Consider the following 72089-nt stretch of genomic DNA (forward strand, 5'->3'; position numbering starts at 1 on the left):
GAGATTGTGAAGATTATTATATTTCCATCTTATGTAATGTTGAATTATAAATTTGGTTTGTAATAATTGGTTTTCTGAGTTGTATTGAGAACTCAGTAATGATCTGCTGTGCATTTAAAACGATTTCGATTAATTGAGATTTGTTTTGGTGTTTCTCGACTTTGAAATTTTGAGTTTTCTACTCGAAATTTTAGGGTCGTTACATCTAAACCCTGCACAACCCTGATCAGCGCTGCCGCCAAGTTCCAAGATCCAGATGCAAGAATCGAGCATTCGAGAGAAAAAACTTGGGTCGCCATCGCTCGATCAACACCGATAGATCGCGTTGTTGCCTTCAAACCTGCACTGTCCCCATTCTTGCCATAGGAAGGACGGAGCCACCTTGAGGGAATCTCTAACTGCATGGCCAGAGGAAGAAAGTCCTCTCCACCATGACCACGCATGAACAAAGGAAGAAAATCTTCCCCGCCGCCATCACGAAACCGAAGTTTCGCCGAACCGAGTTGCTCTGCAAAGAGCGAAAACCCTTGCATTCTTCTTTTCCTTCCACTCTAATTTGATCTTCTACTTACAAAATCTATGGTTGACCAACGAACCGAAAAAACAATGGAATAATAATAAACAGTACTTTTAATTTCTCCTCCTTAATGCAAAAGTTCTTCATACTCATAGTTTTGATACTCGGCTATGTTGACATCAATTTTGATTATTAAATTATTACTTTTAATGACAGACAACGGTCTTTAATTAATTTGTCAAAACGTCAAAGTACCAATATTTTAAACATATAAGACATTGCCCTCCATATTGTATTTTGTCATTACACTATAGAAAGCATCGTCCCCACATGGCCACATGCATCCAATTCATACATATCATCAACCTCTGACCTCCCCTTTCCCTTATCTTCTAGACTTCTAAATAAAGTTATATCGAACCTTTTGAGAAGCATGGTGATTGATCAGAAGGCTAATCTTATGCTCCAACTACTTGTTCTTCTTAGTTTCACATATGTCCTCTTATCTTCTTCAGCTCCAACGACGAGTAAGACTGGTAGCCTATTCATATGCAATTTTATCCCTTCTTTTAAATACCTTGTATATAATATGTTCTTTTTATTTCTTTCATGGGGATTTATAGGAAGCATCAACATAAATAAAGATGATCTACTGGATCTTAACCAGGTAATATAATCTCTCATGATTTGTTCTCAGGTAATGTCATTTTCTATAAAATATATGAGGTCTCTGTATATATATCCATGTAGTTTCGCAGGATTATGCAATGGAGGTGCGGCGAGTTGCTTCGGTAATGGAAATCATTGACAGGAGGATTGGTTTGGAAACCATGGACTACTCAGAAGTAGGACCAAACCCAGGACATGATCCAATTACACCTCCAGGAAGAGTCTGATGCACAAAGCACATTACTACAAAGCATTGGAAGTTGTCAATCCTACATATCTGTTTTTTTTTTCCTTTTCCAATAGATCATATGGTATCCCTATGGTATTTGTTTGTTTTTTCTTTGGACAGTTGGTTTGTGTTTTAAAGCAGGTTTTCTTAATGGTCTGCTTCGATTGGTAATTGCAAGGAATTAAGGGGCTGATCTATGACAAAGTTCGGAACTTTAAAATAACGATCTACATTTGATAATCAAATTAAAGCTACTGTACATATGTGAAAGGAAAGAACAAACTGAAGAAACCCGTTATTAGCTTAAGAAGCAGCTAGCCGACGATCGCAAGTAGTTGAAATGGTGAACGTTCGTTTGCATATGTACCAACTTCTCATTCTAGTCGCGTCATCCTGTTGCCAAAGTGTATATCAACGTTGCTTCATACTTATAATTAATTGTATGTACATCATAGGTAAAATGTATTTATGTTGATACAAATTTATTTAGAAGTTGTTTCAGGATGAAAAAAATTGTGTATTATTGAATGATATGGGGGCCTATATATAGGCATTACAAAACCACAATCCCGTAGGATTCGGAGTCCTAATCTATTACGGAGATGCTAATCTATCTCCTAACATGAAACCTATTAGGCTAAGACACACATAAGGGTAGAATAGTAATTCTCCCGGAACACTCCCCCTTGTGTCGCATGCCTAGGTTGCATGGTGCATACATCGTTGCCTCGGTAAAAACCTTGTCAAGCAAAATAAAAACCTCTTGGGTAAAAACAAAAGCTTGATCGAAGGGAAAAAGAGCACAACGCACCGTCTACATTTGATAGCATCATGTGAGGTAGACTCCCCCTGAAGTCTACGAAACAACTCCCCCTGATTAGTGTCATAATCATGGAGTACAAAGAACAACGTATACAACGTTCATTACATGCTTCTCAAACGTAGTCTTGGGCTAATGATTAATCATTAATATAGCCACACATCCTTAGATCATCCATGCTATACTTAGCCAAACTTAGATCTTAGGAAACAAGATTGCATAACAACTCAAAACAAGAGTTTGCAATGAAAATCAGATTCTCGGGTAGAATGACCTTCACTCACTTAAACGGCCATAACTTCTTCGTCAAAATAGGTATTAGCTAACCGTAAAATGTTCTGAAAAGTAGACACCCGTGTCTTTCCAGTGACATAAGGTTCACAACCTCATCCGATCGGAGCAGTTCACAATGCTCTATCGAAGTTGACTGACTTGCAAATTTCCGGACAGGACTGTCCTACTTTGCTAAAACGGCCATAACTCACTCAATATGATAGCTATGAACGAATGGTTGATGTCCATGGAAAGTATACACATAGGCCTTTCCAACGGTACCAATTTCACCATATTTCATCGAGCGAGCTGTCTTGTAGGTCTCGTTGAAGTTGACCTACGAAACTGGACAGATTCTGATTTGTCACATTTAATGTGTCTTTCGCGAAGAGAATGGAGGAATGGACCAATGAAGGACTGATTTTGGTCCAAGACGGAACCGTACGCATCCTCTACGCTACCAGTGTCGACTGCTACACCAAGGCGTACGTTGATGTTGCTGGAGCTGCTGGCGGCGTTGGTGTGGATAGGATTTGTGTTGGTTCACTAAGTGTAGAACTAAACCCATGTCAAAGAAGCAATGCAAGTCCAATGACAATGCATAGGCGCATAGCTAATCACGTCATAATGAAAGCAATAGTGTCCCAACAACACTAACATGTATGAATGTATAGCTCATTGAATCTCTTCATCATCTATACTTAGACGGAATAGAGAATCAAGAATTAGCTTCATATGAACACATATGGGTATGAGTTCTTGCAACCGATTGTACTACGTTCTCTCGAACGTCGCAATCTGATTACATAAGCTCTCCGTGGTCTGGAGGCATTTAAAGTCCCTCGGGCACTCTCATATCTGCGTCAAGATCCCTTTACAGATATGCAATGACCACTATCATATGCTGCAAATCAGTTTTCATGGACACTACTACTGATCAAGTAGCGGAAAGCAATTATGTCCATAACTAGAGAATATAACTCATCGTAGTCAATACTAGGATAATGAGACAATATTTGCGCCATAAGTCCTGCGTATATCGCATGACTTCATCTTTCTCATTACACTTACGAACAACGACCAACATAACAAGTCTAGTTCAGCCTGTATTGATTCTTTCCACTTCGGTCAAGTTGCTCATCGTTGATGCTTTACAACGGAATAAGAGCATAAGCGAATACATCATCAATCATGGGAGATCAATACATTAAACACACGCGCGCGTTGTATACGATCAATTCGTGAGAGTTCTATTCTTCTCTAACATCAACAAAATGAGTCTGTAGCGTCCCACAGAAACTTAGTTGATACACATGTTTAGAGAATATCTCTTGATGATGGGCGAAATACTTGTGCCTACGCACTTCGCTTCTTTCTAGTTTTGATTCTAGAGAATAATGGTCTCCCCCTCATCTAGGCAGGAGCCAAGACCGAAGCTATGACCCTTACTAGTCCATCTTTGCGTTTGCCGCCCTTGTTTTATGGTGCAATGCCACGGGCGCCGACAACACCACAGCGTACGATGGTGCCATCGCCGGCTTCCTTCCCACTGTCAGGGATGGTGCCAACGGTGCTAAGACCAGGTCATATGAAATTCTCTCATATTCTGAGAGTCCCAACCTTACCGGCACATCACAGCATTTATGTGCGATCTCGTCACTTTCGCAATATCGGTAAAGTCATTGAGCATCGAATCTTTGACTTTCTGGAGGTCGATAATGCGTTGCACATTTGCTCACTTTGAGTAGTGCGGGATCTTAATGAGACATAGTGCCACACCACGTCAATTCCTGGCGTTAAAAACCAGAATGGGAGCATTCCATATCTCCCCCTAACGACGGGAAGTATGTCTCATCAAAGTGACCGTCTGCTAATATCGCAGGATAGAGATCAACGGTTGTAGATTGGAAATAGCGGACAAGTGTTGGTGATTCATAAATCATAACTAACCAGAATACTTAATCGTTTCAAGTAGACCCATTGAGATAACTACAATAGAGGCACATAAACAACTTTAACTAAATAGGCGTTAGTGAAAAGAACGTTGGGACCGTATCCAGTGACCATCTGGTACGCACTAAACGCTTGGCAAGTTCTGGGTCTGAAACAAATAAGTGTCGCTGCATGCAACATCATTACATATCCCCATGCAAAAATCGACAGGTTAGTACCCATAACCAAGTCCGAGCTCTGCTAGATCGTGCAGTGAATGAACATGAGGAATAATATGTTCAACGACGATCCCAGTAGATATGCAAAACGAAATCATCAAAGTCGTGGAGGTGAACTCTCCAACGGTATCCAATCAAATAGATTTGAGAGGATGGGAAGGGTGGTGAGCCCTTAGTATGATGATCATAGCTAAAAACTTTAGCGAATGCAGCATTTCTTGTGGAAAGCAAAGCGACGTGTGACCAACGCGTCGATGCTCTTAACCTATACCATAAAAATATCGAAAAATGTTCGTATTCGATTGGATAGGGTCCACTAATGTCACTTTAAATACTTTGTAAGAATGAAATGTTCTCGGTTGGAGCCTTAGTAAATAAGGACTTCCTTGAAATCTAGCAAAAGAACAAGCTTTGCAAAATGAGCGATTGGCATCAGAGATTACCATGTAGGCATTAGAAAACACGGGAGGAATCACAAGCTCCTATGAAGGAGGGGATGCCGCCACCGACGGCCTTAATGCCATGGAGCCGCCGAAATAGGCAGGCTCGGCCTCACCGTGCATGGCACGGATAGGCTCGGCCTCATCGTGTGGAGCATGGATGAGGTGGTCCTCCAATCGCTTCGTGAACATGAAAAATAGATGATAATGTGAATTTCAAAGAACTCGAATCATCATATCTTGTTCAAAATGACCAAAAAACGATCATGTCAAAACCGAGAAGACAGTAAAACCGAACCCATGATTCAAAGAATCTTGAGTTACATAAAGCTACTGCTGCAGGCAAGCAAAACGATGTATGCAGGCTAACAAAGCTACTGTCGAAGCTTGAAAAAGATACTGTCAATGAAATCTGGCAGATTTATTCCTCTCCATTCTTAACACAAATATCAAGATGAAAATCCATCATTGGCATGTATGGCCTTTAAAACTTAGCAAGGCACGAAGATATACAACACAATCTCCGCACAAGATCCGTAAAACAACTACCTGCGCCGTAGGACAGTGTGGGTGGTTACGCAATTAGCAAGATACTCGATTTCACGGCGGGACATTCTCAAAATGAAGATTAAGAGAGTCAACGACGCGGTGAACTTCTCTACACAATACGCCGTAGGATATTGTAAGAGAGGGGATTGAAACAAATGGCAATCCCATCGAATGTATCACATGGCAATAGAACTACATTCTTCAACTCAAGAGTTGGAAAAACATGGTATTGGAGCAGTTGAATACCAAACAATTTGGGTGGTAAAAACCATCCAATTGGTGTGGGTGGTCACCAATAATAATAAAATCATTTGAGCTATGAAACGACTTGGAGAAAACCGGAAAATTAATTTGAATCATAGATAAAATTATAGATAAAATTAAATTGTGAACTCCGCATATCCACAACAGTTAAACTTAAGAAAAAGAGACTCATAGGGCTTTCTAGAGTTCATGCGCTTAGCACCTCCTATTCCTTTTTGTATATCTCACCATGTCTGATAAAGTTGTTACTCGTTTTGCTGCCGCCCTCGCGGTACGTGATGTTGGCTGCACCCCATTCACCTTGATCCTCTGCTGTCGTGGCTGCAGCGAGCTAGCGAGCTCTCCGTACTGGGATGTTGTCGTCGAAAAAGCAATGCCAGCCTGAATATAAGGTTGTTATGGGCACCCATGCTTCGCTATGGGACTTGAAGAACCTCCTGCAATTCAGAGCTGTTGGTAATTAGTTCATCCAAAAGCTCACGAGGGAGGAAAATCGGAAACATCTCTTGTCAGATAGGCCTTGGTTTTACGAGAGATCTTTATTTGTCATGGCTAATTATGATTGGATTGGTGGTAATGCACTTGGGTTGATCTCTTCTGGTGACAGAACAGATTTTTGGTCTCCCCCTTAAGCTTTTTGCAGAGAAGGTATTGGAACGTAATGATTCTAATCTAGATGTTGTGGAACATATCGATCAGACTGAAATGAATCGAGGGACAATTAGGACCGGCCAAACTTCGAATCACTCATAGCTTTGCTGATCCAATTAAAGAGGCGTATCCTCCTATGATCCTTTGAATTAGTTCTGGATAGGGTTCTAGCTGACGTTCAAGCACTATTAGCGTGTCCTCGGTTTTCGAAACTTCAGATTCGGCATAAAAGAAACAGTGTGAAAATGTATCATCATCGTAAAAATCAACCTTGCTAATTCACCTAGCATGAGCTTTTTTGGGCAATATGTGTTTGAGCCCAATTTAATTTAAGATTAGTAATTTAGCCCAAAGACCGATACCTACGACCTAAATTATTTTTATTATTTTTATTTTGTAGGATATGTGGTTTCATATTTGCAAAAGAAATTGATGATTTACTTAGAAAGAAAATGAACTGCGGATCCTCGCCAAATTCAGAATTATACCCTCTACAAGAAAGAAATCAAGGAATTGTTTAACATAATCTAACCAATATATAAATGGGTAAAGAGCACAAACGAAATACACAACTCTCAACATACAAAACGACATATCTGCTTAACAAGACCCATCGAGGAAACCCTGTCAAAGTCCTCCTCGAGGCAACATCACACAACCCAACCACTTAAGGCCTCACACCCTGCAACAAATTTACCTATTAAAGCTCTGCTTACTCACATCTCAGTGATTAAGTATCGATAGTGACATGTGATGAGACGCGAAAGAAGGCTTGGACAGATTATGATGTAGAACAGATGACAAGGAGAATTGAAGATCAAATGAACTGTCGCAAGAAATTGAATATTGTCATTGTTCATGTTTGGGCTACGAGGTCAGAATAAGGTGAATGATACCTTTTCGAAAAAGGAACGGCACCACAAACCAAACATGTGACATTGTCAAAACGTTTGTGTTTTTTTGGGCATCCGGCATCGTTTAGGCCCTCAAAAACAGTTTTTAGTGTTTTCCGAATTTATTTTAGATTTTATTTATTTTGGATTTTGTTTTATTTTAACACATGGGCTTGATTAAGCTTTTGTTAGCGCCCTAGAGTTTCGTTTTAGTATTTAAGCCACCTCTTGTGACTGTTTGAGACAGTTTTTCATATTATAAAACTTTTGAGTTTACTCAATTTTCTTGGTCGATTCTATAACTTCTCATGGATTCGAGAAACCCTAGTCTTGTGGATTTAAGGCTGTCGTTGGTGGATTCCAATGGGTTAATTCTGCTGCATCAGATTAGGTGACCTACACGTTGAACCAAGCAATGTTACAGTTCTCACTCTTGCCACATTCGCGAGATTTAGAAGACATGGCAACACAATCACATTCAATCCACTCTTGTACGCAAATACTGGCATGCCTGCAAACGCTCTAATTGAACACGTTTACATAAACTCACCGAGATTGCAAGCAATTTGTTCTCTAATATTATAATTTGCATGTGTTTTGAATTTTTGATATTGATCGATGAGATTCTTGATATGGAAATTAACTATCAAGAATGAAGTGGAAGCCATGAGAAACCCTGATTCCCTATTATTGGAGTGTCATACGCTCCTTCTATCTCTACCTCCATATGGCCAATACTATGAATCAAACCATCTTAAATTAATGATATAAAACACTTTAAGATTATAATCTGCGGAATCGAAAAACAACCTCTCTCTCTCTCTCTCTCTCTCTCTCTCTCTCTCTCTCTCTCTCTCTCTCACACACACACACAAGTATATAGATCGAAGAAAGTATTGTTCTCTTATTATTGTGCTTAAAGGTTACAATCTCAGTTGTCTAAGCCTATGCTACAATAACACTAACTATTTTGTTCTGGATTTGGCTCTAGGCCTAAACCCACTATTTATAGAGTCTAAAAGTCTATAAATCTTAATCCAACTAGAAGACTACTCTTTGTCCTAGTTAAGGTTGCTCTCTGGGGTCTTCTTTAACTGGCATAGGTTCCTTGCCTACCATAAGGTTGAGCTTGGTATCTGGTTCTGTCATCCCAGGTACTTCTATTGGACCTTGCACGATCAAAGCTGCTTTCTTTTTCTCCTCCTTCTGCCTTAGCCCTTTTGGTTTAAGATGAGGATACTTCACCCAGTATTTATCCGCAACACGGCTAGTTGATTCACAATGATTGCAAACCAATCCATCCTTCCCCTCAAACTCACTCTTACCTTGCTCCTCTTTCTTGGCATGGACTGATTTTTCCCCTACTTGCTTTCCATCTTCCTTAGTTTTTCCCTTCTCGAGCTTCCCTTCAATGGCGATGGCTTTTATGCTGGCTTCAGTAACTAATTGTACTGTGAATAATTTTAACTCCTTCTGGAGGTACTCATGCAGCCCGACTAGAAACTTTATAAACGTCGAATACTCCATTAATGAGATATCCAGAACCAGATCTTGATTCCGGAATTCGGTCGTGTATTCTTGCACGGACTTGTTGTTCTTCTCGCCAAGTTATACCACTTGAGCCATCGTTCCTTTAGGAATCCAACTGGATAGAATTCATTCCTAAGCAATTTTTTGAATTGCTTCCACAACACTACCTCCTCACCATTATTCCTTCGGTGAGACTTCCACCAAGTTAATGCATGAGATGATAGCTTTAGAGTCGCGCAAGTGATTTTTTTTCTCTAATGTAAACCGATGAAACGTACAATATGTGTCAAGCCAGTCACCGAGCTTGTCCACATTGACGCTCCCATCATACATTAGAACTTCAATCTTGAAATCTATTTTTAAGCTATGAAAAGAACTCCTTTCTTTTTCTGCCGACTTGCTAGAATGCTGTGAAACCTTCTTTTCAGTATCCTCCTCGTCGAAATTATCTTCCTCCTCATTCGCTCTTGAACTAGTATCTCCTTGTTCCTTTGTCGGCTTTCTTGAAAGCAATTCCTTAACGACGCTAGCTAGATCTACTATAGGAGAATTTGATGCAGCAACCTGCTCTTCCGATGCCAAAAATCTGTCTTCAGGATCGAGTTTACCGTCCACCATTTTTACCCTTAGCGTTGTAGTATTTTCCAAAGACACAAGAGCTTCTCCTAGCTTTCTATATAGTGCACGAGTCAGGACCATTCACGTTCTAACCTATCTCTGATTACCAACTTGATACGAAAGACTTCAACGTTATTATCTGCGGAATCGAAAAACAACCTCAAACTCACACACACAAGTATTTAGGTCGAAAAAAGTATTCTTATCTTATTATTGTGCTTAAAGGTTACAATCTCAGTGGTCTAAGCCTTTGCTACAATAACACTAACTGTTTCGCTCTAGATTTGGCTCTAGGCCTGAACCCACTATTTATAGTCTAAAACTCTATAAATCCTAATCCAACTAGAAGACTACTCTTTATCCTAATTAGACTACCTATTCCTTTTCTAATTAGAAAAGGAATCATAATTCCTAAAAGCTAAAGGATACACCCGTATCATTAAAACCCCATCTCTCCGCTTTTCCAACAAATCCTCATCCCTCCCTTTAATTCATTCATACTATTCTCTTACTCGATTTCACCTACAACGCATTCATGATGCTAACATGAAGGAATAATCCTGATTTAATCGATGGTGGTGGTGGTGAGATTAGATTGAATAATACCAGCACACTTCTTGATGACAATTTTTCTTTAAGGCAGTATCCAGATCTTCTAAGACATGATGGAGACTGATTCTGTAATATCCCACATCGGCCAACAAAGAGGGGGTGATGTGCCTTATATGTACATGCCCACCTCCATCTAACACGAGGCCTTTTGGGGGCTCAATGGCTTCGGAGGAGATTGGAACTCTGAAATTAAGCCTGCTCGGGCTAGAACAATCCCAGGATGGGTGACCTACTGGGAAGTTGCTTGTGAGCTCCTAGAAACAAAACCGTGAGGGCTATGCCCAAAGCGGACAACATCGTGTTACGGCGGAGCGGTTCCGGGATGTGACAATTTGGTATCAGAGCCACTCTGTCGTGTGGTGCGAGTGTGCCGACGAGGACTTCGGACTCCCAATGGGGGTGAATTGTAATATCCCACATCGGCCAACGAAGAGGGGGTGATGTGCCTTATATGTACATGCCCACCTCCATCTAACACGAGGGTTTTTGGGGGCTCAATGGCTTCAAAGGAGATTGGAACTCCGAAGTTAAGCTTGCTCGGGCTAGGAGTGAACTACTAGGAAGTTGCTCGTGAGCTCCCATAAACAAAATCGTGAGGGCTATGCGCAAAGCGGACAATATTCATGTTACGTCGGACCGGTTCCGGGATGTGACATAAGTGTTAGAAACGTAGTTTAATAGATTCAAACGGAGCAGAAGATCTACAATCAATGCCAGTTTGTTTCGTTTGCTGGCGCCAGTTGGTGGTTGGTTGCTGCTAGGGTTAAAGGCGGCTAGGTTACAACTTTTGCCTAGGGTTTCACAAAATAGGTTAAAGTCTTCGGGTCTAAGTTTAAACCCAACATTTTAGATTAATATTTTTAGCTTATTGCTATGCTTCTATAAATTGTAGAATATACTTCTTTTCTTTATATTATGTTTCCATTTGAAATTTGTTCTTTAAAGAATATATCTATGTGTACTAAGTTTAGGTCTCAACTCAGGACCTCTTTTCTGCTTCATGACAACAACGGAGGATTATGTAGCTATTTAGGCATTCGTTTATAAAATCAAGTGATTTACCCACACACACACAAAAAGTGGAATCTAAAAGCACAATCTATGTCTACATATGGTGAACCTTCTACCATTTATATATAGGAATTAATTGCAATATAAAGCTTTTTCTATCTTAAGTTCTTAACCTACAATTTATTTATTTTTAAGTTTCTCATATTTTTTCCTATAATATGTTAATATGTATCTTTTGGTTGTCACATTAACAAATTATGAATTTGGTATTTCACATTGCCTGTCTGGATCAATTGTTGATTGTGATGACATAACTTGATATTTGTTAAAGGAAAAACATGTTATGTGCCTTCGTTAATGTAACAGACGAGAGGTGATTAAGTGATTAGCATTTAATAGTTATTATATAACGTTTAGTCATTATTATCATAATAATGTACGATGTAATTATTATTTTAATACTCTCTTTATATAAAGGGATTATGCAATAAGATGAGTAGACCAATTCCATATTTCTTACAACACGTTATCAGCACTTTGCTTTAACTTTGAGTTTTCAGGCAAATAGAGAGAAAGAGAGATCTAAAGCCTAGCAAAATTATGCCGCATCGCTTCAACTTTGCCCAAAAAAAAAACTAGCAGAACAAGAAAAATTGAAAAATATGCAGGAATCATTTTTGCTCTTGGACACCCAGAAATCGGATCTGGGCACCCCTTTTCCATCTCCGATTCACCTTGATTAGATCCTCTTTCGGTCGAAGCCACTGGACGTGCCCTAGTCCTGGTGCTCGTGCCCAAAACCCCGCCGCCGACCCGCATGTCTCAGCGTCGGTGACCCACTCATCGAAGTATCGATGTCCCCATGACAGGTTTGAGCGTCGCTGACTCGCCGAGGCTTTAAGCCATCGATGACAGCACTTCTCGTTCGGGATCGTCGACACCGTCCTAAACCTAGGCCTTCTGCCTTGTAGCCTAAATCTCCGATGTTCGACACATCTCGACGATGGCGCCCCAAAAACAGTAGTTTCTCGACCCAAAATCGGCGGCCCAGAACGACGGCTCTCTCTTCCGGCCGGCGCTCTGACGATGCATTATGTTGAACTTCTACGACGTCCAGTCCGACGATGACCTGCGACGACGCCTTGCTTCCCAGCAACAGGCAACCCCCGTCAGCCTCCCCGATGACGCAGCACCACGAGCTCGACCCGACCCGATCTAGCTCCGATCTACAAAAGAGGTTTTTACCTCTTATGGTAATTCAGTGAATTAGTAAAAGAGGCATGGTAACTTTACCCTCTAGTTAAAAGTGTTTTTACCCTCAATTATTTACTTTTCGGTAATATTATTTTATATTTTATATGGTGAGTTTAACTAATCATATGCTTTTGTTTTCATGAAATAAATTACACGACAACACAAATCGTACCAGTGAGAGCCTCTTCACTACATATACGTGGAATCATGAATGACTGGGGAATTAAGTAAAAGTCAACGTTATTTTTTTATAATGAATTTACTATCCGGTAAATTAGTGAATTAAATATATTATTAAATGTGACTTAATCATATCATTTTAATTGTTTTGTATGTAACGTATCACTTACCTTGCGACAATCAATGCGAGAATTGTGATGATCCAATCGAAAGTGAAAGAGCAACCACATTTACACGCTGTTATTTGGCAAACTTACATGTAAGAACTAAATTAGTTTTGCTGCTTTTATCAAATTTCATTCAGATTACATGAAATTACCCATGTTACGTGAGTAAAGTAGTCTCTGAATATTGTGACATGTACGTCATATGCTATGCAAATTTAAATTTATTTTTAAATTTGATTGCTTAGCATGTAATTGAATCGTAATGCTATTATTTACATTTTAAGCATTATACTTATACATGGTCTTTGGCATACATACGATAATTGCCTTAGTTTTGTAAAAACAAATTAATTATGTTAAATGCTATGCTCTACTTGTTAAACATGCTATGCTTATGCATTTTATTAAATAATTATTTTATTTAGTATGTTATATGAAATAAGCAAAACCATGATAATGAAATCTCATGAGCATTATATGAAAATGGACAAACATATTACTGTGATAAAGTAGTTTCACGAAGCATTGGTAAATATGACCATTGAAATCTCTTGTCTTGCAATCCAATTTGTATTTCTTGGAAATGTATTAACTTTTATGTCTTCACTGTGATAATTGTAATATCCCAGATCGGCCAACGGAGAGGGGGTGCTGCGTCTTATATGTACATGCTCACCTCTATCTAATGCGAGGTCTTTTGGGGGCTCAACGGCTTCGGAGGAGAGGAGAACTCCGAAGTTAAGCATGCTTGGTCCTGGGCTCCCAAAAACAAAACCGTGAGGGCTATGCCCAAAGCGGACAATATCGTGTTACGGCGGAGTGGTCCGGGTCGTGACATTTGGTATCAGAGCCACTCTGTCGTGTGGTGCAAGTGTGCCGACGAGGGCGTCGGACTCCCAAGGGGGGTCGATTGTAATATCCCACATCGGCCAACGGAGAGGGGGTGATGCGCCTTATATGTACATGCCCACCTCTATCTAATGCGAGGCCTTTTGGGGGCTCAACGGCTTCGGAGGAGAGGAGAACTCTGAAATTAAGCATGTTTGGTCCAGGGCAATCCCAGGATGGGTGACCCACTGGGAAGGTGCTTCTGAGCTCCCAAAAACAAAACCGTGAGGGCTATGCCCAAAGCGGACAATATCGTGTTACGGTGGAGCGGTCCGGGTCGTGACAATAATGCAACTTCACAATGTTTCAAAGTGACCATAATGTATCTTGGTATGATTGATTTTCGTGTACGTCTATTTAAAGTTTTAATTAGATTTCTACACTAAAAGTCTCGTATTTTATCTACAGTTGGTTAAACCAGCACAACATGACTTTCGTTTATTGGACTCTGAAGAATTTGAGTACCAACCTCCCATACAAGCCAGCCAAGGCTCAACCATAATCGAATTATGCAAACATGGTTCTTACACGTAGCTTGGAAGCATAATTAACATCTTGAATGACAACGAAAGGTATCTCAAGACAAAGAAACTTTCCCAAAACAAACCTTGCATAAAAATGGAGTAATAACCCTAAATAAAAAGGCAATTACTATGGACATGTAGCTCCATACAAACCGATCAATGACAATTGATAATAATGTACCATGTGAAAAATGTTTATGGGATATGACATGAGAAATGAAGTGCCATGGTACAAAAAGAATATAGAATAATGGCAGTACGACGATTTGAAAAAGTATATTCAATATTGAATAACATGACTTAAAAATAATTTAAATTCAAAACAACGATAAGAATCTAGTTATGAGGTTCCACACTTTAATTATAGTCTGCCCTTAATTTTTCAAGATATTCTTAAAATGGTTGTTATGCCTAAAATTTTGTTAGACTTTGGTATTTAAGTATATTTAGATTGGATAAGACCTTAATGCAATCATCAACCAAAGTTATGAATTTTTCTCAATGAATTGAGAATATTCGAATAATAATCGAGATATACGTGGTTCGATTTTCAATATTTTGACTTTGCGAAGTACCGCATAAAGTAAAGCAACTTCACAAAATATTAGTATGACATGAATAATTGAATGCATAGAAATGCATCATGCGATCCCCATAGTAGTAGTAATGAAGAACAATAGTATCATATTTGTGGATATAACTAATAATATTAATAAGGATCAGTCATTTATACTCCTTCGGGATTCCTATATACATACATTATGGAAAGGAGATATCGGTTTGCAATTTTATCAAATTACTCTAAAGAATTTGGGTTTATATTTCATTTTCATGTCTTACTATATACCTCATTGGCATTTTATATAACAAGAGCCAACAAGAGATAATCGAACCCTTCATACGTTTTAAATATTATGTCAACGACTTTTCATGTGAAAAGAATAAGTAAGATTATAATTGACTTCCTTTGTATTATCTCTAATGAATGTGGATGTAACTGAGTAATAAAGAAGTTTTTATGTCAACCTAGCTGTTACATGTAACCACTTATTGAATACAACAACGTTAAAAGAAAATGAACTTCGGGATTCTGACATATTTGAGTTTTGGCATGATTCATTGGGACCCCAAGTGGTGATATGTGTATCTGTATATTCAAGGAATTACATACGGATACTCATGTTACATTATGGCAACCTAATCATTCAAAGCCTATCTTTTAAAGAAATTAGGATTGAGACCATCCTATGCAAATGACACATATATCTTCTCATTATGTTCAAATCCGAAGATGATTATGCATGTGGATTGATTCAACCAACCTGGGAAACCTTAAATACCTTATGGTGTTGGTTAATGTGTCGACACGCTGGTCACGTGTCATCACACCATTTACTGCTAAAACTAATGTTCATATGCTAGTTACAAACCCACTTTGGTCTCAAGGAAAATGACTACATTAATAGTCTTGATAGCGGTATGCACACCAATATTTCCATTTAGGGTAATGTAATGGTAAAATTACCAAAATACACCCCAAATTTGGCTAAAATTGTCAATTTACACCCCAAACTTGTATTTACGTCAATTTACCTCCTAAACTTGGTAAAAATTGCCGATTTGCATCCCATCCGTTAAATTTAACTGTTTTCATCCAATTTTGCGTTAAATGTCATGCACATGAGGGGTAATGTTGTCATTTTCTATTTATATTTTTCTTAAAAATAAATACAAATTCTTTAAAATGAGGATTATTTTTTAATCAAATTATTTATTTACATATTTTTTCTACATACTTAACCCTATTTCGAATTATATATTCAACATACCCACCCATTCAAATATAGTGTGTTGTGTGTATATATATATATATATGTACACATTGTTGAAGGAGGAACGAAACGAGAATAATAACGACGTAATGGAACAAAACGTAACCATTTAATTATTGATAATGGGGTCTATATATAGGCATTACATAACTACAATCCCGTAGGATTCAGAGTCCTAATCTATTACAGAGATACGAATCTATCTCTAACATGAAATCTAATAAGGCTAAGACACACATAATGGTAGAATAGTAATTCTCCCAGAACACACATTTATTTTTAATTTTCAATGTATATATTTATATTTTGCTAATATCTTTTAACATACTATATCACGTAAAATAATAAATATATAAATCAATAACATGTTTCGAAAAAAAAAATTGTAACAAGTGTTCATCTTAAGTAATTTTATTAATTTATTTCATTATTAAATATGAATAAATATATAATGACAATATTGCCTCTCAAATGCATGACATGTGACTTAAAATTGGATGGAAAACATTAAATTTAACGGATAGGGTGCAAATCGGCAATTTTTACCAAGTTTAGGAGGTAAATTGACTCAAATGCAAGTTCAGGGTGCAAATTGACAATTATGACCAAGTTTAGGGTGCAAATCGGCCTTTTTGCCTAATGTAATTTCTACAGAGACATCCTCTTATTCACTCGACACGGCCATCACCCTCATTATCGTAAATTACAATCCCTGACATCGATTGATCAAAATACTTGAGCTTGCCAAGATTGACACAGATCTACAATCTTTGAGCTCAACCAAATTAACCTACGTGCTAAATTGCGACACCACATCGCATAATGGTGAAGTCAATTAATGTGAATAAGTGTTCTTATTTGAGATGAGCATCCAAATAATCCGCCATATCGCAACCTTGACAAGCGATCTCTTTTTCTGCTAGATATGCAGAATATCACTTTGATGAGACAGTCTTCCCGTCAGTAGGGGGAGATAAGAACAAAGAATGTTTAAGTGGAATGACAGAAATTATTGTGGTTTGTCCCCACTCTGTCTCATTTTGATTCCCACTATTGCACAAAAGTGACGAGATCATATATATCAGCTGCAAATGTGCTTACAAAATTTGACATCCTACGATGAGAACATGAGGCCACCTCAGAAGAATTGGGTATTGCGTTGCCAACACCCATCCGTTTTCTTGCTCGTTAGCGCTTTAGAAAGACGTTTAGGCTTTTCTAATAGAATATATAGGGCTTTTCAGCTTACTCTGCTACAACGGACCGTTAGCAGGGCATAGATGGTGGCATGGTAATGCCATAAAGTGGCATAAATGGTGTCACATGCCGTGGCTCTCCATGGAAGAGGGGGAGGCCACCTTAAGTTTGATATATACTCGATCAAAAGAACAAAGTGAGTTTGGCACAAACGGATCCATTGATCTATAGTCTCATATCTACCTCATGAGAATTTCCTGGATTTTTGTTACCACTGGGGGACGCCTCAGATGTTAGAACAAATCCTTGAAAATATAGAGATATCTACAAATACAAACCACATGAGGATGTAGGATGAGTCTTGATATCGAACCATACTTCGTTGAGAAATACCAACGAAGTAATTTTGGCATAATGGAAAAAAGCGATCCAGCATGAGCTAAGGTTCACTAACAAAGAGATATGTATTTGGACAGGTGAAGCTGACACCGCAAGTGTAAACCCTATCATATGTCTTTGTCAAGATGCATGATGAGAAAAAAGTTTAGACTCATCTTATGGCGCAAGGTCTCTCACTAACGCACTGGAATCGACTACGAGAATATATAAATTTATAATTGACCATACAGAAATATTCTCGTAATGGATGCCGTTGCACTTCACTACCTTATCAATTTGCGGTAGTTTCTAAAAAAACTAACAAACGCAGCTTATGAATACATGGCAATAAGATATCTTTATGGAGATCGAAATTAAGAGATATACATGAAATTCCTAGAACAGGCTTCATTCACCCAAGAAGTATCTCTAGACCACGTAGCGCTACAAAAGGAATTGAAATGTTCACGAAGTAAATACTTGACTTGAAATAAGAATAAGATGAATTATGTTATTAAGTATTCAATATGGATTTGCACAGACTTTTGATGAACTAAAAAGATGTCGATATTGCAAATTTTTAGTCGAGAATGAAAAAGATCTTTGGGAAGACACAGTCTCGAAATGGATCTCGATGACTGTAATATTGATGATTAACCATCAATCGGCTTCAGGTACTTTAAAAGTTAAAAGTGAGACTTCTATAACTCTCATGATCAGTCGAAGTCTTTAAAATTATATCTGTTTTCGTCTAAATAGAAGGTGACGAATAAGTGTTGAGAAATGAGATTTCATATACAAGTGCAAAGACGCAATATTGCAGTTAACACAATATGCAAGACTCGACCTCTCATTCATTGTATAGCTCTGTGTCTATGCAACAATAATATCTAAAGGTTTAAGCTTATTTAGTCCCTATACAAAAAAAAACGATATGATGAGAATGAACACTATCCACGTCATCGCTAGATATGCATAAAAGTAAATATGCGAAAGTCATCAAAGCTCCCATGATTAAAGTAAAAATCAGGGGGATGTGTAGACATCAGGGGCAGTCTAGCACATATATATTATTCTCAAATATAACAGGTGTGTTGTGCTCTTTTTCCCTTCGACTAAGGTTTTATTTTCTCCCACTAGGTTTTTGTTACTTGGCAAAGTTTTTTTAATGAGGCAACACTTTATCCACCATTTTACTGTTGACTCGGCACAATGGGGAGTGTTAAAGAAAAAACATGTTATGTGTCTTGTCAATGTAACAGACAAAGGTGACTAAGTGATTAACATTCAATAGTTATTGTGTAACGTTTAGTCATTATTGTCATCATAATGTACGTTGTAGTTACCATTATAATATTCTCCCTATATAAATGGATTATCCAATAAGTAGACCAATTCCATATTTTCTACAACAATATTCTCAATTTATTGCAGGTTTTAATTACCTTATATGCATGATGATCGTACATGACCGATGAAACTAATTAGTGCCAAAAAATCGCTTAAGACATACGTAGAGATAAGGCTGCCTATTGAAGAATCAACCCTGAGATCTGAGATCAGTTGAAACCAATGGCATGCATAGCATGCTAGTTCAACTTTCAGTGTAATGTAAATTTTACATGTACTTCATACAATAGTTGAGTGATCGCTAGGTTTAGGATTGCAAGAAGGCATGTATAAATTGATTCTACTTTTAATTGATGATATAATGACAACTGAATTACAATGTTTTTTTTTAAATGAATGTGGTATAAACTGTTTGGTGTTTCCTATAAACATGTATTCTAGGTCCAAATGAGATTATATTAGCATAAAATAAACAACGTAAAGAAATTGGAGTTGGCTATTTTCACCCTAATTCAGACAACAGTTAAATATTTCAGAAATTAATCAAGATAACAGTAACTTAAATTATATTTGTTGTTACGCATGAATTCAAACAGTACAAAAAAAAATTCAGACATCATATTTGTCTCATTCTACATACTATAATAGAGCTAAGGGTGGCAAATGGGCCGAAAAACCCGAACCTGGCACTGGCCCGAGCCGTTAAAAGTCGGTCCGGCCCGTCAAACACATAATTTTATATTATTTATATAAATATTTAAACAATTATCATTATTAGACTTGAATATTAGAACTTTTAAATTAAAATGTATTGATTATTTTATTATTTTAACTATAATATTTCACAAATATTATCAAAGTAGTGAAAAAAAACTTCATTGTTTTGACATACATAACGTTTTAAAAATAAAATTATATAATATGTTGTAGTATTTTATTTATTTTACTATTCTAAATAACTATATAAAACAAATATTCTAATTACATAATATATTTTTATTGTAATTGTGTCTAAATAAATGGGCCGGTACGAACACGGTTTTTGACTGCATAAAATAGACTGGGCCGGCCCGGCCCGCCCCGTTTGCCACCTCTAAATAGAGCAGAAACTATAGTTGTGTGTTATTACATATCCATTTAGTCAACCATTATTTGCGGTCAAATAGGTTTCTTGGAATAAATATATCTAGATAGTGAAATATGGTTTCATTAACACAGTAGAACAATTAATGAAACTTTGATAAAATGCCTATTAGACAACATAAATTTGCTTTCTCATAATAAATGAGACGACATTTTTATGCTATGTATTTATGTTGAAGACAACAAATAGTTATATTTGTCTCAATTTTGGGTGAGTTCGGGATAACTCAGACAACATTTAACTAAAAATACGAATTCATCTAAGAATTTTTCATTCGACGGTTTAAAATTGTTGAGTTGCTATCACATAAGCACGAGGTTCTGAGCACATAAGTTTTCATTAGACAGCAGTTGGACTTTTTTGGCCTAGTGTAGAATCTTAGAATACTTTTTATTTTGTGGATGTAGATTCGAGTGTCATTATTGCATACTTGGCCTCTCTTCTAGGTGGCAGTAGACTATGTATTAACCCAATGAGGATTATATCATATATATGGATGCAGGTTTTTTTTTGTTACAAAAAGTTTTGGTGGGAGCTTGGTTACGCTACAACACCATCGCCAGGGCATACCACAACTTCAACCCTGAAGGACTTACGACGGACACGTACCTGTCACACAATCCTCAGGTATGGATTTCCGCAGGAGAATTTGAAGATTGCGAGCCAACGAGACCTGCTGACAGCGGGGATCGAACTTGTGTGGATGATACACCTTAAGTTTGTCCTAGCCAATTGAGCCAAACCTGGTTGGCGGATATAGGTTGTTTTCCAATCATCGTTATAGTTATTTTGTTAAGTATAAAGAGTGATAGCTTTACCTTTTTAGTTTTCCAAGTTAATGTTACATATTCTAGGGGATGTGAAATATATGAAATGACAGATTTGTTTGAGATAGATATATTTGTCAAATCTCAAAATTACCCATCTTCTACCATGTCAATTAACATCGGCATAATTTCAAGCGTGTATCATCTGGCAACTAAGTGACCAACCCAAGTGCCTTCCTTCTCCAAAACCCAAGTGCCACGAGAACCATGTATACCAAGTTATCAACCTCATTATGTAATTTCAACGCCAGAAGACTTGCTGCAGTTCAGTTCATCAGTTGATAAAACTGCGTTCTTTTGTTCCTAGTGTTCCCATTTGATAAAAGAAAAGAGCACAATGAAAAAAAAGATGGAGAATAATTTGCCTGAATACAATTACCTTTTCCTTTCTTTCGTTTTCATTTTGTTGAGAACTATATATGATCTGCAGAATTCTTTAATCCTTTTGTGTCGGGAAACCTATGTTTAATTAATGTTTTTCCTGCCAATGCTGACTAGGAATCAACTCAATATGGAACACAAATAACAAAGCAACGTTCATTTCTGCAGAAGGATGCAACGTCTCTCCACTCATCCCTGCTACTAAAGATAGAGAACAAATGAAAAACCCTTATGTACGAGCATAGTATCTAACCTGTGCAGAGTATCTTCATTTTCACGTTGTACGTCAAATTCCAAATCCACAGTAAATTAATTGAACTTCAAGTTAAGATAATTAGAATCTTTGGTTAATGTAATTACCAAACCCAGAGTAGATAGTCAGTGCAAGTCTCAGCACCAGGCACGGTGCTCAGCCAAAACGTGGCGTTTTGTGTCCTCTTGACGTGTCCACGCTCCTCCCTCTCCCTCTTTTTAAACCTGCTTCGTGGCCCCTATTTATTTTCATAAACAACAAACATTGTATACTCAGTACTCCTCAATTCAAATCACATCTCTCTCTCTCTCTCTCTCTGTAATTCTCTTCACCAATTTCAGGGAACCGTTCGAAGTGGCAGAAATGGCAGAAACCTCTGGCCGTAAGCTGATCGTAGAAGTCTGCAATGCCAAGAACTTAATGCCCAAAGACGGCCAAGGAACTGTGAGTGCTTATGCCATCGTAGACTTCGACGGGCAGAGACGACGAACAAAGACCAAGCATAGAGATCTCAACCCAGAGTGGGACGAGAAGCTCGAGTTTATAGTTCACGACAATGAGTCCATGCGTTCTGAGATGTTGGAAATCAATATCTACAACGATAAGAAGAGTGGGAAGCGAAGCACTTTTCTTGGCAAGGTCAAGATCCCAGGCTCTACCTTTGTGAAAGCAGAGCCGGAGAACACACTCGTTTACTTCCCATTGGAAAAAAGGAGCGTCTTTTCTCAGATCAAGGGTGAGCTGGGATTGAAGATTTACTATATTGATGAAGACCCACCTGCAACAGCTGCGGCGGCGGAAGAAAAGAAGCCAGCAGCGGAGGAGAAGTCGCCGGAGAAGCCAAAAGAGGAGGAAAACAAGCAAGAAGCAGCCAAAAGAGGGGCAGGAGATTAAACAAGAAGGGAAACTGAAGGAGGAGGCTACTAACAAACCAGCTGAAGACAAGCCGACGACAGCACCGGAATCTGCCCCAAAAACAGGGGAGGCTTCTTCAACTGTTGCTGCTCCACCGCTAGAGGTTGAAAATCCTCCGATTGCTTACAGTGACAAGCCAAATCACCAAGACAAAGACAAGCATGTAGAGAGGAGTGATATGGGCATCAACGAGATGGAGCTCCAACCTTTGACCCGGGATCGAAATTGGAGCGCATATGATCTCGTTGATCGGATTCCGTTTCTCTACGTGAAAGTTGTCAAAGCCAAGAGAGCAGATGGTGTTAGTTCATCAGCCGCCGTTTACGCCAAGCTTGCGATTGGAACACACAGCATCAAAACGAAGAGCCAAATCGACAAGGACTGGGACCAAGTCTTTGCTTTTGATAAGGAAGGTTTGAATTCAACCTCTCTGGAAGTGTCTGTCTGGGCAGAAGAGGAGATCAAGGAGGAAGGAGAAGAAGCTCCCACGCGTACAGAGTCTAGTCTCGGAATGGTGTCTTTCGATTTGCAGGAGGTTCCCAAGAGAGTCCCACCGGACAGCCCTCTCGCTCCTCAGTGGTACACTCTCGACTCTGAAAAGTCGCCGGGAAATGATGTCATGCTCGCTGTCTGGACAGGGGCTCATTCCAAGAGGCATGGCAGTCGGATTCCGGCGGGTTGATTCCCGAGACCCGGGCCAAGGTTTATTTGTCTCCGAAGCTGTGGTACTTGAGAGTAACGGTCATCCAGACCCAAGATCTGCAGCTAGGTTCGGGACCCGAGGCTAATAATAATAAGATGGTTCGGAAACCCGAGCTTTATGTGAAGGCTCATTTCGGGGCCCAGCTTTTCAAAATGGGTAGGGCCTGCGTTGGGTCTACGTTCTCCAGCTTATCCAATCCCACTTGGAACGAAGACTTGGTTTTTGTAGCAGCCGAGCCTTTTGAGCCGTACATGACCATGACCGTTGAAGATGTAACCAATGGGCAGTCAGTGGGACACACCAAGTTACACGTGCCAAGCGTTGAGAAGAGAACAGATGATCGTGCGGAGCCCAAGTCCAGATGGTTTAACTTGATTGGCGACGAGGCGCGTCCTTACGCCTGTCGGATACACCTGCGGGTTTGTTTGGAAGGAGGCTATCACATGCTTGACGAGGCAACTCACGTTACCAGCGATGTCAGAGCTGCGGCAAAGCAGCTGGCTAGGCCTGCCATTGGGTTACTCGAAGTCGGAATTTGCGGCGCCACCAATCTTCTTCCGGTGAAGATCAAGAATGGCATGCGTGGGTCAACTGATACTTATGTGGTTGCCAAATATGGACCCAAATGGGTCCGAACCCGCACGATTCTGGATCGGTTCAACCCGCGCTGGATCGGTTCAACCCGCGGTGGAACGAGCAATACACTTGGGATGTGTACGATCCCTGCACTGTGCTCACTATCGGGGTTTTCGATAATGGAAGGTACGGGCGCGATGAAGCAGGGAAACCCGAGAAAGATATTCGTATCGGAAAGATACGGGTGCAGCTATCCACTCTCGATACGAATCGGGTTTACATGAATTCATATTCTCTTACGGTGTTGCTTCCCGGTGGGGCTAAGAAAATGGGAGAGATAGAGATAGCCGTGCGGTTCTCATGTTCGTCTTGGCTGAGCCTGGTACAAGCGTACAACACACCAATGCTTCCGAGAATGCATTACTTGAGGCCATTGGGTCCGGCCCAACAGGACATTCTGCGGCACACGGCTATGAGGATAGTTACGGCGAGGCTGGGGAGGTCGGAGCCGCAGCTGGGTCAGGAGGTGGTTCAGTTCATGCTGGACTCTGATACACACGTGTGGAGCATGAGGAGGAGCAAGGCCAACTGGTTCCACGTCGTGGGATGCCTGAAACGTGTGGCGGCACTGGCAAGGTGGCTGGAAGGAATTCGCACGTGGCAGCACACGCCGACGACTGTTCTGATGCACGTGCTGCTGGTGGCTGTGGTTTTATGCCCGCATTTGATATTTCCGACGCTGTTCATGTATGCCTTCTTGGTCCTACTGGTGAGATTGAGGTACCGTCAGAGAGTGCCGGCCAATATGGACCCTCGGATCTCATATGTTGATGCTGTGAGCCCGGATGAGTTGGATGAAGAGCTTGATGGGTTCCCTTCTACGCGGCCCGCGGACACAATTCGAATACGATATGATCGATTGTGGGCTTTGGGCGGCCGGGCCCAAACTCTGTTGGGCGACGTAGCGGCCCAAGGAGAGCGTTTGGAGGCCTTGTTCAATTGGAGGGATCCGAGGGCAACCGGAATATTTGTGGTATTCTGCTTAGTGGCATCTTTGGTGTTTTATGTGGTGTCATTCAAGGCGCTTGTGTTGGGGTCAGGGTTCTATTACCTGCGCCACCCTAGGTTCCGTCACGATATGCCATCACTCTCCACCAACTTTTTCCGGCGACTTCCATCCTTGTCTGACCAGATCATGTAGATGATTTCAGGTTCTACAGGTGAAGATCCAAGTTCACTACCTCATAAAATGTATTGGTATTTCTTTTAATATCCGTCTATGTATTTGACATGAACATCATTTTCTTATGTGACTTGAATTAATATTCATTGATTAAGAGAAAAGTGACTTGTTATGTTGAGTTTTGAGTGTGGTTGAGTGGGTGAGTAAATAGCCATCTATATTGAATGGGACTGAGTTGCAAACCAAATAAACTTTAACACGGTGACCTTCTCTTTAGCTATAGGTTGAAGATTTCCTAGCCTGAATTTTCTCCAGTCCTGAATATTAAACAAAGTTGCTAACATAAATTATCATTTATAAAGGCATAACTAATTACAAGCATTGCAGTAGTTATTCAATGTGGTTTAATGGAAGCATCTGCCCCCTCGGCAAAAAAAAAAAACAGAAGGAATCATCTGCATTGTTGTTTCAGATTAATCCTCCTGGAAACAAGTTTTGTTAACAAGAACTTCAACCTCCTAGACCCAGTACCTGGCCTTAAAACTCCAAAGTTTTCACCCTGCAACCCTGAGCATGAACCCTGAGTCTTTTCTTTCCCAGAAGAACACCATCCACCATAAGCAAATTGTCTGGGGGTTCGTTTGAGCAGTTGTTGATCAATTTTTTTAAGCACAGGGGTATTTTCCTTGAACTTTCTAGCAAATGGACGGTTGCTTTGAATCATTCTTTTGAAATCTCTGAGTCCAAGTGACCTGGGATGCTGCTTTGGAGGTGTATCCCATGAAATGTAGTGGAGGTCATGGCTGACTGTGGTGTTTTTGTAGTTTTCTGAGTTGCATATGACAGTCTGGAAGTAACCTTCAGGAGATGAGACAAAGTTGGTGTAATAGAGGAGGAGGGTTCTGGGCAGATTGTCCCAACCCACTACGCAATACTCAGAAAAAGGTCTTGATATCATTGTCCAAGCTGAACCTGAGGCAAAGCAAGAAATATGAATAAACTTTTTTCTGTTTATTGTGGGTTCCTATTTGTTCAAATCTTCTATTTCAGCACAACACTGAAAGTAGTAGAGTATGAAAATCTTCTACAAAGAGCATGCTTTCGTACTCTAATGCTTTTAGTGCTGAGAAATAAAAAAAGAAAATATTAGTAACTCAAAATACCAGAAAATACTATCAGCAAATGATAATATGCAAAACAAGCTTTAAACCTATGGAGAGTAGTTGAGCTGACAAAGTGTGAATTTTTGGTCAAGTACTTATTTATGTAAGAGTCATATTTTTTTAACACATGATTATTTATATGAAGTAATTACACAACAAGTTAATGACTTCACTATGGAGAGACTGATATTATATAGAGATTCAAATCCTGCTACCATAGTCTTTCAAACAAAAATCCTGCTACCAAGAGTATCTGCATCTATATAGTTCAGGGAAACTTAAAACACTTGAATATATATTCGAATACATACTACTAGAATTACATGATGGGTAGGTTTCTACTATCAACCGCTATATCAGCCGAACCCCTGCACTCTCCCCACTGAGAGATTACTCAGACTTAGTGACCTGCAGAAGATTAACTTAAACTAATAACATTCTACTCAATCTCTAATATTTCAGGTATGTGCTTGTCTTTACCAATATGTATTATGTTTAGCCATGCCGTTGGTTCTTGTTTTTATCTTTTCTTGTAAATAAAAATAATATTCTCATTCAGAACTAAATCACAATTTAATCATTTTCATGGAGTGTTACAGGGCAAATGAGAATCAGCTAGAAAAAATTTATTTTTGTACGTCCAATGGCCCAATGCCACCCAATGTGCTTGATGCGGATCATTTATTGTTTGATTCACAGCGGGTTGTTTTGAGCATTCTAAGGTATAGAACTTTTAAAATCTTGGTTTAGGAATAATCTTCTGAATTGGGCTCAGGAGCTGATCACTAAACACCAGAACTAATTGAGAGTAAAAATAATTTGATAAACAACACTGACCTACACATACATACATGTGTATATGTATCATATGTTTTTTTAGAAAACTATAAACACTGCTAGTACAACCCTTTTCGGCCCTTTCTAATCTCAAAATATAAATAAGGCCAAGTGAGCTTCAAGTGCAACTGTCCTAATAAATGAGGTCATCCAGGTAATTAGGTGCAGATGCCCGTGTAAATTTGGGTTTCTTATTCTTGTGAATGTTTTAGTTTCTTTGCCTTTAATAAAAGTGCACTATGGTAAGATGGTTAATATAGGTTATTGGGTCTGTCCAACAAAGGTTAGGTGGTGATTAAATGGAAGAGAAAATCTAAGAACTTGCTGACAGATAATAAGCAGTTATCAACCACCAATAAATCCAACCAACAAGTGAAACTGAAGTAAAGAAAATGGAGAAAGTGACAAATGAGTGTGAGAAAGCTGCTACAACGGAGCACCACCCATCCACATGTGTCAACGTCTGTAAAATTTGTTATAAAAAGCAAACAAAATCTAAAGAAAAACAAAAATCCTTTGGTTTTGGTTTTGGTTTTCATTGTTGTATCTACTTGGTTCCAGAGGAACTTAACAGTTCAGCCAAGTAGGCTAATTAATCTTTACCCGATTACCCTTACCGATTAAAGAAAATTTTATTTTCAGTTTCAGTTTCAGAATTTTGAATTGATGATTAAGATGACAAGCTAAACCAATGAAAATTTAAGATGACAATGTAAATGCTTGAAAAACTCCTAATAATTAGTGTTAATTAGTGTGTGCTGTGTGTGTCTGCCTCTTTAAACAGAGTTCACACGTCCTAACTGCTACGCCTACAGAAGACTAACTATCAACCACAAACCAGAGAATTAATCAATTGAGTCTAGCTTGTTCGTTAATTAAAAGACCCAAAAAAAAAAAGCTGTTGAAGAGATGATGAGGTTAAACCTGTGAATAGCTTGAAAGCAGTTGGGAGAGCCCTTTGTTTGTAACCCACCATAGTTCTGATTTATTGAGGCTGTAGAGTGCAGGGTCTATAGTGATGGGCTTCCCTCTCTTATTTCTTGAAATTAAAAAAATATATATTACAAAATTATTCTAATAAGGAAAAACATACAAAAATAAAAAAGAAGATGCAAACAACAAACTTACAGTTTCCAACCCAAGTGACTGGAGTGCTGAATGAAATTGAGATCTTTTGGCATGTCAGAAAAGGCATGGATCAGATCTGCAAGCAGAAGAAAGAGGACTAAGTAAGAACACACAATAGAAGAAAATGGGATTGATTTGGTAGCAAAATCAATGAATCAAGAGCAGCAAGGCACTCACCATACCATCTTGAGTGATTAGAGGATAGTCAGAAGCACTGAGATTGATGAACCAATCCCATTTGCAAGTCCTCAAGAGCATAGACAAAGCATGAATAGTGGTAGCAATCATTGTTGGTCCTCTGTAGGTTACCAAGTTGGGTTTTCCCACAATCCAAACATTACCCACTTCCCCAAAAACAGGGTTTCCACCCACAAACTCAGCTATGTCTCTGTGCTCTGCTTCCGTTGCTTCATAATCCATGTGGATCAGATAGTAATTTCCAGGATGGTAAAGAGCATAGAGCATGCGTTTTAGCTTGAGGGAGTCGCCTTTTGAAGCTAAGATCAAATATGAAAAGGTCACTGGATATGGGCTAGTTATACTGATGTTGGATTTGCTCAGATTGATGATGGGCTTCCAAGTGCGAATGGGTGTTGTCACTCTGGTTGAAATGAAGTACAGGAAAGAGAAGACAGTTGAAGTTAGCATCAGAGATACCACCAAAACCTTCATACCCATTGCTGAAGAAACAATGTCGAATTTTGAGAGATGGGGAGTTGTCGTCTAATATGGTTAGGAAGAGAAGGGAAGGTGGTGAAAATGGTTAACAGAAAAGATTGAGAAATTAATGGAAAACAGATAGGGAAGTGTGTGAGATTGGATCTCTGATATTTTGGGTTCCTTGCTTTAAAGAGAAGCGAATGCCCCTCTATCTATGTGCCAGTCAGCCGTACTTGTTGCTGTGCATTTCTGGTACTGTGTTGCCTTCGCTTTTGCCAATCTCATCAGAGCAAATCAAATGCTGCCATGAACAAAGACCGATGACTAATTCACCAACCAAATTGGCACTGTCAATCCACTATTAGTCTAAAATTGGTATTTGCCTCTCGCTTACACCGTTACACAATTCACCAATAACAACGACTAGTTTGATGACCAATCACTATTTATATTTTAAAGTAGTATAATATAGTGATAAAACTAATATTACACTTACAATAATTATTAAGAGATGAGAGCTCTCCTCTCTATAGTTTGGCAGCCGCAAACCCGAAACGTAGGGATATGTGCTGCAATCCCCGACTTCCGACAAGTCTCCCTCCTTTAGCGTTCTATTTCAGAGCGGGCACCCCTCCTCTTTATCATGTCCTTCATGGAGATGTGCGGAGAAGGTATATGGGGAATTTGATAGAATGTTGGGTTGCATAATTCGTAGAGGAGATGACCCCCTGATCACGTATTCTTCTTACTTTGGCCCCTGGTCATCCCATAGTCGTATAGATATCTCAGCCGCAATTGGAAATCAAGATTTGGTTGAGTGTACTCTACTAATTTGGTCGTGGTTACATTCAACTTAATTCAACTGGACTCGGATAGAAACACATGTAATTATGGCCAAGGTGCCCAGTTATTGTTTTCAAATCAATATTGGCGAGACTTGATATTTCTACAATTCGTGTTCAAGTCTTATAACCACTCAACTTGAGCGCCAATGATAATGAGAGTGGGAGGGCTATGTTTGCACCTAAATTTTGCTATCATTAGGAATCGCCAAATTAGTTTGAAGCTTTGGCTGATATTGGAATCCTTTATACATTTGGCCGAAAATTTGTTTATTGGGTTTACACGGCCAAATCATGAGAAAAGTCTAACCGCAATCCTACACTTGTTGGTGACAACCCATGGTTATATTTATGTGGTCTTTTAGAGAACGATGCGACCGAAAAATGGAATTGGGCGGAGGTGCGGTCTGCATTTAGCTATCTTATGGTTGTATCCAAGATTTGGGCTCGGCCAAACGTATTAAGTAAAGAAGTCCCCGTAAGGAAGCCATCATCATAAATGAAGACTTCAGCCATGCAGATTCCTAAGATCAATGAAAATATGACATTAATTTATGCATGAATCAACCTAATGATAGGAGCATATAATGTGATGTTCTTAATATGTCATCTCTCTCATTTAGTTAAGTTATTTTCTTATTATTGTCTATTTTAACTTATTTTACTATTTTTAGGTACATTCGAGAAAAATATGAGAAAAATAAATTTAAAAACCAAAAAGAGCAAAGAAACCCGGAATCAGGAATCTGCATATGCAGAACAGTCAATTTCGACGGATCATAGCAGGCAAAATACATGGAGGAAAATTATGCATAATATATCAATGGAAAGCCCTATGATTCTAGTTTTCACAATAGTTGGATCAGAATCGCAGCAATATCATTTTTCTAGGAGAAAGTTATGCTAGATTGTTGGGGTCATTTTAAATGGCATGATTTCCTCTTTTTACTTGTTCTGAGTTCAAGAATTGGGTCAAAGCTTCAACAAAAATTTGTAGTGTTTTCCCCAAATTTTCCTGCAGTAAAGTTAGCATATTGCAGTGACTTGGTTGTTGTGGTATGTGTTGGCATGAGCTTCATATGGCTTTGATGATGAATAGAATACCTGAAAGGCCTTGCAATAAATGTGGCACAGGAGCTAGAAGCACATCAGTTGCAGAGATGAGATGCTTGTTGTCAGGAAAGATTTGATGTGGTGAATCTGCTAGGAAATAATGGAATTTAATGGTGCTTACTGGGTTAGATGTAGAGCTTAGAGGTTAAAATGGTTTTTGGATTGGAATACTTGACTTCTTTCTTGAAGTATGCTTGAGGGATCTGGGATGTATTACTTAAGTTTATTGCTTGAAGGAGTTTTGTGTTTTGCTACTGGGAGGAATTTTGTTTTTCCTTATAGCAACTATAAGCCTCAATTTATAGGTTGGAGAAGGGATGGCTAAGAAACAGGTTCATGGGATAAATCCAATGGACTTTGAAAGAATACTAAAGTGGTGAAGGTAAATACCCTGAACAATACATTACATACCCAAACGAATTAGAAGGTGCTCTTGTAATGTTAGGATGGATTGTGAAATTGGAGAAGCAAACTCCTAGGGAATAGCTAGTGTGATAAGTTGAAATGATAAAGGATATGTCATATTAGTTGATCTCACTAAAAAGAGTCACAGTGGCTTTTAGTACCTTGTATAACAATACTAAGAATAATTAGAATGAGGAATTTGAATAAGACTATATTTGTAGTCTATAAACAAAGAATTACCGCAGGGTAAACATGAGTGGCCGGAAAAGTTAATAACCTTATGACTAAGGTAGGTTGTTGTGTTTAAACTTATAGATATGGTTATCTCATCTTTGCATCCCATGTCAAGATTTAGATTATTGAGCTTGAGTTTTGATCCCCAAGTCCAAAACCATTAATAATCAGAAATCTCTAAATGGGCCTCATGTACTTCCATTACCTTCCACACCACACCTGATCTTGTAAGCCCCAAAAGCGTGAATGTGGCTTGGGTCCACGTGCGTGGCATGCTGATTTGAGAAAATATGTAATATTTTGTCTTTCAGAATATAGTTTTGCATGTGTATATTCTTATTGTGTTTGGAGTAGGTGTATGGCGTGTTCGTGCTTTTTTAGGTATAGCCATTAATTTATGCTATGTCACTAAGGAAAGCATAGGTTAAACAAGAGGTAAAGGTTAAGGTTCATTGACATGGATTTCGACTTTGATCATAAGTTGCATGTAAATTTATTAAGACGCTAAGGATAATTTATTTGCATGTCTGAATTCTTTCTTCAATCTTAATTATTCGTGTTATATGTTTAATGGATGCACTACGTATTAACGTGACATTTTACATGAAATTTCCTAGGGTTAGAGCTACTCACTTAGGATATCATAGAAGTTTATATGTGGTATATAACCACTACAGAATATACTTCAAATTCAGTTCTCGTATTCTATTTGCATGATTTAAGGCTACATGATGTGAGGCAATTCAATTACATGACTTTGTGATATTCTGCCTATAACGATACTCTTTCTTACACTACTATCTTCTGCAGGGTTTTATTGATGACCGTAAAAAGACTAAAAACGGTTCATCGCCTAATAGGAAATTGTGATATCTTAAAATTCTAGAATGTGTTTACCTAGGGTTTAATATATATAAATAGCACTTTGTACATCATTGTAAAGGGTCTAGCACCGCTAAAAAATATCACAGATCTTTCTATTACATCAGTAATTTACTCATGTTTTAGTTTTCTTAGTTTGTTAGTTTAAGTTTCTTTACATCCTTGTTCTTTACTTTATTGCACTTTAGTTCTAGCACATAGGAGTCGCTTGAAAACTTAGTTCAACCATCGATCCATTGATATTTTTCTACAGTCTAGATTGGATCAATGCGATTTGATGTTGACACCCACATCACTTCATGTCGTTTCAACAATCAAATTTGCTTCAAGTTCATAGTACCTTCACCTGATTGATCTCTCATTATTCCCCCATATGTTGGAGTTACATCTACGAAAATCTCGGTTATTAATTTGACCAAAGTCATAGCAGCATAGGTACCAGAGTGTTCCTTCCTCAGTAGACAATCACTTGGAAGAAGTCAGATCTAGCGCAACTCATAAGAAAACTTTGGTTGTTTGGCCACGAGTTGGCAGCCCATAACAAGACGATTGATTGTGACGCCTTACTAGTAAGCTAGCAAGTAGGTAGGTCACATATCTCATATTGTCCGAGAGAGAGTGAAAGCTATGCTTATATGAGCAGGGTCAGTTTCTCATAGTTAGGACGTGTTTTGGGTGCAACTTCAAGAACAAGTAGACAATCTCTCAGTTATGCAGACTTGGTTGTTATAGTTTTTGAGTCCTTCAGCCCTCAACACCGCTGAGATGATTTTTTTTCCATATACATGTGTATTAAAAATAGGGATAAAATAAATTATCCCTAGCTATTTACTTAGTTATAATAGCTAAAAGTAGCATTTAGCTATTGAATTTGATAGTATTCCTCCATCAATGATGGTTATTCTTAAACTAAATTAATTTCAACACATAAAATAGTTTAACTAGAGTTATTTTCTTTCTCCTTCCTAGCTATATTTAGCTAGAGTTTTCAGCTAAAACTAAATTTAACTTTTAAATAGCTAGAGAGTTAACTAAACAAATATCATTCACTCTCTGGCTCCTCAACTAGGGTTAGGGCGACCAAAAAATTGACAACGGCGGTGTTCAAAAACGGCCATAATCGGCAATCCCAGAGCTAGATTGGGAATGATCATTTCCTTCTTTCTTTGTCAGGCTGGCGAAAGGTACCGGAGCTTAACTCTTGATTGCCTTTTTGTTTTTTTTTTCTTTTCTCCTTGGTTTGTTGGGGCTGGTGAGGGGTAAAGACAAATATGGTTGTTTTGAGCTACGGATGAATGGATCTCTGTTTCGATTTGTCTCAACATCAGCGTGGCTGGGATTGGTGAGGATTTTGCTAGGAGCTGGATGTTGTTATATTCGATTGGGATAGCAGTGCGATGGCTGGGGTGATCTAATTCATTGGCTAAGAGGACGCATGGAGCTGGTCTTGTGACCGATACTGATCTCGATTTGGGTGATAGGTATGTGTGGTTTGCTACATCCTCTAGGGGTACCGAGCTAAGTTTTTTGGCACTATTGCTCAGTGGAGGATTTTGTAAGATGTTGACCATGGCTAGCGGTGATTGGATGGTTAAGGACATTGGAAAACCGGCGTTGTAGGTAGGTTACGTATCTAGGCTTAGTTGGACACTAAGAGCTGAGTCCATTTTTGGGCTTGGGTCATTATTACGTCTTGGACTACTACATTGTTTGGGCTTGTATACTGTTCTCGGTTTTTGGCTCGCCAAATGCTGAAAATTTGAATCATCGTTTGGTTAGATTGCCCATCGCAAGATCTAGTCTTACGTGGAAGGTAGACTTGTTTAGCTTGGTTGTGATCTTTTACTCTATCTTATTTTAGGTCTTTGTAATCATGGGTTAAGGTTTGACGTCCCCTCCTTGTATTCGATGGTTTTATTATTGGAGGTTTGAGGGTAGCCGCATTAGCCTTTACTTAAAAAAAAAAACAACGAAGCCAAAATTCACCCACATTTTCATGGTCATAAATCACAAAACCAACAGCATACATATGATGTAGAATGTCAGATTAAATTTTAACAACCACACCATTGCATATATAACTGCAATGCGGCTCAAATTATGCATGCTCAGCAGAGAGAGTAAACTCTTGCTCTGCCAACTTTGTAAACTGCACTACCTCTTGAATTCGCAATCCAATTGCACTCAGTTGTAAACCATAATGGCTCACATCCTCTACTTTAGGTATCCAAGCTCGAAGCCAAACTGAAGGGCCCAAACGCAAGGAATCCCACCAAGCCAAACTCTAGATTTAGCTGTTGCAAAACCACTTCCAACTACTAAGGCTCGTTAGACGACAAAGCCTTTAGAGCTGTCTCTGTCGTGAACATGGAGTCACTAGAGTCTGACACCCATACCTTTGTCACCAAGAGAACAAGCCGGCGACCACCACTGATCACCAAATCTAGAGGGGAAAAATGGCCCAGCAGCATGTCGACTTCCACCATTTGATAAGCACCACTGCAGAGGAGAGCTTTGAGCTTTTCACAAGCAGCCCAAGATGAGAGAAACAGTGAGATATAAAATGTTGCACAAGGACAAGTGTGGCCCGTGAATCATCAATATACCAATATTGTCTCAACTTAACCACCTTTAAGATGTTGGGTTTTAATCTCAAAAAGTCTCGGTACAATTTGATATTATTTATTACTTATAAGTTATATATTATTTGTTACATTTCAAATGTGAGATCTCTCTTAGTAGTTTCTTGAAGATGTCTAAGGCTTGAATAACCGACAAGCCCTCTACTAAAAAAAAAATAAAGGTAACAAAAGCATTCGGTCGTTTGTCCGGGAGAAAGCCCAGCTGCTTCACTAGGGAAGACACAGGTCACTAACCAACCCAACTAACTGAGCACGTTACCATTGCTGACTTTGTTGTATTTCTCTTCCAATCATCATTTGCTCCCATTTAGAGTGCGTGAGGAACAAGAAACACAAGGGAATGTCAGTTCATCCCACAGCTTATATGATTAGATAAAAAAGAATGGAACAGGTGTTTAGGTCTAAGCGGCTAAACATATAGGAATTCAAACTTCGAATTCCCATCAGACTTTGTTATATCTTGGAAGCAAAGAAAGTGGAGAGTAGATATCCGAAGTTTGAATACAATTGATGGGAACTAGACGTTAAAGAAGAAAATAGGCTTCTACAGCGTACGAACCACTTCAAGGTTCTCTCTCTCTTTTCTATCTCGGTCAACCATTTCTTCTTCCAGCTCTCTCTCTCTCTCTCTCTCTCTCTCTCTCTCTCTCTCTCTCTCTCTCTCTCTCAGTTACAAGAAAAAACATATTCTTGCAGAACCGGTGGATCGACTAATATCAACCTTAACTGGTTGCAGACACAGAAACCTCATCATAACTCCATTCAATGTCCAAGTACCGGAACAAACACGGCAGCGAATTTGTCATGAGGCTCTTCACATTTCTTTTCTACTTGCACCTAGTTTTGATCTCCTTCTTGATAATCTTTCTGACAGCTTATGGTCTCATTTTCACCAATCGCAAGCACCACTTCCACCCACTGAAGTTCTATGCTCCACTGCTCACTTCAACACTCTGCTCTGCGATCTTCGCTTTGATATGGCAACGGGTCACTAGGTTAAGCCCTTCGAAAGCCATTAAAACAGCCTTCTGGCTCAGCCCCTTGCTAACCTGCGCAGTCGGTGTACTACTCGTATCCATAAGTTCTGCTGAGAGTTTGGCTGCTGGAGTGGTTGCAATCATCTGTGCGGTCATTCAATCCCTTTACGCTTGCTGGGTCAGTCCCCGAATTGAATTTGCCATCCAAATATTATCAGTTTCTACAGCTAATCCTCCTGCGAAAATCACAACATTACTCGTTCAATCAATTTTCACCTGTATCATCTACCTCTCTTTCTTGGTATCCGGCATCGGAGGAGCCACTGCCATAAGCAGCAGATTCAGTATCTTGTTTATCATAGTTATCTTGCTAAGCATGGCATGGACAATGCATCTCATCAAGAACCTGCTGCAAGTCACAGTTTCACGCATCAAGTGCATGCACTTTGCGAGCGGAGCAGATGTTGACACAAGTGAGGCTTTCTGCAACACAGTTAAGGACTCAATGGGGAGTATCTGCATTGGCTCCATCTTGGTTCCAATTCTTGGGGTTATTCGGGGCACAGCAAGAGGCATCCAATCGATTGGAGGGGATACAGACGAGTTTCTGTTTTCATGTGCCAAGTGCCAACTGCTATTCAGGACTGGCTTCAACTCTGGTAATGTATGGAAATCGCTGGGGTTTTGTTCAAGTTGGGGTCTATAACAAGGGCTTTGTGCAGGCATCAGCTGATACATGGGAGATGTTCAGGAATATAGAACTGCAAGAAATAATCGACTTAGATATCACAACATCTTTATGTTTTCTATCTGGGGTAGCCGGAGGTGCAGTATGTAGCCTAGTCACTGGAATCTGGACTCTTGCAATTAACAAGAATTATGCTACTGAATCCTCCTTATATGCGTTCTTGATTGGCTATTTCATGGTAAGGAACTCAGTTCAGCTGTAATTTGAAAATAGAAACCTAAGAACTATCATCCATGTAATTCAATGTGTGATGCAGTGCAGGATTGCCATGGCATGGCCACAAGCATGTGTTTTGTCTTACTACGTAGCTTATTGTCACATCCCGCCAAAGTTAAGCCAAATTTTACCTTGAGCATTCTAGACGGATCCGGAATATGGCGGAACTCCTTGGAAGGTCATAGAAGATCCTAGAAGATGGTGGAAGTCTCAAGAAGCCTTGAGACATTTCCGGATTTCTCTAGAACCTTGGAGAGGCTAGTGGAACTAGACCACTCTAGAGTTCTCTAGAACACTCAAGGATCATCTTAGACTTGTGTAGATTTAATTAGAGTTCTCTAGAATTCTCTACAATGTACATAGTCCTAGAAATATCTAGAACTTGTAAAGTAGGATGAGGAGGCCTATAAATAGCAAGGCACCCTCTCATTTCATCCATCAAGCAATCTAGCAAGCAAGCTATCAAGTAAACTTGTCAGTTCTCTTGTTCAATATAAGTTCTCTTTTGAAATATTCTCTTGCCTTTCAATTGTTCTAGCAGGGCGTTTGTGAGTAAGGCTGACTTAGCATAAGGGAGTTGCTAAGGCCGCACGAGTTGCATAGCGAAAGAAGTAAGCTCGTGACAGTTGGTATCAGAGCCGAAGTTCGATCAAGAGGCTAGCTCGACACAATGGCAAAGAATGGCAATCCTGTTGGTAGTGTTTCCGACGACACGCAAGAGAAGGGTCATGAAGAACTTGTCAACCCGACGGTTCCAAAGAAGGAACGAGTGAAGGACATGTTAGCTGCAATCGACTCACGACTAGCTCAAGTGGAAGAGAGCGTGAGTGGCATGGGAGCCCAGGTGGAAGACTTGGAGGCGGAGGACGCCGCAATCCACACTGCGATCAAGGGCATAATGCTCAAGCTAGAGGAGTCCTTGCGGGGAGAGATTGACAAGGTTCGCGAGGAGTTCATGGGGGAACTCGCCCGGATGCGTGAAGTGCAAGAAAGGGAGCACAATAGCATGCTTGCACGCATGGAGGAGATGCAGGCAGATTCTGCACGCATGGAGGCAATGCAAGCAGATCTTGCCCTTTGCAAGCGCGCACTAGCCGCGGGGGCTAGTACCAGCAGCAACGTGGAAGCCAAGCGGATCGAGGTGCCAAAGCCAAGGAGCTTCGGAGGCATGCGCAACGCTCGAGAAGTAGACAACTTCTTATGGGGGCTAGATCAATACTTTGGGGCCGTAGGCATCATGGAGGAGGATGCCAAGATAAAGACCGCGACTCTTTATCTCACCGACACCGCCATGTTGTGGTGGAGGAGAAGGCGAGGAGATGTCGAAAGAGGTATGTGCACCATCTCTACCTTTGATGACTTTGTTAAAGAGCTCAAGAAACAATTTTATCCCGAGAATGCCGAGGATGAGGCAAGAGCTCGCTTGCGAAGACTCAAGCACACCGGGCCTATTAGTGATTACATTAGAGAATTCACTAACTTGGTGCTTGAGATTCCCGACCTATCCGACAAGGATGCTCTCTTCAATTTCATGGATGGTCTCCAATCATGGGCCAAGACGGAGCTTAGGCGATGTGGAGTGCAAGACCTTGCTACCGCCATAGCCGTGGCCGAAGACTTAGTTGATTTCTCAAGTCCAAGAGAGTCCACCAAGCCAAAGGAGAAGAAGAGCAACTATGCCAAAGGTGGGGGAGACAAAATCCAACGCAAGGAGGAGCCCCGCCGTGAGAGCTACTCGACAAGGTTCAAGGATAAAGGCAAGTCAAGGGACATGCGGAGCTCGGACAAGCTAAACGACAACAAGTGCTTCCTATGCGATGGTCCGCATTGGGCTAGGCATTGCCCACAAAGGAGAGCACTAAGCGCGCTCTTAGGAAGTCATCAAGATGAGAGTGAAGCCGAGGGTGGCAATGGAGGTGCACACTTGGGGTCTTTGCAGGTGCTTAATGCAATCCGCTCTACACCCAAGGTCCAAGCCAAATGTTTAATCTTCACAGATATCATCATAAGTGGGAAGCCAACAACGGCAATGCTCGACACGGGGGCAACCCACAACTTCATTTCCATTGAGTAGGCACGCAAGCTAGGACTAAAGGCAAGCAATGGAGGGGACTCCATTAACGCGGTAAACTCACCTGCCCGCCCAATACAAGGAGTGGCTCGAGGAGTCAAGACAAGCGTATGAGCTTGGAGTGGGAGCCTAGACTTCTCGATAGTACCGATGGATGACTACAAGGTAGTCTTGGGGTTGGAGTTCCACGATCAAGTCAAGGCATTCCCGGTGCCATTCGCCAATAGCTTATGCATTATGGATGGCGAGAGGTCGTGTGTGGTGCCAACAACCCGAGGAGCAAAGCAAGACATCAAGGTCTTGTCGGCATTGCAATTCAAGAAATGCATCAAGAGGGAAGAGGAAAGCTACTTGGCCATCCTTAGTGAGTTCGATGACGAGGAGCCAAGGCCACAAGATGACATGCCCAAGGAGGTAGCAGCAGTTCTTGAAGAGTTCAAGGATGTATCACCCACAGAGCTGCCCAAGAGATTACCCCCAAGGAGAGAGATCGACCATGAAATCGAGTTGGAACCAGGGACCAAGCCACCCGCCATGGGTGCATACCGCATGGCGCCGCCGGAGTTAGCGGAACTAAGGAGGCAATTGAAGGAGCTTTTGGACGCGGGGTTCATTAGACCTTCGAAAGCCCCCATTCGGTGCCCCGGTCTTATTCCAAAAGAAGAAGGACGGATCTCTACGCATGTGCATCGACTATAGGGCACTCAACAAGATCACGGTAAAGAACAAGTACCCTATTCCTCTCATTGCCGATTTCTTTGATCAATTGGGCCATGCACGATATTTTTCCAAGTTAGACCTTCGCTCGGGGTACTACCAAGTGCGCATTGCGGAAGGAGATGAGCCGAAGACCGCATGCATCACAAGGTATGGTTCTTATGAATTCTTGGTCATGCCATTTGGTCTAACTAATGCACCGGCGACATTTTGCACCTTGATGAACAAATTGTTCCACCCCTACTTGGATCGGTTTGTGGTCGTCTACTTGGACGACATAGTGGTGTATAGCAAGACCATGCGAGAGCATGTGGAGCATTTGCGGGAAGTGCTTAAGGTTTTGCGAGAAAACCAGCTATACATCAGGATGGAGAAATGCTCATTCGCTAAGCCGGAGGTGTCGTTCTTGGGGCACAAGATTAAGGACGGCAAGCTTATGATGGAAGATTGCAAGGTGCATTCCATCCAAGAATGGGAACCACCCACCAAGGTACATGACTTAAGATCTTTTCTTGGGCTAGTTAACTATTATCGCCATTTTATCAAGGGATACTCGGCGAGGGCTGCACCTTTAACCGACCTTCTCAAGAAGAACAAGGCATGGGAATGGACAACAGAGTGTCAAGAAGCCTTTGAAGACTTGAAGAAGGCAATATGCGAGGAGCCCGTACTTAGCCTACCGGACCACTCCAAGCCATACGAAGTGCACACCGATGCTTCCGACTTTGCCATCGGTGGAGTTCTCATGCAAGAGGGGCATCCAATTGCTTATGAGAGTCGGAAGCTTAATGACACGGAGCGACGCTACACCGTGCAAGAAAAAGAGATGACTGCCATCATCCACTGCCTTCGAGTGTGGCGACATTACTTGCTTGGGACAAAGTTTGTTATCATGACCGACAATGTAGCAACAAGCTACTTCCAAACTCAAAAGAAGCTAAGTCCAAAGCAAGCAAGGTGGCAAGACTTCTTGGCGGAGTTTGACTACACCATGGAGTACAAGCCCGGGAAGGCGAACGTGGTAGCGGATGCACTAAGCCGCAAGGCGGAGTTTGCAAGCATCTCTCAAGTCACTAGCCCATTGTTAAGCAAGATCAAGGAGGGATTAAAGGTAGACCCTCAAGCACAAAGCCTCATCACCTTAGTGAAGGAAGGAAAAACCCGGAGGTTTTGGCTAGACGACGACCTTCTCTACACGAGAGGTCGCCGCATCTACGTACCGAAGTGGGGCAGCTTGCGAAGGGAGCTAACTAAGGAATGTCATGATTCCAAATGGGCCGGCCACCTAGGTATGAAACGCACACTTGCTTTGTTAAAGTCCATGTATTATTGGCCTAGGATGCGAGACGGGGTCGAAGAGTATGTGCGGACGTGTCTAGTTTGCCAACAAGACAAGGTAGTCCAGCAGCAGCCGGGGGGCTTGCTAGACCCCTTACCCATACCGGAGAGACCATGGGAGAGTGTCTCTATGGACTTCATCACTTGCCTGCCGAAGTCCGAGCAGTTTGGGAGTATCATAGTGGTAGTGGACAGATTCAGCAAGTATGCAACCTTCATGGCCGCATCAGCCGACTGCACTGCGGAGGAGACAGCAAGGCTATTCCTACGCAATGTAGTCAAACTTTGGGGAGTTCCAAAGAACATTGTCAGCGACAGAGACCCGCGCTTCACGGGGAGATTTTGGACGGAGCTGTTCAAGATGTTGGGGTCAGACTTGAACTTTTCAACAAGCTTCCATCCACAAAGCGACGGTCAAACGGAGCGCGTCAATGCTCTCTTGGAGCTATACTTACGGCACTACGTGAGTGCCAATCAAAAGGATTGGGCCAAGCTTCTAGATGTGGCGCAGTTTTCCTACAACCTGCAGCAAAGTGAGGCCACCAACAAGAGTCCTTTTGAGATTATTTTGGGACAGCAGCCTACTACCCCTCTATCCCTTGCCACTCACTATGAAGGGAAAAGTCCAGCCGCATTCAAGTTCGCCAAGTCATGGCATAAGCAAGCGGAGTTAGCTCGAGCGGCGTTGCACAAGGCTGCCAAGAGGATGAAGAAGTGGGCGGACAAAAAGAGGAGGCATGTCGAGTTCAAGGAAGGCGACCTTGTACTTGTGAAACTCTTGCCGCAGCAGTTCAAGGCCTTTAGGAAGGTGCACAAAGGCTTGATCCGCAGGTACGAAGGGCCATTTGAAGTTATCAAGCGCATCGGCAAAGTTTCATACAAGCTCAACCTCCCGCCCAAGTTAAAGATACATCCGGTCTTCCACGTGAGTATGTTGAAGCCATACAATGAGGACGAGGAAGACCCGTCAAGGGGCATATCGCATCGGGCACCTACGGCGGTAATCACCAACTTTGACAAGGAAGTCGATGAAGTACTCGCAGATCGGGTCATTCGACGTCGAGGCGTACCAAGTTACAAAGAGTACCTCATCAAGTGGAGAGGCCTGCCCGATACGGAAGCAAGCTGGGAGTCCGAGGATACGCTTTGGCAGTTCAAGGACAAAATCCAGCAATACAATGAAGCGCGATGAGGGCATCGCGGGATTTGGTGGGGGAGAATGTCACATCCCGCCAAAGTTAAGCCAAATTTTACCTTGAGCATTCTAGACGGATCCGGAATATGGCAGAACTCCTTGGAAGGTCATAGAAAATCCTAGAAGATGGTGGAAGTCTCAAGAAGCCTTGAGACATTTCCGGATTTCTCTAGAACCTTGGAGAGGCTAGTGGAACTAGACCACTCTAGAGTTCTCTAGAACACTCAAGGATCATCTTAGACTTGTGTAGAGTTAAGTAGAGTTCTCTAGAATTCTCTACAATGTACATAGTCCTAGAAATATCTAGAACTTGTAAAGTAGGATGAGGAGGCCTATAAATAGCAAGGCACCCCTCTCATTTCATCTATCAAGCAATCTAGCAAGCAAGCTATCAAGTAAACTTGTAAGTTCTCTTGTTCAATATAAGTTCTCTTTCGAAATATTCTCTTGCCTTTCAATTGTTCTAGCAGGGCGTTTGCGAGTAAGGCTGACTTAGCATAAGGGAGTTGTTAAGGCCGCACGAGTTGCATAGCAAAAGAAGTAAGCTCGTGACATTATGCAGAGAACCCTAACAGCATGCGATTTGACTCAACCATTCCTGGTCGCATTGAACAGCTTCACAGATTTCAAGCTCAACGATGATTGGCATTTGCCTACTCCCTCAAGTAGGAGGTAGACTAAAGACTCATTTTCAATTCATTCTTGCCCCTAAACTCTACATACAGTAATGCAATATAGCTATGTTATTGAACCTGGAACCATGTACCCTTTTGTTATATACCATTCTTACTACATAATATGTCAAAATCATACTACAAGCTGTACAGGTTCAAATTTTGCCCAGTAAAATAGAGATTTCAGTCGGACCACTTCGTTTTTATTTTCTGCTTCATTTTTTTTTTTACAGAATATGTATCAATTCTTGTTCAGTACAAAACATTTGACAGGGAAAACCGACAAGACTCGGTTGTCAAAAGCATATGAAGATAAAAGTTTCATAAAAGTAGTACCTGCCGGATGGAAACAAATCAAATACATTACTATGGAACTTTAATGTAATTTATCAGAAGACTGAACACTATGGAACAAAAAAAGGTATTAGTTTGATAAATGACTATAATACATGTAAATTGCACATGCAGCAAAGGAGGAAGATAACCAAACCAGTTAAGTCATCCACGATGGCCCCGACCACCACATTCTGAACACATTATGTTACCAGTTCCCCCACAACCTACAATATTAAATTAGAATATTGTCATTTAAGGTGAAATATCAAAGCTGCAAAATTAAATCAACTTCTGACTATCAAGTGCGCAATCGACTTTTCTTCTGAAGTGAGCATCACCAACAAAAGCCTATCAAATCCAACGAACACAATTTAAATTATGATCTCCAATGGATCAAGTATCTGGTTAATTAGAACTCAAAACGATGCATCTGTGGAATTACTCACAGACAAAAGATTGTGTTTAAACAGAAGTAAGCATTCATTCCAGCTACTGTTTTGAAATGAGTAAAGCTTTATATGAGGATATCTCTTGGACAAGGCTTTTGACATCAAGTATATATTGGAAAGAAAATAAGATCAAGAAATGAGAACAACCTTAGTTACCATTTTTCATACATTGTAGAAGAATTATACTAACTGGTCTGGAAAAGAAATTGATAAACAAAAATCAAAATGCATTATAGAGAAGGAAACAGAAGTGGCAGATGAAAATGACATTATCCTTTGTGATACATATCTTGACATATGCCTCTCCATATGGCCAACTTCTCAAGTATCCAGAATAGATCATACAGTCACTGGATTCCAACCCACAGTACTTATTGCTACAGCAATTTTTTTTTTTTTGAGGAAGCTACAGCAATACATTTGATTGTTCTATATCTATTGTTTTTTGCGATATTTTATCTCCCCCTATAAGAACTTTCTAAATAAACTGGAAACCAATTAACCAGTATTTCATTTTTGTACTTGTTTCCACAAATTATTAGATGTTGACTATTTTCTTCCATTATCCAACTCCACTGCATTTTCTCCAAAACGAAGAATACTAAATCTGAAAATGAAAAAAACAATGCAACATCAATGAAAGGTATCTTAGAGCAACGATGAAAGTGTTGCCATTCCCCCCACGTCTCACTTTATTTTTTTTAAGTGAGCCCAGATATGGCCCTGCTTCTCCACAATTATTCATATACAGAGTTATTATCTCCTCTCTGGTGTTTGAATAGTCACTTTTGAATATATATATATATAGAGCTTCTCGGCTGCGGACGTCCGTACGGTGCGGATTCGGCGATTCCGGCCACCGGCGACGCGCAACGACGACACCAACTAGTACAGCCGCACTCCCCTCCTCCCGGCACTCCTGTATGTGCTGGCCGGAGCTACAGCGCCGGCCTATGGCGGCCGGAATCTCGAAATCTCCGCACGGTGTTCATAAATTTGAAAGTTCGAGATTCCGGCCGGCACAGACATGAGCGCTGGGGAGGAGGGGAGTGCGGCTGTGCTGGTCGGCGCCATCGTTGCGCGTCGGCGGTGGCCGGAATCGTCTAATCTGCACCGTGCGGACATCCGCAGCCGAGAAGCTCTATATATATATATATAATAAAAAAACTTCTAGTGACAATCCCTACCGGTAAAATAAGGTATAAAACTGTTCAGACCATGACCGATGTGAGCTAGTTTCAGATTCATGCCACTTACGAGTAAATTGCAAAATGTAGTTGAGCTGAAGGCCAAAGTATTTTCTGGGGGTGGAAAAACTATAAATCCTTTGAGTCACACTTACTAGAAATAAATGATATACTGAACAGCTAGATTGAAATCATTACTTGCATATGTAAGTGTAACACTAAAGCTGTTGAGAGAAGAAAATTGATTTACCTAAACAGCGGACCTTGACGATAATGCCCTGACTCTCCAATATTGAATCAACATACAGGCCTGAACCAGAGCAGGTTGTGCAGAGGACGGCGCCTTTTGCATCACAATCTACACATCGAGGATTGTTTCCAATGAATTTTTCGACCAAATGTATCCCTACGGGCTTCTCGATTACCTCTTCCGGAATAGCCTTATCATAACAGAACAAGGATTCAAGACTGCTTCTTTGTTTATGGTCATCTCCAGCTGAGCACTCAGCCTACACTATCAAACAAACTCTGTAAGAGATTAACATCCATGACACATTTATAATGCAAGACTATAAGCAAATATTGAAGACTCTTCAATCTTATTTACCTACAAAGATGGCAAAGATGCTAAATTTGTATATCCATCTTTCAATGGAACGTATGGAAATGTGGAATGCATACTCAACTATCTATACTGCACCGAAATTTAAATTTGAGCGTTAACTCTAATTCGTTAGTTGTTCCATGAAATTGAATGTAATTTATCAGAGGAGAGGGAAATTGAAAGGAACAAGCAAAACATGTTTTTACAGTAAATGAAAATTCTTCTATTTAGCACTTACCAATTCATATACTAATTATTGCTAGCTCCTTCAAACTCTCCATATTTTATTCAGCCAATGATAACAACTACAGCAATGGTTCAGTTTGGCATATTTCATATCTGAAAATTATGCTAGTTCGGCATTTCCAACATGAATACATGTCAAAGAGATTCCCAACAGGAACCATGGTTTAAGTTACTGCAGTGAATTAAGAACCTCATCTCGGTTGCAAATTCAATTTACGGTGTTCGATATTTGGAAACAAAAAAAAAGAAAAAAAGAAATTAGAGCAAAAAGTAAACCAGCAGGAGGAAGGAGAGGCTGACCCCATGCGATTTATGCGGAGCAGAACTAGAAACGGAGCCATTTGGAGGAATGGCACAGATTCTGGTGATGGAGCTGCCGCGTTTGAGATTCTGAAAGGCGCAGGCGAAACTGTTATTGAACTTTAATTTTGCGGAAGAAGCAGAGCTGATTGCAGAAATGGAAGACGCCATATTTAGAGCAGCAGCAGAACCCATTTGATGAGTTTCGAGCCGGAAATGTGATTGAGCAGCAACAGAACACAGACTTTGGAACAATCGACCAAAACTCTCACCGAGTCTCTGTTCAAAGTAGCGCTTTGATTTTAACGAATTATTATGTTTGGGCTGCCGGGCAAACAGCATGTCTCGGCCCTATCCTAATTGCGAAACTCGCCTAAACGATCCACGATAGTTGGGTGATTATTTGAAAAAAATTGGGTGATATGGTTTCTTTTCTGACTAAGAGAACACAACTAAAGACAGATTACAACACAATAGCAAGAATATATATATATATATATATATATAAAATGACAATTGCATACTAATTTGGAGGTCTCATTGCTCATTTAAAAGGACAAATTCAAAATTGTGACCATTCACTCTAAAAATATCTATTATCTAACACTCATATCCCAATTAATACAAAAACTATTGTTTTGTATACTTTTGAGACTATTTTACCCTCACATATTAAAACATACATAGAGAGAGAAAGTTGGCAAGAGAGAACACATTACTAGAACCTCATCAATCTCCAGTCACCTGACTCTGATCGCCGGAACTCCAGCCATTAGACATCGGTTGTTGGAATTGAAGCCAATACGGTGACCCTCACCAATAGCAAAGGTTGCTTCAAATCGAGTAACAGATTCATCAAATCTAGTGATATGTTGGAGAAGAGCAAGGAATCAGTGCTCGCTGCTAATCAAGATCAACAAAACCTTATGGAAGACGAGAAGATGAAGAAGGCTGCGGCGCTAAGATTTCCTAAAGTCCAAGTTGGAAAACTCAATTCCTAGTTTGAATGTTGTTGTACCTTTTCTCATATCAATAAAATTGAAAACAAGTTGTTATACTAACTTTTTTCATTTTTAATGATATTGAAAAAAAAAAGTATTCAATAAAAAACTAAAATGTTACAACGAGAATTTCATAAGTCAAGCTCATAAGCTTCTACTTACTAAGATTTTACCATGACACTTGAATAAATAGTACCTGGTGACGCATTGTACGAAATTTTTTTTTACTGAACAACCGGAATTTCGTACTTCTATCGGATCCTCCCTATCTCCTGATCAAGCTTGCGTAGGTAGATGTTGCCTGGTAGGGCCGATAGTAGTACACTCTGTGGGACGGAATAAGGGCTCTTCTCACCTCCTACGAGTCGTCTGGCGGAAAGTCTTTTCTAAATGGGGTAAAGAACTTGGGACTTATGAGTATTCAGACTATAACAGTTCCGATGAACAGTTACTCACTTTTGACAGTTATATGATTCCAGAAGATGATCTAGAATTGGGTCAATCACGTTTATTAGAAGTGGACAATAGAGTGGTTGTACCAACCAACCGTGTACTCCTCCACTGACAACTCCCTCCGCTGTGTCGTTCTACAACAGGATACTCAAATGGAATCCGAAAGACAACCCACCACTGGAACTTGCTTTGCTAGCGCTCCCACTTGTCTTCTTCCCACAGAAATAGTTAGAGCGAACTATGAGAGTTTGCTTTGTTTCATGTTTCTAAGAGCAGTCTGATCCCTTATTTGATCAGACCGCTTCTGGTGTTTGAAATAGTCATTAATAGTCTGCTTCATTGGTACAAATTAGACCTTTAAAAGAGAAATTGGGCCAAACGGAGTCACCCAACCTGATGTTACAACTAAACCGAAATCTGTATTTTGAGCAACTCAGAAACTTTTGAAAGCTGGCCCAAATGCTTAAAGTAAAATCCCAAAACGGTTCAATTTCGTTTATACAGTCAGTAGCTGACCGTGGAATGCATGCTCAACCACCATTGGATGTAAATTGAAGGGTGTGGAAAATCTTTTTAAAATTAAGTTATTTTATTTTCAACCCTTGGATTTTTATATCCAATTGTGGTTGAGCATGAATTCCACGGTCAACTACTAACTGTGTGAACGAAACTGGAGATCGTTATATTTTGACCAAAAAAGGCTAGTTTTGTTTTACTTACTGCCTAGGTGTATTATTTGTTTGGTGTTTTGGCAAAGGGTTGTGCATCTTTGGCTGGTGGCCAAACTTTAAAGGCGGGCAAGCAAAACGGCCAATTATTCACAGCTTCTGTATTCTGGCTACATGTACCCAGACAAGGTCCGGTAGGAATACTAAACTGGCATTCGCTAAATCACACGATTTAGGTTTTGAAGGTTGTGTCTGTCCTACATCTTCTTTCAATCAATTTCCATGGTGGGAACTGCCTACCGAGGTTGTCACGTTCCCTATTCTTTAGAAACGACGAAATGAAAGCCACATAATTTTGATTTGATTCAATTGGCTTGTCTGTCGTTTGATTATTCAGTAGTGGTGGGCTTTGTCCGAGAAATCATTTAAGTGTTGGGGACAACGATCATATGTAGTTTAAGATTATTAAATATTGGTTTTTTTGGATTTCTTCATTTTACAGAAATTTAGGCTGTTGGATAATGTTGTCTGTGCTCTAAGATATGCTACTTGTTTGACTTCGTTTACAGTTGCATATTGCGTGATGCAATTGTGTTTATCCTTTCGTTCAATCCTTTTCTTCTTTTTATATGGCAATAATGCATGGAAAATTCGGCCAATATCATCAGCACAATGTGATGGATATATATAATTGCATGCATGTGTTGCATTACAATTAGTTTTGCCGCATGACCATGAGAAATGAATTCTGTGATGCAATTTGCGAAGAAGATTGAATACAAGACTGGAGCTTTCCTTTCTATTTGAGAGTTAAGGTGTATGAGGTGTGATGGAGGAGTTGTGAAATGAGACACAAGATGAAGATGTAAGGGATATATTTCTAGTCTCTTATGGTTGAACATCTTCTGCATCAAAAAACTCACTAACGGCAAAGTTTATCTATGTTGGTTTCAGTGGAGGAGCCAGAAATTTAAATTAACTGGTGCACCTAAAAAAATATAAAAATATAAATTCTACATATATATCACAAATTATTTGTAATTGTGGCATTCAGAATTTGAACAAGCACTAAAATACTTTCTTAACTACTAATAAATTGACTATGAGAATCTAAGTCCTATATTGAAAAAGATAGGTATTTTGTTAAAAATCCACTTGAGAACATAAGAAAACTAAGCAAAAACTAGTAAATGAATAGAAAAACACATTTGCCGCTTAGAGGAATCGAACATAGGACCTTTAGGTTTGAGCAAACATAGCTAACCAACTGAAATGGTGACATGAGAACTATAAAACAATATAAACGTACTGGGACCAGTAGGCACCAATGTAGCTCCGCCACTGGTTGGTTTTGTGGTCGGCTTGTAGATGATGAGGACGCAAAAATTAACTTGATTTCAACAACTGAACCTTACAACGATGTGAAGGTTGATTAAAGACTGAAGAGGGTGGCAATGAAAACATCATTGGATAGGGAATGAATAAGAAAATTGGTCACTTTCAGCAATTGAATAGAGCCCTTATTTTGAAGAAATGATTGTTGAACTACGATCCATACGTGATACGTCTCTTTGATCGCTCATATTCATACTGTAATTTATTGAGGATGAATTGACATAATCGGACTATATCCTCGTGGTTAGTAAACAATAACTATCGTATTGTAAAGACGTTTCCTTGGCTCCTTGTGAGATAGAGATTGCTCAATCCCGCACTACGGTGAGAACTGAGCCGATGACGGTGGACGAAGAGAGCTGGTCTCGGCTGGACCCCACATTTCAAAGCTGATTTCTCGATCGATCATCAAAAAACATTATCGAGTCGATAGATATATCTTGCCGTAAAACTATCTAGTTGGATTCGGATTTAATAGATAGATACGTCAAGTAGTGTTTTTGAAGTAATCAATTAGCTTTATGGTATGAAGCATGCAACTATTCTCTAAGTTCAGTTTCGAAATGAGTTGAGCACTTCTATAAATTTGTTGGCAAATGAGTTGGGCGCTCAACATGATTTATATTATTAGGCAGATGATTTAAACAGACTCATTTGGGTCGTTTATCTTTCTAATTTAATATTCGGTATCCAAACAATAGTTATTTTGACTAATAATTTTTTTAAGAGATCGTAATTCGAAGTCGCAAAAGATTGCATGATGTAATTCTCAATTATAACTTAATGAAAGTAATCGGTTTTTTCCAGAGGAGATTTGTTGGAGAAATTAACATTTTGGGGATAGACAATGTGTGCATAACGTGTTCGAAATCCAAGCAAGAAAAAGGACACGCGGGCGTTGAGTTAGTTAACGAGTCAAGACACCAATTAGTAAAGTAATGATATCTTTTGGTCACTTTCTTCCCCGGGCAAAAGAATACAGGGTGAATTCCGTTTTAACTTTTTGGTCGACAAGTAAAGTACACTTTCTTCTCCGGGCAAAAGAATACAAGGTAAATTTCATTTTTAACTTCTTGGTCGGTAGGTAATTCCGTACGAGTTAAGTCCCCAGTTATTCCTAAGATTCCATCATTCATGTTCTCACAGACGCATCTGTTCTTTTTCCCGGGATGTCGACATCTAACCAACCGCCACGTGTGTTTCGGTTGTTTGTTTTGTGGGACCCACGTCCATGAGTCAGTGCGCATCGTAAACGACGTGTGTGTCAGTGACCTCCCAACCAAGTCAGAACCTGTGATCTAAGCCTTCACCCCCAGAAAAAGTGAAGCATATATTCCCGCACTGAAGCAAGGAACCAGATGTGAATTCATATTTCAGATCAGAAAGCAAAGGAATTTTGTTAAATATTTTTCAACACTTATTACGTACCCTTTGCTTTGCTTCCTTGACCCATTTTCACCAAACAGAAACTATTTCCATTTTGTAAGCCTGCAATCACAAGTCAGAAACCATAACAAGGTAACTGCTTGCCTCTTTCATCCTCTCAGGCATATATTAGTTGTGTGTCTCGGCTGTAGCTCAATTGCTTGCTCATGCTTGAGGTTCCCAATGAAAACCTTTTGTTCCAGACCCCTGTACAGAAACTATATCATTTTCTTGAATCTCTCTTTTCTCTTTGTGGCTTCCACTCTCTTGGTTGTATACAGTTCCCACTCTTCACAGTTTCTAGTTCTAAGCTTTCACAGCAGTAATGAGCAAGGGTGCGGGGATCTTAATGGTATAGGTGATTATGCAGAGAAGTGCTTGTACCTCAAATCCAAGAACCCATGTGTCTCCCAAGGCTATATTGATTATCTTTACATCTTCTATTGTAGTTTTGGAACTTCCCCTCTTTTGGGTTATGGGTTTTTGTTGTTTTGGCTTCTGGTTTTGTTCTATCTATTGGGTAATACAGCTTCTGAGTACTTCTGTTCTTCACTTGAGAGTCTGTCAAGGCTATTGAAATTGTCCCCTACGATTGCTGGGGTTACTCTTCTCTCCCTTGGCAATGGTGCCCCTGATGTCTTCTCCACTTTTGTTTCTATTATGGGTAGTGGTGGGACGAACATCAACGTTGGTCTCAACACAGTTCTGGGAGGTGCCTCCTTTGTGTCATGTGTTGTGGTTGGAATCATAAGCATATCAATTCGTAAAAGGCTTGTTCGTGTTGACAAATCTGCTTTCGTGAGAGACACCAGCTTCTACCTTTTGGTTATCCTGTGCTTGTTTCTGATTTTGATTCAGAAAGAAATAGATGTGTGGGCTGCCATGGCTTTTTCTACACTGTATATTGTTTATGTGATTGTGGTGTATGTATCACATACACATGTATCACATACACATGGGTGGAATTCTGGCAAACCAAGTGAATCACACGGTAATATAAGCAACGGTAGTCATGACTTGACAGTACCAATCATGAGTAGCATTGAGAGGGAGGAAAGTGAAGATCGGCTTAGTGCTGCAGAGGAAGGAGCTTTAAGTTCTGCGGTAGAAGAAGCAAAGAGAGGGTGCTACCAACTCCCCGGACCATCAGATTCTTGTCGAATGTTGATCTTCATACTTGAGTTGCCTCTTTATATTCCCAGGAGATTGACAATTCCTGTTGTTTCTGAAGATAGATGGTCTAAGCCGTATGCAGTTGCTTCGGTGACACTAGCACCAGTGCTATTGTCATCCCTTTGGAACCATCAATATGCAAACGCTAGCTTCCAGAAAAGCCTCTTGATCTATGTGATTGGATTGATTATTGGTCTACTTTTCGGGTTTGTTGCGTGTAGGACAACAGAGATGTCAAACCCACCAAAAAAATGCTTATTTCCTTGGCTTGCTGCTGGCTTTTTGATGAGTGTTACTTGGAGTTACATTACAGCTCAGGAGCTGGTGGCCTTGTTAGTGTCAATAGGATACATATTAGGCATTAGTCCTTCAATATTAGGACTAACAATCCTAGCTTGGGGTAATTCACTTGGGGATTTGATAACCAATTTGACCATGGCTTTGAATGGAGGACCAGAAGGAGCACAGATTGCATTCTCTGCCTGTTATGCCGGTCCTATCTTCAACACTCTCTTTGGGTTGGGGTTATCACTTGTTGGCTCTTCTTGGTCCAAATACCCTTCAGCTGTAGTCATTCAGGGAGATCCATACCTCTTGGAGACACTGGGTTTATTAGCAGGAGGCCTGCTTTGGGCACTTGTGGTTTTGCCAAGGAGGGGTATGACCCTTGATGGGGTATTGGGGGGTGGTCTTCTAGTTATGTACATCATTTCTATGTCTTTGAGGTTGTTTCAAACACTAGGGTCTTTGCAGCTACAAACAAAGTTATAGCATTACTTAATTCAGTTAATTGTAACAAGGTAAGTGTCAGGATGTATATACACTTGAGCTTTCTGTAGTGTGCTCGACTAGCATAACTTTTTTGTAAGTTATAGCATTACTACCTTTTGTAAGTTATAGCGTTTAATTACTACATTTCATAAGTTATTAGAATTGATTTTAACTTGCTGAATAGTTTGTAACTTTTTTTTATATTTTTTTTTATGAAAGAATAGTTTGTAACTTTGGAACTTATAGTTGAGCATAACATACTAAATGTAACTTACTATTTCGGATATTATTATGGACGGAATTGTGTGTACTAGGATTAATGCCAGGGGCATAAGTGTAATTTCACGCTAACAGCAAACAGTAAAAAGTTAAAATGTAAAGGTAAAACCAGATTTTTCACTTTTCTTAATTCCGATCAAAATCCTGTCACCAAAATCGGTTCGAAATCCTTCTCGATCAACATGCAGTAGTTGAATTCAGTTCCTATCAACCCACCAAAATTGATGTTTTCATAGAAATTAGGCCAATTTATTTGTTCAATAGAAAACCCTAGCCTCTCTCTCTCTCTCTCTCTCTCTCTCTCTCTCTCTCTCTCTCTCTCTCTCTCTATTCCTTCACCACCGTATTTCTTTCAGATCTCTCCACCGTATTCCTTCACCACCGTACAATTCATCATTTGTCCAAGGCCGGTCTTTTTTTTGCCGGACCCGGACCGGACCGGCAACACATATTACGGGCTGATTTTTGTGTAGGAATATTAAAGGACCGGGTAGGGCCCGGCAAAAAAAAGGCATATCCAGTCCCAAAATTACAACAAATGGCCAAACCCTGTAATATAATTCTATTCATTTTCATGAACAAATGATGAATTGATGATGCATAGCACAGTATATGTGTTGCCCTGGAATGTTTTGCATGATGCAACAATATTATGATGACATGATAATATGAAAATGATGAATTCAAAAATCAAAATGATGGCATAAATGCATGATGCAGCAGTGCAGCACAACCACAACAGCAGTCCAGCAGACATATGTATCACATATAATCATCATGCGGCTCAACAAACAAAGTACAAAATGCAGTACATCAGTCCACCAAAATAACCAAATTTAAGTCCTTAAGTCCCAAGTTGCAAATTCAACAGTTCAACATAAACCAGCAAATAGAAAAAAGTTCAAAAACAATTCAAAGTCTCAAGTTGTGCTCTTAACATTGTCGGCAAGATTAATAGAAAAAACAATTCAAATCAAAAGCTCTTCTTTCCTTCATTCCTTGTCTCAGACTCTCAGTTGTCTGCTCCAAGCATCCAAAATTGTGAAAATACCAGAACTTGCTTTCTATCTTCTCCCTATCAAAATAAAACAAACTATACAATTATAAGTTTACAACAATATAACTTATAGACATCTAACATAATCAACTAATTGAACTGAGTGAACTAATTGTAATCATAAATGATGAATTGAAAACGAAACATTACTGAACAACACAAATTAGACTTACAAAATTATTGTACCTTTCTTCTTCTTTGATGGAAGCATCATCATTTTCAGGACCTTTGGTTGAGGCTCGGGGTTGGAGGTTCCAACTGCATCACTTGCAGCACGGGGTGGTTGAGGTTGAACTTGTTTTTCTTTTGGTTGAGGCTTGGGGTTGGAGGTTCCAACAGAAGGTGTAGCCTTTATGGTTGAGGTTCCACTTGTTTTTCTTTTCTTTTCTGCCACCATTTGGGCTGCTAGGGCTGATGCTTCATTGTCACTAGTTTCAACGACAACCTTCTTCTTTCCCTTGCCCTTTTCTACCTTTTCCTTTGCTCTTGTTTTTGCTGCATCTGCAAATTACAAATTACAACAACAAACAACACAAACTTTAGAGTTTTAAAAACATAAACATTAAAGTCTCAAAGAGGCAAAGTGTTCACTAGTAACTTGGTAAGTACACCAACCTTTCTCCATCTTTTCATAAAACTCAAGCTCTTCTACACTTGGATAAAAACTCAATATCTGATTTATCCTTCTTTTTTATCCAATTTTGCAAGGAAACCAATGTTTCCACTGTCTTAGGAGAGAAAGAACTCCTAAAAGGATCAACCACCCTAACACCGGTGCTAAATGTGGAATCTGATGCTACAGTGCTAACTTGAATAGCAAGGATATCCTTTGTGACAAAAGCAAGATTTGGATATTTGCATCCATTCAATTTCCACCACTTCAATAGACTCCAATTATCTGCTTCTTGTGGTGGTGGTAATTCAATGGGATCAAGGAGGTATCTATCAACTTCACTCTCAACTACAACTTTATCTGATTCAGCAAGAACCTTTTGTCAATCTCTCATCATGTCGGCCATTTTCCCTGACTTCTTCACTGATTTAGACTTGGATGAAGATTTTGTAGCTTTTGTGCTTCCAACAACAACAATTGGTGCAGTACTGCTTCTATAACTAGCACTCCTGGAAGAAGCATTGCTTGATGTCCTATATATATAAGTTAAAGACACCAATAGCTCTTTGACAGAATTTGCCTTGGCTTTGGATTGAGCAGCAGAATAGTTGAGCTGAGTTAAGCATAAATGAGCTATGTTCTCAACTTGAACCTAGGATCTAACACCAAGGGGCAACTAACAACAACTGATTCATGTCTTCGATGCAACCATAATACTTTCTGAATTTCGCTTGCATCTTTTTAGCCATTTCCATCATTAGGTCTTTTGTTCCACTTTCATCCAACTCCTCACTTGGAACAAACAATACATTAATTTCCGTTTCGATTGCTACAACATCATGGAATGCTTTATGAGCAGTAGGGGGTTTCGTTGCACTCATTCTCATTGTGACATCATAAAATACCCTAAAAAACTTCACTAAAATTGCTGCTTTGTCCCAATCCTCAGCAGTTGGGGGTCCAACTCTTTTTCTGCTTCTTGTTGTCTTAGTGGTGTGACAACATCAGATTCAACCTCTTCTTCCTCAGGTTCTTCATCTTCATCAAAATAACTTTTATACTTGTTCATTTCCTCCCTATCCATCCTCTCAAAAGCTGGTCGCACATCCGAAGCTAAATCAAGTAGCAAAAAGGTGGAATTCCATCTTGTTGGAAGATCCAACACCGGTATTTTTAACATCTTTATCTATGTTCCCTTCCAATTTCTGCTTCTCCACACAAAGCTTGAAGACATGTAATCTATTAGAGCTGCTTCTTATGTACTTCACCACATTCTTAATTGCGGCAGTACTTTTATTTGTGATGGACAAACCAGCTTGCACTATGATGTTTAAGATGTGAGCCAAGCACCTCACATGAATGTACTTTCCATCAAACACCAGAGGGTTTTTTCCATCCTGCCATTTTCCCTTGGATGTATTGTATGGCCACCTTATTAGCATTTGCATTATCAACTAAGATAGTCAACACTTTATCTATGCTCCACCTCAACAAACAAGACTCCAAAATCCTCCCGATAGTTGTGCCTTTGTGATTGGGAATCACACAAAAGTTGATGATCCTCTTGTGCAAATTCCAACTAGCGTCTATGAAGTGTGCAGTCAACACCATATAATTGATATTCTGTACTGAAGTCCACGTATCCGTCGTCAAGCAAACCCTATGACTACTCAGAACCTTCCTCATCTCCAACTTCCTTTCATCATACAACTTCAAGAAGCATCTCACTATTGTTTTCTAGAAGGTGGCACAAACTTTGGCACGACCACTTTGCAAAAATGTTTAAGCCCTTCATTCTCTACATGGCTGAATGACAACTCATCAATAACAATCATCTCGCAATCATCTATTGTGCACCGATCAACAAACCATGGCTTTTGTTGGACAAGGTTAGGATCATCTTCACCATCACCGACCAAATGTTGCTGACCTTCTTCATCATCCTCAATTTTTTCCCTACCCGGATACATCTTGCACACATTCTGAATATGTCTTCTCAATATGCTTGTACCATTAAAGGTTGAATCTGCCTTGAAATCAGTGCCACAATGAACACAAGTTGCACGGTCCTGATGCCCAGCATAATGTTTTTCTCCATCTCTTTCAGTGTATAGATTTTTTCTATACTTCTCAAAATGAATCCAAACATCTGATGTGCGTCTAGAGGTCCCTGCTGTTGCAGTAGACATTTTTCTCTTTTTAGGCACATCTCGAGAAGCTTGAGTTGCTACTAGTGCTTCTTCTACACCCTCCATTGGAGCTTCAGGTTTAGTTTCAACTTCCTTGTTCTCATTCTCAGGATCAGAGGTAGCAACTAAATTATTCCCCGTGTCAGCTTGAATTGCTTCTACTTCAATTGAATTAGCTACATCGTCCACTACATCATCATCCCATTCGTCCCAATATGCAGTAACATAACACATCGAATTGCCGGAATAAGATGAGATTGACATCTTTGGCTCTCTATAACAAAACATCAAGCATTTCAGACTTTTCAATCTATACCAAATACAACTATTTTACAATTATCAAGCAAGAAAGCATCAAGTAGGCAAGCATTTCAATCGATAGTATACCAAGCAAGCATCAAGTATCATACCAATTAGAAAATCAGTAGCAAACAAGTTTGGTTCAAATAAATTAGTAGAAAATCAGTATCATACCAATTACATCCAAAGGGTTCAAACAAACATTACAAGCATTATATAATCATTTCGAAATCAAACAGTATATATAATTATATAAACAAGCAAATGAGCAAATCATCAACAGCTTCCTGACTTATCTCAGTAGAAAACAAACAAATCAATATCATACCAATACAATTTACAAGCAACTCGTTGGAAAAGTTGGAATTGTTACCTGACTTACCTCTGCAGTTCCCTTTCAAAGTTCGGAGCTTCTCTGACTCTATGAGTTCTCTCAATCCAAATTCCAAAGTTTAACTACATAATCAAAGTGGTGAAAAGGAAATCAAACACCATCAAATTATCCAAACAAAATCATGAAAGCATACCCCGCTAATTAAGAAGCACCAAGCTTACAACTTGAGAAGCATTCGAGTAGGGAAAGCATATGCAATCAGCTGCAACAAATAGAATATAAACGCAACTCCATTCAAACTTGATGAAAAGTAATTGAAACTTTCAAACTATTTGGAAGTTGTTGAGATATTTCCTACCCATGTTCTGAGTTTGAGGGCGGTGGCGACCGACAAGATGGAGGTGGCGACGGCGATGATCGATGGGTTGAAGCCTTGAGGGCTACAACGGAAGGTTGAAGATGAAAAAGGCTTATGGTCAACGATAAGGGGGAGAAGGCTTGAACAATCGGACTGGAGAGAACTGGAGAGTGAAGAAGACTGAGAAGTTGCGCCCAGTCGGATTAGTGCCCACTGCCCTACCTCGCCGAGTCAAATCGTGGAACTCCCTCTATCTTAGACTGAGGCCGAAAGAGAATAAGGTTTATTTTCTCCCTATAATCACCTACAATCGACTGTATAGTAAGCTTGTGAACCCAATAATATAAAGACACGCATATTTTCGAGCTTTTAGGTCTTTTTTCCCCGCAAAATTTGAAGGACCGGGACTAGATCAGACAAAACAAGGACCGGACCGTCCCGCCAAAATCACTTAAATTTAACTATGGGACCCACCCGAGCCCAATCGGTCCAGTTCGGTTTTGTCGGATTTTTTTTTAAACGGGCTTCGTGCCCACCTTTATCTATATCTACCTTGTGTTGTTGCTCGATGGGATCTCTAGTTGTTGCTCTTGATCGGTGGTTTGGGATTGACTGTGGCTGGTTGGGTTAATTAGGGGTCATCATTTAGCCCTTGGGCCTAAAAGTCCGTGGGCGGCCCATCGGCCCATAGGCCCTAAGTCCGGCCCGGCCCGTAAAAAAGCCCTCTCAAGCCCGGCCCTTAGGGTATATATAGGGCAGGGTAAGGGCGGAGGGTGTGAAGCCCAGTCCCGGCCCATTAAAACCCGTAGGGCTTTAGCCCGGCCCAGCCCACTCAGCCCGGCCCTTAAGCCCTAAACTGAGAGACAGAGACATATAATTGAATATGATCTATGATCTATCCTCTTGAGTCTTATCCATCGTGTAACAAAAAGTTAACGTTTAGGGTAAATGACTAATAACTCAGGAGTCTTATACTCTTATCCATTGTGTAACAAAAAATTAACGTTAGACTAATAACTCATAAATACCTCGCAGGCTCGCACTTATCAGTCTGATCCCATATTCTTCGCCTCTTCGGGTTCAACATCCAGATCTCTTCTTCAATACCCCTCTGAGTCTCTGACCCAAACCTAGCCTCGCACAAAATAAATCATCTATCTTCAATCATTCGTGTTTCGCGTATCCTTCGCCCCGTATTCTTCAACACCCAGAACTCTCTGAGTCTCTGACCCAAACTTAGATCTTCCTCTCCCAAAACAAATCATCTCTCGCCAATAATTCGCCGATGCTCCATCAAAAAGTTCTCTAATGAGTCTAATGACTCTAATCCTTCGCAGCAGCGTACTAGGGAATGGGAGAATCTTGGTTTCACTGGGCTTGCTTTGTGCTCTGATTGCAACAGTTTGGCTGACTACGTCAAAGACCAAGGTCCTTTCTCCTCTTCCTCTCTCTCAGCTTTTGATTTCTAGATTGATGGGCTTGTTCTTAAAATTTGTGTTTCGTCTGATTTGATGATTACAGTATCCAATTGGAGCTTTGGGTGTTTGAGATTAGTATTGATTGGTAAAGATGGACTTGGAAATCAAGATGATCCATTGCTGCTTAATCGGGTATTCTTCTTTGGGAAATGGCAATCTTATTCAAGTATCTCTGAACTCTTGACTTTTTTTTAATAATTGGTTTTGGTAGTTGCATTTAGCTATGATGGATACAGTTAATGAGGAAAATGTGGAAACATCCTCGGCTCCCCCAAATACTGGTAGACAAGCTAGTGATGTTTGGAATTATTTTGAGAAGGTTGAAAAAATGGTAAACAATTTAAAAGTTCTGAAAGCTAAGTGTGGTATTTGTGGTAGTTTGCTTGCTCGTGGGGGTAGTAATGGAACGAATCATTTGAAACGACATATTAGAAAGCATGCTGTGGCAAGTAGTCAAACTCAGGATGTTAGAACTCAAATGCAAATAGGTATAAATGCTGCTGGAAATATATCAAATTTTCGATATGATAAAAATGTTGCTCGGAAAGAAATTGTGGATTTTATAATTAGAGCTGAATTACCTTTTACATTTGTTGAAAAGCATGATTTTATTGGCATGATTCAAAGATCATTTGCTCCTCAATTTACTGGAATTTCAGCCTCTACATGTAAAAGGGATGTGATGAAACGTTTTGGGACTAGTAAAGCTGAGCTACTTAATTTTTTTCAAAATTTTGATGGAAAAGTTTGTCTCACTTCTGATGTTTGGTCCTCACGACAAAAGATGGGGTATATGTCTCTCACTGTACATTTCATAGACAAAGATTGGTCTTTGAACAAAAGAATTATTTCTTTTAAAATGATTGAGTATCCACATTCTGGAGAAATACTTGCACAACATATATATGAAGAACTGATTACTTGGCATATTCATGAAAAAGTTTTCTCCATATCATTAGACAATGCTTCAAATAATGATGTACTTGTACAATTACTTCCAGATTATCTTATGATTGCATCAGTGCCTAAACAATTGTTTCATGTGCGTTGTTGTGCTCATATCCTTAATTTGATTGTGCAAGATGGGCTAAATATTTTATCTCCATCAATTGAGAAAATAACCACCATAGTGCGTAGCATGAATTCCTCTAATAAGAGACATGAAGTATGGGTACAAGCTTGTGCTGATTTAGATTATGGAAAGAAAAATATTGACAATGATGTTCCTCATAGGTGGAATTCCACATATGATCTTTTACTTTTAGCTCTGAAATACAAAGCTCCATTGCATAGATATGTGCAAAAAGTAAATGAATCTCGTTCTTGTAATTTAGCTTATCCAACTGAACAAGATTGGTTGATTGTTGAACTTACTTGCGGTTTTCTTGCAATTTTTAACTCTTCTACAAAAATTTGTCGTGGTGTTTATTCACCTACTTCTAGTAGAGTTATAAATTGTCTAGTTGATATTTACCAAACATTTGCTGCATATTCTCATCTCAATATTTTCAAAGCTGCTTTAGAGGCAATGAAAACAAAATTTGATAAGTATTGGTCTAAGTTTCCGATGGTTTTTTGTCTTGCTACTATCATGGATCCTAGATTCAAGTTATTAGCAATTGAAGAGTGGCTGAAGTGTTTTGGTCTTCAGCCATTAGAAATTGATGCAAGAATGACATCCATTAAGACTTTGTTGCAGCAATATTATGATATCTATAAGACTAATAAGAGGAATGTAGTTCCTAGTGTTGCATCTAGTTTACCTAGTGATGGAGTCCCTACTCCTTTGGAAACCACGTCTGCATCTATAACAATTCCTAGGGTTCAAAATTTTTCCATGCAAAGGTTGAAAAGGGCTAGAGTATCATCTAGTTCATCCACTAACTCTTCTGATTTACAAGTGTATCTTGATTTAGCAACAATTGAGGTGGATGATGACAATCAATTCAATGTTTTGGGATGGTGGAAGACAAATCACACATTGTACCCTATTCTTTCACTTATGGCTCGTGACCTATTAAGTGTACCAGCTTCAACAGTTGCATCAGAAGCTGCATTTAGTGCAGGTGGTCGAGTTGTTTCAGAAAAGAGAGCTGCTCTAAGTCCAAATACCATAGAAGCTTTAGTCTGTTTGAAGGATTAGAGCTTGGCAAGTACAAGAAAGCAAGAAGCAGCACGAGAAGAGGAATGTGCTGAAGAACTAATGAATGCAAAGGCTGCAAGACTAGATTGGATGATTGATAGTGATGATATTGGTGAAGATGCTAGTGAAGATGATGGGGAAACTGAGAATGGAATTGAAAGTGCTTTTATTGGAGTCCCTTAGTTACTTATCTGATTTAGTAACCATGTGCCTTTTTTGTGTTTTGGGTTACAAGGCTTGGTTACTTATCAAGTCTCTAGACTTGTTACTTTTTTGTGTTAAGGACTACAAGGCTATCATGACTACAAGGCTCATGAACATTTTGAGTCTCTAAATTTCTAACCAGCGTTGGCATATATACTAATTCTCAAACATTAGTACATGCTACTGAGCTTTTGCTGTAACATATATTGAATGAATTTATGATTAATCTTTTTACATATGCTTAATCCATCTTTGTGTTTCTGCTCAACTGTGTTTCATTAACAGTTTGTAAGATTAGAGTATATGTGTTGCTTGGACTCTTATTGATACTCTTTTCTTACTTGTACTCATATGTTGCCTTGTTTGCATTGCAGATCATGAGTATGACTGTCTGAGAATGTGATTCCAGGTGAGAATGACCCTTTGCCTTTAAAAAACTACAAATTGTTGCAAGCTGGACTACTTATTTGGTCTTGGTGCATATGTCTAAACTCTAAAGTTCATAATTCAAACTCATTTTATGTTGATTTATTAATTCCTACTTATAACTTAATCAATGGTGGTTATATTTTTATTATTATCATGATGACTAATTCCTACTTGATGTTTATTTTGTTTTTGCAGAACAAACTTTTGCTTCATGAGTATGGAATCAACAGGGAAGGGTTTCATTTGCTCATAGTAAAGTTATATTGTTAGTCCTCTTTAGTTGCATATTGCTTCATGACGGCATGCCTCAACCCTCAAGATGAAATCAAGAAATGGCAGACTCTGGCAGTTCACCCTTGAAGCAAGGTTACTGGAATTTGGATTAGTGTATCATACAATGATGAAACATTAAAGGTTGATACAACTATTGAACTATATGTATTCTTTATAATTTTAGATTTGAGTTTTCCTCTTTTCATTTGTATAATTTTGTGTTTGTCTGAATAAAACCCGGCCCGACCCGATAAAGAAAGGGCTGGCCCGGCCCGGCCCGGTCGACCCTGTTTGGCCCGACCCATGGGCAGCCCTGAGGCTTGCAATATATAGACAGGCCCAACCCGGCCCGGCCCTATAAAATATAAAAAGTGTGTTGAAGCCCGGCCCATTGCTGACCCCTAGGGTTAATTATTGTATGCTGCTTTTGGAGAATGGAGTTGTTAGTTGTTTTGTTTGGGTCTGTGACTTCCTGGTAATGATGACGATTTCTTTTCTGGGAGGAGAGGTCTAGTTTTGGGCTAGTCAGATCACATTTGGTCTTGGGCTCCAACTCTTTGTGCATTCAGTTGGGCTTGTCATGACAGTAAGTTGGGTTTATCCCAACTATATGTCGGCTAGTCTTGATTTCTATCATTTAATAATTTGTATTTTCTGTATAGAATTTAGTTTGTATTGTTTTACCTGGCTTGCTTTGTATGTTGTTAAAGCCATGCTAATTATGGTATAGGGTTTTCTTTTGCTTGCATCGTGCGGAAGTTGCTTAGATAGTTGGTCTATCATATGTATCATAATGGTATCTATACAATGAACCCTTGTATATCCTTCAAGTGATAACGGATGGATATGTAATTGCTTTCTTGGTTTGGGTTTTCCCTCGACTGAATGAATTCACATTTCAAAAATTAAGCACAAAATCGCAAATCTGAAATCCAAGAAAAGAAGACAAGCTACCTTTTTGAAGAGAAGACAAACATTGTTAAAGGGAATGTCAGATGGCGGGCTTCGACCTTAATCCTCTCATACTCTCAATTCAGGAATTGTTGGTTGGGTTTAGGGAGAAAAAGGTTGGAAGAGAGTCAGTTATCTGAACTTGGGTGATCCGGAGCCCTCATATAGAGAAAAAGAGTGCATTTTAGACACTTTTAGTAGCTGGAGACAACTAACTAAGCACGTTAGGACATATGTGCCCATATCCATGCACAAGACCAGGACAATGCTACAGGCGTACAAAATCCCTCTTCGGGATGAACTGTATGGGACATGTAGGAACGAACATCACTTAGTGGATTCAGTTACATCCCACAATAGTTTTATCTTTATGGATTGGAGAGGCAAACCTATATGAATAATGATATATTTGAGTGTCTTAAAATTTGATTTTTGAGTTTAAATATTAGATCGCTTATGCCTCCAAAGGTTGGAGATTCTATTGAAATTCATATAGAAAGCTACTTAATACATATGTTGGTGCTAAATTTGCAATAGAAGAAAATGTATAAAACATAATCTAGTTTTGCCATTTGCAATTCGTGCATGTAATCATGATGGTTTGTGCATATAAGCTAGTAAATATGACAATATTAATACTAGCTATTTGAATTTTGAATTTAAAATCAAATTTCAGATTTTTATCTTTGTACAACGTTATTCCCAACACCATCTTTCACTTTTGTAAAAGCAATAAATACTAATGCAGACATCTATTTGGTGAATGCATGCAACCTACAATGGAAAAAGTATAGAAAAATTTCTATCTTGTCGCTAAGGGGCCGTATGTTTTCCTGTTAAAATCTAATCTCCTTCTCAAAATCCCTTGCATCATTCTTTTTTGAGTTTTGTCACATTTATCTAAGGCTTAGTCTTATTGTTTGAAAGAAGGAAGTCTCTCTCTCTCTCTCTCTCTGGCAAGGTGGTCACCATTATCCATGTCATAATCCAATAGTAGTACTTCACCTTTATCATCGCCTACAATTGCACCAATTGCTTCACCGACCACATTTGAAACAGTATTGTCGATATCCTCTTCAGGGCCTATAGTGCCAATTGTACCCCAAGTTGTAAAATCAGTCTCACTAGTGTTGGTTGATACTGATAGAGTCATGGACGAATTTTCACATTCTCAGACAGTGGACTACCATGACACTCAAAAAGGCCAAGCGCTCTCTCCATCTTTATCTGGAAAAGAATTGGTGCTATATAAACAAGATATACATCGCCCAGAAAACCTGCAAAAACGACTAGCAGAAATCATTAAAGATGTTGTTCTCGTAATAACTTTTGCCCTATAAATTATAGTATTGCATTAAATATCAAATTAACTTTTACATCAACTAAACTAGTTATTTTTATATATACAGAAAGAAGTGGCTGAGTTGATGAAGCTAGTAACTGTAGAGATGGGGAAGGATCAGAAAGCAAAGAACGACAGTAGAACTACCAAGGTGATTTTTCATTTTTGTTGGTTATAATGTTAAATATCTAGATCTATGTGGATATGTTAATCTTCTCATATGTTTTGCTATTATTTAAGGTGGAAGAGACCTCTGAGTCAACGAAAAAAGATGGTAAATTCATGATAGTAGCAGAAGAGCAGGTTCAAGCTCACCCTAGGAACCCAAAAGTAAAAGACCCGGTGATAATAATTTAATTATATGATAACTTTTATTGAAGTTCATGTCATTCAAATTAACTGATCGATATACTCTTCTTCCTCATTTTGATATCACTATTTGTATCACAGATCTTAGTTCTCATTTGATATCTACTTTGAAATTTTTTAGGAGAAAAAGACTTATGAATCAATGAAAGAAGATAGTACACACATGGTAGTAGCGGTAGAGCAGGCTCCAGTTGGCCATGAGAGCCCAAAAATAAAAAACTCGGTAATTATTAATTTTTCATAATTTTATTTAGATGCCTTTTTTTTTTGTTAAAGTTCCTTGTCATTCAAATCAATTGATGAGAACTTCTATTTATACCTCTTAAAACGTCACTTGGACCTCTTTAGTTAACAAACCTCAAATTTACTTTTAAAAAATTATAAAATCATACTTGGACCTCCATATTTTTCTCAAAACGCCAATAGCCTAAATAAGGGAGCTTCTATTTAGAAAATTATAAGGAATACTGATAATTTTTCCTTCAATTTTTTAACATCAAATAATCATAATTTCTCATCTAATTTGTTCAAACATATATTAGGACCCATATTATTCTATTCATTGAGATTGAGAAGATTGTTCGTAAATAATCATTGTACAATTATTTTCAAGTTCTTGGCACTCTTCGTAAATTATAACAAATGCATTGGAGCAAGTAGAACCTAAAAATACACTAACCGAAGAAAAAAAATTACAAACCAATACAACTTGCATCATCTTTCAAAATTCACATAAAATTTTACTTAATAATTGATTGTGAATGATTATGGATTTATAATTCTTGGACAACAATGAGGTGAGATTTTGTTTTTTGTATGGTGAGAATTAGTTGGTAAGGTGGATTGTTTTTGGTAAGATGTGGATTTTTTTAGTATGATGATAATTGTTTTTTCATGAGATGGACATTTTTAGTATGTGAGATTATTTTTGTAAGATAGTGGTCTGGTAAATTCACACGCTTTAATAAAGTCAATTGTAATTTGAAAATAAAGCGACGTCTAAGTGCTCTTTTTAGAATTATGAATAGAAAATCTCCTAATTGATCTCATCGCATTTGCTTTGATTTTTAATACACAGGAACTATCTATCAATACAAGGCCAGCTCAATCAGCCTCAAAAGCAGTGGTTCATATATCAAATCTATCCTTCAAAATTCCTGATGATTTTGAAATTGATGATGACATTATAAATGAGGTATAAGCTATTATACTTTTTTTTTGTCTCACACTTTATAAGATATATTCAGCATTTTACTTATCCTCTCAAAAAAAAATTGTGCTGAGCTAGTTTTATTTAGTCTACTGGCATAGTTTCCCCTTGTTAAGTGAGTGGTTATGAATGTGACTCACATTGTAGCATTATATTTCTTTACCTGATTAAAAAAAAAAGTAGTCTTATGAGCAAATGAGTGAATGCATGCAGTTTGAACCTGAAGATGAAGTCATCAGGGAAATTACTGCAGAAAATAGGAAAAACTTTAGTTTCTCCGACAGACTCCATGGATGGAAAATGGAATGTAAAATCAGACTTAGTGGTGTTCAACAATTTGATAAGGTAATTTCTCATAAATTATTTTATGTTAACAATAGATGATATCGATAGATATTTTTATCAATCATTGATTTAAGTTTGGAATGTTGAAGTTTACTTGAATCATTCCAGTACTTTACACATATAAAATCAAAGACTGTGACAAGATCAGTTCATGAGGTTGTGAGGTTCATCCTTTATGAAGTAAACCCTAAACAAATAAGGGAAGCTAATCGCAAACGCAAATCAATATATATGTCGGTGAGTTAGATCATTTAGGTTCATATTCTACTTTAACATTTCGGTTTGGTCACTTTATAAATGATTTTTGTTCTATTTAGGAGCCACCTAAGAGCAGTTGTCGTTGCACTCTCCAAAAGACATTTGAGAGCCCTAGAAATGTATTAAAGGCTAAAGGCATAAACATGTCATCTAACGGCACTACTAGTGATCTTGACCAAAAGGAAGAGTCATATGTAGAAATGTTTTTACGCGTAGCTTGGAGAAACCAAATGAATGGCACTGCAGAGGAAGTGCCGTCAGTCATAGGTAAAATTTTTTTTTCAATGATCTGCTTATTACTTCATGTTAATTTTTTTGATATCAAGTTACTGAGGTCTAATATATAGCATTTCATCATAGAATGGGAAGTACTAAATACTATGAAAAAAAAGGCCAGAATTATAACATGTGAGCAAGAAGTTGAGTCACCAAACATGGATGGTGAAGCTACAAACCATATGATGAGGCAAGCAAAAAATGACTTTTTGGTGATGAAAAGATGCAAAAGCTTTTAATGATACATCAAGTTTTTTGTGGTTTCATTCAGCAATAGAACTCTAAATAAAATTAGCTTTAGCATTATACTAAATAGCTAATGTTACAATAAATTAATTTCTCTGAACAATTATATTTGATTCAATAGCAATCCATGGATTCATGTAAAAAACATCCTCTCGGATGTGGCAATAATTCGACCCTATATGAGGATATATCATTTCAATGTGTGTGTGCGCGCGTTTTTTTTTTCCTTCAAGAAGACAAATAGAAACCATAAATAATGGCATCTGATTGCCTTTTACATTTTGTTATATATGTTTTAGTCACTATGGAAAATTAGTCAATGCACCAATGTGCAAGTTGATCAGCATTTATAATAGAATCTTAACCATTGATATCTAATAATATTTATTTCTTTAATAATAAAAATATATACTTAATGAAATCTAACTGCTCATTTAAATTTGTACAAATGCACCTTGGTGCTCTGAATAAGCTCTCATTAGCTATCTAATATCTAAACTCCTAATATTATATCCACACATGGCACTTGCAGTCGGACTTGACTTGTTGGAGACCTAAGGCAAACTATAAAGATAGGCCTCGACCAACTAAACAAATTTAATTTAGGGGTGTTGATAAATATGGGCATTTGGAAACCCCAAATCTCTACTACTATAAAGTCAGCCCCTGAAAAATTACTAAATTGTGAACTTCTAAATCTGACCCTTTGTAATCCTACATTCACACATAGACATAAGGACAATTACTTAAAAATATAAATATTTAACCAATGTGTTTTTCCAAAACTATCTTTCGTGGTAAACAAAATTGCATAAAGGGATTACCTCTTAAGGAAATATTTAAAAAAATATATAATTTTGTAAATTTGTGCTATGAAATCACATGCATTGCATGACTACGAGGCGAGTGATATAAGGGCATCGATATCATATTTGGCATGATGATAATTTAGGGTGCCATAATACAAATGTTTTAAAACCATCCCTAAACTTAAAAACCAATTACAAACAGTGTCATCATTTCACTCTTACCTCAAATTACTTGATCAAGTTCAGATCATCACTTGTTTCTCTAACCTAAATACCCTCATCTCTCTCTCTCTCTCTCTCTCTCTCTCTCTCTCTCTCTCTCTCTCTCTCTCTCTCTCTCTCTCTCTCTAAATCCACCACATCTCCATAATCACCTATGAAGATCTCGACGACATGGTCTAGGAGTTTGATCACACCTTGATGACGTCGTCATTAGAGTCTTCATCAAGGCTTTGCCAATTCCTCTTCTTCAGCAAACCATGCCAGAGATGGGTCGATCTGCTCAACTGATCGGGTCTCCAAGCTCCTCTCCTTCACATCTGATCACCTCCATAAGGTTTCGTGTCCTCTCTCTCCCTTGCACTCATTGCTTAATTAAAACTTGTAGTCATCTTTTGTTTTCAGTCGGGTTTCGCAAGAAACAGAGCTTCTTTGGGTCGATGTATAGTTTCTTGACCTAAAATTTGATTGTTTAGTTATAAATTTGAATAAATATGATGATTTAATTGTTGCAATTCGATCATAGTCCATTTTCCACTGGCCTTAATGTAAAGAAGTAATGCATATCAGGTATTTGATAAAATTCATCAATGAGGTTGTGGCTATAGAAACCTTTATTGTTTTGGTATGTTATCAGTGTTAATGGTGTTGTAATATGATCATGAGTGTGCATGTAAATGTCATGCAATCAAGTAATTATTGTTTATCTAACTAGCAAGGTAGTTAGATAAGAACCATGTAACTATGTAGGTAACTAAATATTTGTAGTTGTGTTAATAATTTCGTTAGTATTGAGTATCTACCTTAGCAACTGTATTGGTAACTGTGTATGTAACCATATTGGTCGCTGTGTTTTTATTAAGTAACTATTAGGTAACTATGTGGAATTCGAAATTGCTTTTGTGTAGGTGTGATATTGGGACATACAACAGAGTGGAGGAAATATCAACCCTATGCCCACGACAACCATTTCGCAGTGATGTCCTTGAAGCAAACTCTCACAAAGTACAGAGAATTTTAACTGTTACCCAATAATTACATGTATATGTTATTAAGTTCTCGTGCTGTTACTTCAAGTAGCTAGTTTGAGAGCTACATGCAAGTTATATGACAATTAATCATATGACTGACCATGTAACTACCCAACTGGTCAAGTAACTACTAATGTAACTAGACTACGTACTCTCGTAACTTTTCATGTAATTACTCAAGTCATTGGGCACTACGTACGTATGTAGCTGGTCATGTAACAGTAAAATTATATACAAGTGTGTTACAATGTAACCCTTTTAACATATTCAGGAAAAATCATTTTGACTTGGACCTTGAAGGGTCCACTTATGTAATGTTTGTTATGAAACCTTATATAATGAAGAATAAATTACAGTTTAGTGTAATTGTACTCTCTATTCTAATTTTTTTCTTGTTCCATTATTGAAATTAATTCCTTAATTGGAATATGAGTTACACCTCAAAATATGTTTTTAATCAAAATTGAGGTATGACACAATTTTGGTTTATTGAGGACAATATGGTTCATATTGAAGTTTTATCTGGGCAGAAGTTATATTGAGGCTCAATTATGCCTTTTGCGGGCTCAATAGCTTCAGAGGGAATGTGAACTCCGAAATTAAGCCTGTTCTAGTTAGAGAAATCCCAAGATGGGTGACTTACTGGAAATTTTCTTGTGAGCTCCCAGAAACAAACCGTGAGGGCTATGCCTAAAACGAACAATATCGTGTTACGGCGGAGTATGTCCCCAGATGTGACAATTTGGATTGTAATATCCCATATCGACCAACAGAGAGGGGTGATGTGCCTTATATGTACCTGCCCACCTCCATTTAACACGAGGCCTTTTGTGGGCTCAATGACTTCAGAGGGGATGAGAACTCCGAAATTAAGCTTGTTATGGCTAGAGCAATCCCAAGATGGGTGACCTATTGGGAAGTTGCTCGTGAGCTCCTAGAAATAAAACCTTGAGGGCTATACCCAAAGCGGACAATATCGTGTTACGGCGGAGAGGATCCCCGGATGTGACAATTTGGATTGTAATATCCCACATCAGCCAACAGAGAGGGCTGATGTGCCTTATATGTACATGCCCACCTCCATCTAACACGAGGTCTTTTGCGGGCTCAATGACTTCAGAGGGGATGAGAACTCCGAAGTTAAATTTGCTATGGCTAGAGCAATCCTAGGATGGTGACCTATTGGGAAATTGCTCGTGAGCTCCCAAAACAAAATTGTGAGGGTTATACCCAAAACGAACAATATCGTGTTACGGCGGAGCATGTCCCGGGATGTGACAATTTGGATTGTAATATCCCACATCGGCCAACGGAGAGGGGTGATGTGCCTTATATGTACATGCTCACATTCATCTAACACGAGGTCTTTTGCGGGCTCAATGACTTCAGAGGGGATGAGAACTCCGAAATTAAGCTTGCTCGGGCTAGAGCAATCCCATGATAGGTGACCTATTAGAAGTTGCTCGTGAGCTCCAAGAAACAAAACCGTGAGAATTATGCCCAAAACGGACAATATCATGTTACGGCGGAACCGGTTATGAGATGTGACAAAAAAGTCTTATTTGGAGGCTGTACGAGTCTATTGGGGAACAATAGGGAGTCATATTTGAGGGCAGTAGGGCATATAGGGGCAATAAGTGGTTTTACTTAGTCAACGATCATCGGAATCCGGTGAAGTCTTGCTGCAAACCGGTCACCAATCATCGGAATCGACAGTCAATAGTCAATGGTCAAGTCTTATCTTAATGTAGGTTCACCGTTCATATGGGTTTTAATTAACTGAGAGGATAATTGTCTTTCTAGGCTAATTGGAATATTTCTAACCTTATTTTGCCAGTTGGAAACAAAAAGTTCTAATGATTAACAGCCCAAAAATTATTAGAGATAAAAATAGAAATTTAAGAGATGCAAATGAAATACAGAGATTCTAGTCAGTCTTGTATTTGATAGTTACAAACTAAACAGACGCCGTCACCGACTTGTGAAAAAGAGTTGAACCCCTAGATGCTGGTGTTTGGTTCCAGAAACATAAATCTTCGTCTTTCTTGCTCCTTCCCGAAGGCCAAAGGTACTCTTCTCTTTTCAATCTTTGTTTTCCTTTGATGAAAACAAGTGCCGTAAATCTGATTCAGTTCAATCTAATGTTGCCTACAGACCGCCCACGCCGTTCATCTCTCTCTATCGTTCTCAGTTGGGTCCACGCTGCTCTGCCCCAAATCTGAATCAGGTAATTCATTTCTTCTCCGGTTTTAACTTTTAACTTTAGTTTCAAACTTAAAAGCTAACTAAACGAAGAATGCTCAAAGTTTAGTTTGTGTTAGGTTTATCTGTGATTCTCCGCGAAGAGAATGCAAGAACAGTTCTTGTGTTTCATTTCTCAATACTGATAATGGTTATAGGATTGGTAGACAAAGTGGTGGAAAATGAATGACTGAGGGAAATCTGGTGGATTTTGATTCGTTGCATTTAGAAATTTTGCTGTATTTCAACTGCATTCAGAGATATGTTCATGTATCCCAGCATATAT

The 72089-nt window shown here is 39.2% G+C and overlaps 6 protein-coding genes and 1 pseudogene across 6 annotated transcripts in view; 5 read left to right on the forward strand and 2 right to left on the reverse strand.

Annotated features, from left to right (window-relative positions):
• The first annotated feature begins 21928 nt into the window (after nt 1–21928).
• Nucleotides 21929–25113, forward strand: LOC126788372 (FT-interacting protein 7). Its single transcript, XM_050514362.1, is given in 4 exon segments — nt 21929–22488; nt 22490–23175; nt 23178–23887; nt 23890–25113. Coding segments are annotated over 4 exon segments (3027 nt in total). The 5' UTR covers nt 21929–21985; the 3' UTR covers nt 25018–25113.
• Nucleotides 25114–25435: 322 nt separating this feature from the next.
• LOC126788617 (beta-glucuronosyltransferase GlcAT14A) lies at nt 25436–29039 on the reverse strand. Its single transcript, XM_050514628.1, is given in 5 exon segments — nt 25436–25971; nt 27924–27965; nt 27968–28038; nt 28128–28203; nt 28310–29039. Coding segments are annotated over 5 exon segments (1206 nt in total). The 5' UTR covers nt 28806–29039; the 3' UTR covers nt 25436–25450.
• A 6549-nt stretch (nt 29040–35588) lies between these two features.
• On the forward strand, nt 35589–37137 carry LOC126804300 (uncharacterized; annotated as a pseudogene).
• A 5854-nt stretch (nt 37138–42991) lies between these two features.
• LOC126788922 (uncharacterized) lies at nt 42992–46272 on the reverse strand. The gene is made up of 3 exons (XM_050514946.1): nt 45964–46272; nt 45064–45322; nt 42992–43401 (listed from the first exon to the last, which is right to left on the reverse strand). Exons 1-3 carry the CDS (start codon nt 46156–46158, stop codon nt 43340–43342), a joined length of 516 nt encoding a protein of 171 aa, XP_050370903.1. The 5' UTR covers nt 46159–46272; the 3' UTR covers nt 42992–43339.
• Nucleotides 46273–50818: 4546 nt separating this feature from the next.
• On the forward strand, nt 50819–53088 carry LOC126788500 (cation/calcium exchanger 2). The gene has a single exon (XM_050514499.1). It carries the CDS (start codon nt 51089–51091, stop codon nt 52847–52849), a length of 1761 nt encoding a protein of 586 aa, XP_050370456.1. The 5' UTR covers nt 50819–51088; the 3' UTR covers nt 52850–53088.
• An 18466-nt stretch (nt 53089–71554) lies between these two features.
• LOC126788763 (phosphatidylinositol N-acetylglucosaminyltransferase subunit C-like) overlaps nt 71555–72089 on the forward strand; it is a 6177-nt gene continuing 5642 nt past the window's right edge. The window contains exons 1-2 of the mRNA XM_050514778.1: nt 71555–71630; nt 71717–71789. The gene's annotated coding sequence lies outside the window, so the exon portion shown is untranslated. The remainder of the gene's footprint in view (nt 71631–71716; nt 71790–72089) is intronic.
• The window catches only part of LOC126788392 (putative pentatricopeptide repeat-containing protein At5g08490), a 4131-nt gene continuing 3603 nt past the window's right edge, over nt 71562–72089 (forward strand). The window contains exons 1-2 of the mRNA XM_050514384.1: nt 71562–71630; nt 71717–71789. The gene's annotated coding sequence lies outside the window, so the exon portion shown is untranslated. The remainder of the gene's footprint in view (nt 71631–71716; nt 71790–72089) is intronic.

This window comes from Argentina anserina, chromosome 1 (assembly GCF_933775445.1).
Source record: "Argentina anserina chromosome 1, drPotAnse1.1, whole genome shotgun sequence".
Taxonomy (NCBI): Eukaryota; Viridiplantae; Streptophyta; class Magnoliopsida; order Rosales; family Rosaceae; genus Argentina; species Argentina anserina.

What these genes read in the sequence shown, in the direction of transcription:
- LOC126788922 (XM_050514946.1), bottom strand. Translation starts at nt 46,158, where the DNA reads ATGGGTTCTGCTGCTGCTCTAAATATGGCGTCTTCCATTTCTGCAATC. An exon ending in CTCCGCATAAATCGCATGGG is followed by an intron (nt 45,323 to 45,963) that starts GTCAGCCTCTCC and finishes TTGATAGTGTAG; the next exon opens with GCTGAGTGCTCAGCTGGAGA. An exon ending in CGTCAAGGTCCGCTGTTTAG is followed by an intron (nt 43,402 to 45,063) that starts GTAAATCAATTT and finishes TTAATATTGTAG; the next exon opens with GTTGTGGGGGAACTGGTAAC.
- LOC126788500 (XM_050514499.1), top strand. Translation starts at nt 51,089, where the DNA reads ATGAAAACCTTTTGTTCCAGACCCCTGTACAGAAACTATATCATTTTC.